Raw genomic sequence first — 71,082 nt, 5'->3', positions numbered from 1 at the left:
CCAGCTGAGGAGGGGAGGGATAGAGTGGCTTTGGTGGGCACCTGGTATCTAGCAAGGGTCACCCACCACACCTTGTCATAACCTGACTGGAAATCTATCTTATTCCTTCCAGGTCTATCACACACCTCTAAGCTTCCCTCATTCAATTTGCTCAGCAGTTCAGAGCTCACAGTACACCAAAGCTTCCTCAACAGCAACATGCCCCACTATTTATAGATTGCTGAGCCTCGATGAAATTCCAGAGAGTGTGCAAGTCATCTCAGAACAAATTTCGCAGTCCAACCAGAAGAGGCTGGCTTCCTACCATGTTTTAAGCCATACCATGAACACAGTACTCAGCCTTTGCAATAAAACAAAGCAGTGCCTGTATACCGGAAGCATTTTTAAACTGAAAGAGAGTAGGTTTAGACTGAACACAAAGAAGAAATTTTTTACAACAAAACCAGAACAGGTTGTATCCAAGTTGTATCCAAGTGTCCAGGACACTGGAACAGGTTGTATCCAAGTTGTGTATGCCCCATCTTTGGAAGTGTTCAAGGTCAGGTTGGATGGGGCTTTGAGCAACCTGATCTAGTGCAAGATGTCCCTGGCTATGGCAGGGGGGGTGGACTAGATGATCTTTAAAAGTCCCTTCCAACCCAAACCGTTCTGTGATTCTATAATTTGCTGTTTAAATCAGAGACTTTCCAAAAGCTTCCTTGAGTGCCATTTCCTTACCTGCGTTAAAAGTGCAAAAAGTAGAAATGTGGTATAACATCATGTTTTAGTAAGTGTAGACATCAGCTTGCAGGCACAGCCACAACTTGCCGTTTCATGTGTGATGTGTAGTGCAGTAGGTTAACTTTTCTTTCCTCAGCTTTGCAGTTAGCCATTGTCGTTAAGCTTCTCCAGCTTGAATTCTGAAGCAAGTTTAATTAGACGTAACATGGCTTTGTGTTACTCTGCAAAGGTCTTGATTGAGCTTTCCACTTATTCATGTGAATGAAATAACGGAAAACCCTTAAAATAAATGATGGCTTACAAATCAAAGATGTGAGGGACAGTGCCCTAAAATAATGGACTTGGTACCCATTCTGCTCAAAGCTCTTCTGTGTACAGGCATTAAATAGAGGAGTGCTGGCCTTCCTTAAAAAAAAAAAAAAAGGGAGAATGACAGCAGCAGCATATCTTTTTCCTCCATCCTCTCCTCATGCACACATAGGTGGACTTCTGCGTTACAATATACATACCTACCATAACTCCTGGCAAGGTGATAAGAGACACATCTCTGAGGTGGCTGACCATATCCCTATCTCGTCTCCTTTACCGTGCCTCTAGGAAGAACTCTAGCCAGCACCTCGGCAGGTATAAGGGAAAGGACAAAGGGGAAAAAGGGAAGAGGGAAGAGGATGGCTGTTCTCAGCCCTTCTTGTTGAGAGGTCACTGTGCAGCCAAGGAGCGCAGAAATCATGGAGTGAGAGGGACAGCAATTATAGGGGATGGAGCTGGGGTTTCAGACCCCGTTCCCTGAGATGTGCATGCATTTGACAGGAGACCATTACTGGGTTAAAAATAAACACAGAAATGAGAACCTTGGGTCACTTTCCTCCCCGGAAAACACCCTAACTGTTAAGCTATATTCAGTTTGCCTCACTTCATCCTCCCCCCATGCCTGCATTTTGCAGTGCTACCCCAGGCACCAGCACAGACCAGAACACTGCTGTCTCTGTGTCCGGAGCCTGCATTTGCCTGAGGGACCCGGTGAGGCTCCCTGGCACAGGGCAGGCTTCCAGGCAGGCTTTGGTCTCCCCCTCCTCTCCGATGCAGCGGCACCGGTCCACAGCAGAGGAAACAGGCGGAGGGGCTGGCACATTCTCTTCCACCTGTTGCTCTTTTGCAGACATCCAGCACACCCAGCAATTGTCTGGTAAGAAACCTGTAAGAAGCACCTTTGGGTTTCTAGTGAACATTTTGTTCCAGTTTTGAGGAAACCAGTGGACATGACCTGACAAATGTCATACAATTTGTAAGTTATGTACACAGTAAAAAGAGAAGCTCTGAAATCTAAGGAGAATGAAGTTCTGTGGAAAAATATCAGAGTAGCCAACAGAGGCAGCGAGATTCCAGGAAAGGCCTTGTGCCATAAGTGTCATTTACTTTACATGTAAAAAAAACCACCCCTATTTTGAGCTGGAAGCACTTACTCCGTCCTACATGTGACAGCCACTGTCGTGGCCAGACTCAGGCTTGTGTCAGGCTCCTGGAGAGGGCAAGGAGACAAACCTTTGTGCTCATGAGTGGTCATGAACACATGCTGTCAAGTACAGGGCATGTGCTGGCCCATAAGTTACCTCTCTGCAAAAGGCAGGGAACTGGAGAATGGACCCTGGTTGTATATAAAATTAATGAGAGTCCTGGGAAGAGCAGAATTTTAGTCATTCTGCTGTAAAACCGAAAAGAGCAGGAGAAATACAGCCAAGACACGCTGGGGAAGCCAGTCAGGATTTACTGAGTGTTTTTCCAAGTTAAATAATCTTTTTTAAATTTTAAAAGAGAACACTTGTAAGCTAGTTTGTTTTTCAGAAGTTATTGAAGCTTTAATAAGAGATTGACAACAAAAAAGATGTTTTCTGCTTTTATCTTTGAAAGTCAACAGCTATTAATAAATATACTGTACTGCCCTGATTAGAAAGATTAGAAGAAACAAAGTTTTCAGCTTTCAGTTTATTCTGCAAAAAGGCCCTTGTTGATAGAGCTTTGCTGTGAGCACTGGTGGAAGACAGGAACAAAGTGAGGTTGCCTAAAAATTTGAAAGTATTGCCTGATGATTGATTGATCGTGCTTGATTGATAATATCTCAAGGTGATTCTGCAAGCCAGAAAATCCTGTGCTGGTCCCACACTGACCGATTACTGAGGTGTATGAGGTAGACAAATTGCTTGCCCCTGTTTACAGACTAATAGTAGAAACCCACCCTTCAAATAAAAATGTCAAGGAGTGGAAAAACAAACATATGCCCTTGGTAAAGTATATTGCTAAGGTGTGTATTCCAGCAATTTAAATTTATGGTTTTGTGTAAGACTAAATATTAAATTGAGCACAAAATTTTTAAAATACATTTATAAACTTCAATATGTTTTAGGAAAACGTTATTACCAGTTTATTTTCTGTTGTTATTGGTGGAGGTGGTGTTACTGCTGTTTTGTTTTTACTGTTATTGCTATACTGGAACTTCTTTCCTCCATGGGTCAAAAGAACTTTATATTTGAGTCATTGGCTCAGTTATTAGATTCTATGAAATTCATTCATTTGCTCAAGTGAAATATGGTATATACTTATTTAATAAAATATAAAGGGATATAGTCACTTTTCTGAGGAGACACCTTAGAAAAGGGCTTTTTCTTTCTGGTTATCTTATGGCACAAAGTCTCTAGGAAAACTTTTTTACAAAATACCAGATTTTCGATGAGCTTCGCATTCAAAAGCGATGATATGGATTCTTATGACTCTTCTGAACTGTAACCACTGTTGGGAGTGGCCTTGGACAGACGCTTATTTTGGGTATACCGGAAGCTCGGGAAAGGATTTAAACGGGTTGAATTCGGCAACTGTGGTAATATATAATAATAACATGACACTGCGACCAACTGAATGGGAAAGAATAGATTCGGTCTGTACCTGGATGTTTGAGAAAGGAAAGGAGGTCCAGATAGGTTGTAGACTCCTTAATGTAAGTAACCCACCTCCTCTCCAGACCCAAATTACTGCCAAGAACGGTGCTGTCTGGGACTCTGCCAATAGAACAGGCAGCACGATATGTGAAAGCAAGGAGGTTTGTTGGTATCCCTTCAATATAACTCAAACGGTGACCATAGTATGTCTGGGGCAACTCAAGAGGGGGCCCAAGCTCTAACTTTTAGATTTTGGTTGCAGACACCAGAGGAAACCACCACTCCCCCTGCCTACACCACCCCGACTCAGGCTACTAAATCAAGTCCCACAGAGCCTGAGCAAATGGGACCATATGTGTATCCGACAGGACCATACGTAATTCAATATGTTGGTCAGCAACAGATAATGTCTAATCCAATATGGTCTCTTAAACGAGTGGAATTATTGATACAGAACGATATTTGCACTGTTCAACCAGCTTGTTCGTCATTCATAAGACCCTTACATACGGGGTGGACATCATGGTTACATAAAAGGACCCTCCGTCCCGAATGAGGAAAAGGAGACATGCGATTGGTGCAGTAGGAACAGGACTGGGAGTTTTAAATAGTATAGATACTGCGATAATAAGGAACAAACTCGCCACGGTGACCAGTGATCTAAACAAAATACAGAACCCTTTAAGATCTTCCCTCCTAACTTTAGGAACCGGCCAATGGCTTACAGCAAATGTGTTACCACAGTGGGATAAGCTTAATGAAAAGGACAATGACCTAATTATAAATGCATTAGACATGGCTCAGACTAATGTTTCTACAGCACTTAGTTGTATCCAAGCTCGATTATGGTTACAGACAATAGCAGCTGCAATCATTAGGGAAGGTGGAGACGGAATCCTACCAAAAGAAATCCGAAAGGTGATTTGGAATAACGCAACGGAATTAGAAAGGAGATTCCAATCGTGGTGGCATTTGGTTAATTTTACCTTTGACCCTACTAACAACACAGCTACAGCTTTTGCACTGACAATATATAAAGATTTAGTGTATAACATATACATCCGATTGTTGCACTAGGATTAAATTACCATGGAACTGTACTTCATCCCCCAAAACATAGGGTATGGGCTATGAAAACCAGGAATAAGTGGCAAACTATTGATGTCGAGGCCTGTGTCGTACGAGACCAGCAAGGATTTATTTGTGAAGGACACCCCATCAAAGGGCAAGAGATTTGTCTTGACACTGAACAAAATGTTTGTCACTTTGAGGTGCATCCCAACGAGACCCTAAGAACCATCATAATTTACAGGGGTATGGGATGTGTTTGTCGGAGAAGTCAATGGGATTTTGTACAAGTAGATGATCAAATGGTGGACACGAGCAACCATTCAAATATTTGCATTTGCAACTTTGTTAGTCTTACAGGATGTGATTTTACCTACACGGCTCCTGTTACTACTTATCAATTGCTACAGTTTAATTATACATTGATTCAGGATATACAGCCCACCCCTATTGGAATGAATCTCACTCTAATAAGAAAACTATTGCATCATGAAAATTTAAAAAGGTTGTTAAAACAAGTTGAAGAAAGTGGAAGAAAGACTTTAATTACTGTCCATCATGATGCAGATGGGATGTGTTTAGGGGTTATTCCCCGTCAGCTACCAAAATCTTAAACATAATGACCCACCCAATATTGGTGTTACTAAGAGCCACCTCAACATTAACAACGGTGAATCTTATCCTTTGGTGTAAACTAAAGGAAATTATTGGGCAAGTGTGGACACTAAAAGTAATGATGAAACATAACGAACCACTGTTAAGAGAAAAAGAATTTGCTTAAGGGAAAGAAAAGGGGGGAATGTTACAGGGCATTTTGAGAAACAAGGGTTAAAAGTAAGAAAGAAAAGTGTAGAGAAGATACTTTGTAACAACTGCACCCGGTACTTAGACATATTAGAGATAAAGACTGTCTGCACTGACTCTCTGCTGATAAAGACTGTCTTCACTGACTCTCTGCTAACTAGCAATAATGATTAGCACAAGGACGAATAGTAGAAAAATAGAAAAGACTGCCAAAATAGTGCCCTAGAGTTAACCTGTCTCATTATAATCTCATTCCAATGCTAAGGAACACACCTCCCAGCTAGAGAAGCCCCAACCCAATTAAGCCCCCTACTCTCTGAGCATGTGTGGTGAATTAAAAGAGAACTGTAAGTTTAAGATGAAGTAAGAAAAGTATTAACCAAGAGTTAATTAAGGGGTAGAACCAGTAGGAATAACTAACGTTGTTAACTGTTTTAAATACCTGTCATGATTTTAACCTGGTGTGCATGTCAGGAGGAGAAATCCCCTTGCACCCGGCGCCGCAATAAACATGTGAGCTTTATAACTCTGTGTGAGTTGTGAAGTTTGTTTCCGCGTGTCACTGCACCATTTGGAGTATTTCTTGGGGAGCCCTACACGGTTTGGAGTAATTTTTTGGGGAGTCCTGCACGGTTTGGAGTAATTTTTTGGGGAGTCCTGCATGGTTTGGAGTAATTTTTTGGGGAGTCCTGCATGGTTTGGAGTAATTTTTGGAGGGAGTCCTGCAACTTTTGGAGTATTTTTTGGAAGGAGTCCTGCACCCTGGGGTTTTTTTGAGCTCTGTACCCTTGGTCTTGTTTTGCAAGGGTCACCGTTTTGTTTTTTGGGTGCCCTTTCTGGTTTTGCTGTTTTTTGGAATATTACAAAACCTGTGATTTCTGGAGTGCATCACTGTACCGGTCCCCCCACCCGGTGGAGAGCATCGCTGCCCTGCCCCGCCAGAGGAGAGCATCGCCGCAACACCCCATCCTGGAGGAGAGCATCACCATTCCGCCTGCACCCCTCAGAGGACAGCATCACCATTTGCGTTTTTTGGGAGTCCTGCACCATTTTTAGTATTTTGGGGGGAGTCCTGCACCATTTGGTGTAATTTTTGGTTAGCCCTGCACCGTTTGGAGTAATTGTGGGGGAGCACTGCACCGTTTGGAGTAATTGTGGGGAGCCCTGCATGGTTTGGAGTAATTTTTGGAGTGAGCCCTGCACCATTTGGAGTAAGTTTTGGAAGGAGTCCTGCACCCTGGGGCTTTTTTTAAGCTCTGTACCCTTGGTCTCGTTTTGCAAGGGTCACCGTTTTGTTTTTTGAGTGCCCTTTCTGGTTTTGCTATTTTTTGGAATATTACAAAACCCGTGATTTCTGGAGTGTATCGCCACGCCGACCTCCCAGAGGAATGCATCACCTTTTGTTTTTTTGGGAGCCGTTCTCCTTTAATTTTTTTGGATGGTCCTGCACCGTTTGGTTTTTGTGGGAGCTCTCCAAACCGGTTCTTTTCTGTACCTCTGTACCCTTGGGCTTCTTTGGAGCGTGTCACCATTTAGTTTTTTGGGAGCCCTTTACGCCTTTGGTCCTTTTTGGAGTATTACCAAACCCGTTTTTTCCAGAGGCCTTAATAGCACTGCCCTGGAGGAGGCTTTTTTGATATTCCCGAACACAGGTTTTCCGGAGGCCTTCACAGCGCTGCCCTGGAGGAGCGCATCACCGTTTTGGCTGTTGGGGCGGACTGGCACAGGTCCCCGGGGGTCTCCTGCCCTGTGCCGGACGTGTCCCGCTCGGAAAGGCTGCGGGAGCGCTGCTCCGCCGGGACGGAGCCTCCGCTCGCTGCGCGGCCGTGCGCGCCATAAAAGCGGAGCGTCGGTCTCCTCTGCCGCAGTTGCCGTCTGTGTCTCCTCTGTCCCGGTCGCGCTGCGAGAGCTCCTCCCCCTCGGGCCCCGCCGCTGCCTCCGCAGCCCCCCGCTCCCCCGAGCGAGTCCCGCACGTTCCCCGCCCCCCGGCAGCTCCCCGCTCCGCCGTGACCCCCCCGCCGCCCCGCGGGAGCCCGGTTCTCGCCGCGGGACGTGGCCGACACGAGCCCTGCGCTCCGCTCGCCCTCCGCCCGCCGGGTCCCGCACCCCGGCCGCCCCCTTCCTCCTCCCCGCCGTCCCGCCTCTGCTCCCGGGCAGCGCTCAGGCCCCGGGAGCGGACCACCCCCTCCGCCCCTTCCCCGGCAGAGAACCCGCCGGACGGGCCCGCCCCGGCTCCGCCCCTTCGCCCCGGCTCCGCCCCTCCGCTCCGGCTCCGCCCCTTCGCTCCGACTCCGCCCCTTCGCTCCGGCTCCGCCCCTCCGCTCCGGCTCCGCCGCTCGCCTCGGCTCCGCCCCCCGCCCCGGCTCCGTCCCCCCACCCCGACTCCGTCCCCCCACCCCGGCTCCGCCCCTTCGCTCCGGCCCCGCCCCTTCGCTCCGGCTCCGCCCCTCCGCTCCGGCTCCGCCCCACCGCTCCGGCTCCACCCCACCGCTCCGGCTCCGCCCCCCGCCCCGGCTCCGTCCCCCCGCCCCGGCTCCGCCCCTTCGCTCCGGCCCCGCCCCTTCGCTCCGGCCCTGCCCCTTCGCTCCGGCTCCGCCCCTCCACTCCGGCCCCGCCCCTTCGCTCCGGCCCCGCCCCTTCGCTCCGGCCCCGCCCCTTCGCTGCGGCCCTGCCCCTTCGCTCCGGCTCCGCCCCTCCACTCCGGCTCCGCCCCTTCGCTCCGGCTCCGCCCCCCGCCCCTCCTCCGTCCCCCCGCCCCGGCTCCGCCCCTTCACTCCGGCCCCGCCCCTTCGCTCCGGCTCCGCCCCTTCGCTCCGCCCCCGCCCCTTCGCTCCGGCTCCGCCCCCCGCCCCTCCTCCGTCCCCCCGCCCCGGCTCCGCCCCTTCACTCCGGCCCCGCCCCTTCGCTCCGGCCCCGCCCCTTCGCTCCGGCCCTGCCCCTTCGCTCCGGCTCCGCCCCTCCACTCCGGCTCCGCCCCTTCGCTCCGGCCCCGCCCCTCCGCTCCGGCTCCGCCCCTCCGCCCCGGCTCCGCCCCTTCGCTCCGGCCCCGCCCCTTCGCTCCGGCTCCGCCCCTCCGCCCCGGCTCCGCCCCTTCGCCCCGGCTCCGCCCCTTCGCTCCGGCTCCACCCCACCGCTCCGGCTCCGCCCCCCGCCCCGGCTCCGTCCCCCCGCCCCGGCTCCGCCCCTTCGCTCCGGCCCCGCCCCTTCGCTGCGGCCCTGCCCCTTCGCTCCGGCTCCGCCCCGCCACTCCGGCTCCGCCCCTTCGCTCCGGCCCCGCCCCTTCGCTCCGGCTCCGCCCCTCCGCCCCGGCTCCGCCCCTTCGCTCCGGCCCCGACCCTTCGCTCCGGCTCCGCCCCTCCATTCCGGCTCCGCCCCACCATTCCGGCTCCGCCCCACCGCTCCGGCTCCACCCCACCGCTCCGGCTCCGCCCCCCGCCCCGGCTCCGTCCCCCCGCCCCGCCTCCGTCTCCCCGCCCCGGCTCCGCCCCTTCGCTCCGGCTCCGCCCCTTCGCTCCGCCCCCGCCCCTTCGCTCCGGCTCCGCCCCCCGCCCCTCCTCCGTCCCCCCGCCCCGGCTCCGCCCCTTCACTCCGGCCGCGCCCCTTCGCTCCGGCCACGCCCCTTCGCTCCGGCCACGCCCCTCCGCTCCGGCTCCGCCCCTCCGCGCCGGCTCCGCCCCTTCGCGCCAGCTCCTCCCCTTCGCTCCGGCTCCGCCCCTTCACTCCGGCTCCGCCCCTCCGCTCCGGCTCCGCCCCACCACAGCTCCGCCCCCCGCCCCGGCTCTGCCCCTTCGCTCCGGCCCCGCCCCTCCGCTCCGGCCCCGCCCCTTTGCTCCGGCTCCGCCCTTTCGCTCCGGCTCCGCCCCACCGCTCCGGCTCCGCCCCTTCGCTCCGGCCCCGCCCCTTCGCTCCGGCTCCGCCCCTCCACCCCGCCTCCATCCCTCCGCCCCGGCTCCGCCCCTTCGCCCCGGCCCCGCCCCTTTGCTCCGGCCCCGCCCCTTCGTTCCGGCTCCGCCCCCCACCCCAGCTCTGCCCCCCCGCCCCGGCTCCGTCCCCCCGCCCCGGCTCCGCCCCTCCGCTCCGGCTCCGCCCCTCCGCTCCGGCTCCGCCCCTTCGCTCCGGCCCCGCCCCTTTGCTCCGGCCCCGCCATTTCGCTCCGGCTCCGCCCCCCACCCCAGCTCCGCCCCCCCCGCCCCGGCTCCGCCCCTTCGCTCCTGCTCCACCCCTTTGCTCCGGCTCCGCCCCTTCGCCCCGTCCCCGTCCCCGCCCGCGGCCCCGTTATTACAAAGTGCAGCGAAACGGCCGCGGGGAAAAGCAAATGCACACGCGGGTGCGCGCGCGCGCTGCCCACCCGGGACGTGGGGGGTCGCCGGCGGCACGCTCCCCACCCCGCTCCCCGCAGCGGGGCTCGGCGGCGGCGGCGGCACCGTCTCCCGTGGGAGCTGCTCCGCGTCCCGGGGCTGGAGCCCGCCGGGCGTCCCCGGCCAGGGCCCCCTCGGCCCGGGAGCTCCTGCGGGGGGGCGCGTGTGGGGTCGGCAGCCGGGGGCCTCTTCCACCCGCTTCGGTGCCGCCGCACGGGTGGGCGTGGGGCAGCAGCCCCGGGACAGCCGCTGCGGACCCCTCTGTCCCGGGAGGGGCGGGACCGCCGCGCCTCTGCCCTGCGCCCGCCGGGGTCTCTCGGTCCCGCCGGCTGCCGCCCAGCGAGGGGGGTTCGGCGGAGCTCGGCAGGGGTGTCCCGGGACCCGCCCGAGGAGAGCTCCTGCGTGGGCAGCGCCCGGGCCGGTTCGCCTGGGCGGGGGCTGCGGCACCGGCACCGGGCCCGGCCCAGACCCGCCCCGCCGAGTCCCGCGAGTCCCGCCGAGTCCCGCCGATCCGAGCCGAGCGGAGTCCAGCGGAGCCGAGCCCAGCCGAGCCCAGCCGAGCCCAGCCGAGACGAGCGGATCGGAGCGGAGCCGAAAAGACCCGAGCTTAGCCGAGCCGGAACGAGTCCAGCCGAGCACAGCCGGGCCGAGCCGAGCCCCCCCGGCCGGTCGGGGCGCAGCGGCAGGGACGGGTGGGGGGGCAGCGGTGCCCGCGGGCGCGGTGCGGCTCCTCCCGCCGCAGGCGATGGCGGGCAGGAACCGGCGCCTCGGCACCGCGCACCGGGCGCTGCAGCTCCGCGTCCTGCCCCGCTCCGGCGGCGGTGGGGGGGCGGGCGGGGCGGGACGCTGCCGGGGGCCGGGGAGCGCCCCGGGGGTCCCCGTGTCCCGGGCGGCGACAAGGACGCCGAGGCCGAGGGGCCGAGCCGGCTGCCGCCGTCCCGGCGCTCCCCGGAGGCGCACGGTGCCGGCCGGGACGAAGCCCGCGCCGGCCCTCGGCCGCACCCGCGGCAGACTGCGCCCGGTGCTCGGCGCTGCCGGCCGGCCCGGCCCCGCCGCCGGGCTCGGTAGCCAGCCGGGCTCGGTAGCCAGCCGCGCCCGGGCTTGCCCCGCTCCCGGGGGCGCGCCCCGCTCGGGAAGCCCGGCCCGGGCCGGCCCCGGGAGGGGACCGGCTCGGGAGCGTTTTCCTGCTGCCGCCGCTCCCGCCCGTCCCCCGCGCAGGTCTCCGCCGGGCTCTGTGTGCCGGGACGGGACCCCTCGGGCTCCGTGTGCGCAGCCCTGCCCCGCACGCTGGGGACGGGCAGCAGCGCCATCCCGCTGCAGCTGCCGCGGGGACAGACCCGCGGGGGAGAAGGGGCGGGCGGGGGCGCGGGTGGGGGCCGCGGGAGGCGGCGGGGCCGGGCGGGCTGCGGGTGCGGTCCCTGTCCCTACACCGGGGCTCTTCGCCCGCTGTGCACAACGCCCGTCAGCACCGGGGGCCGAGACCTCGGTCCGTATCGCCGCTCTGCAGAGCGGGGTGCCGGGCAGTGCCCATCAGCCAGCGCACCCCTGGGACACACGGGGGGTCCTTCGTAGGGAACAGCGACAGAGACAGAATCACATCGCAGTCACGGACTGGTCGCTCACACCAAAGTCCGTCTGCGCCTGTCTTCATTTTAATGTCACTCGTTACACTGAGGTGGACCTGTACTTCATCTAAAACCTCCTCCGAGGGGTGCATTTTTTACTCTTAAAATCACTAACTGAGGTTAGTTTGGGATCCCAGTCTCGATGAAATCCCAGACTCCTTCTCCACAATAACTCCCACGTCCCCACACGCCATCGCACACACTCAGTAGGTTGTTGCTGTTACAGGACATGTTGAAAAACAAGGGTTAAAAGTAAGAGAGAAGAATGTAAAGAAGATGCTTCGTAACAACTGCGCCTGGCACTTAGACGTATTAGAGATAAAGACTGTCTTCACTAACTCTCTGCTAACTAGCAATAACGATTAACACAAGGACGAATCTTAGAAAAATACAATGGACTGCCAAAATAGTGCCCTAGAGTTAACTCGTCTCATTATAATCTCATTCTAATGCTAAGGAACACACCTCCTGGCTAGAAAAGCCCCAATCCAATTAAGCCCCTACTCTCTGAGCATGCGTGGCGAATTAAAAGAGAACTGTAACTTTAAGATGAAGTAAGAAAAGTATTAACCAAGAGTTAATTAAGGGGTAGAACCAGGAGGTGTAACTAACTTTGTTAACTGTTTTAAATACCTGTCATGATTTTAACCCAGTGTGCATGTTAGGAGGAGAAATCCCCTTGCACCCGGCGCCGCCATAAACATGCCTGCTTTATAACTCTGTGTGAGTTGTCAAGTTCGTTTCCGCGTGTCACTGCCCACTCGAAGGCCCTCGCACAGCACCGCTGTCTTCGCCAGGACGCGTATCCCAGCGACCAGGGTGAGTCTCCGTCCCCGTCCTCAGGGATACCTGATACAGACAATAGCAGCTGCAATCATTAGGGAAGGTGGAGACGGAATCCCACCAAAAGAAATCCGAAAGGTGATTTGGAATAACGCAACGGAATTTGAAAGGAGATTCCAATTGTGGTGGCATTTGGTTAATTTTACCTTTGACCCTACTAACAACACAGCTACAGCTTTTGTATTAACAATATATAAAGCTTTAGTGTATAACATATACATCCGATTGTTGCGCTAGGATTAAATTACCATGGAACTGTACTTCATCCCCCAAAACATAGGGTATGGGCTATGAAAACCAGGAATAAGTGGCAAACTATTGATGTCGAGGCCTGTGTCGTACGAGACCAGCAAGGATTTATTTGTGAAGGAAACCCCATCAAAGGGCAAGAGATTTGTCTTGACACTGAACAAAATGTTTGTCACTTTGAGGTGCATCCCAACGAGACCCTAAGAACCATCATAATTTACAGGGGTATGGGATGTGTTTGTCGGAGAAGTCAATGGGATTTTGTACAAGTAGATGATCAAATGGTGGACACGAGCAACCATTCAAATATTTGCATTTGCAACTTTGTTAGTCTTACAGGATGTGATTTTACCTACACGGCTCCTGTTACTACTTATCAATTGCTACAGTTTAATTATACATTGATTCAGGATATACAGCCCACCCCTATTGGAATGAATCTCACTCTAATAAGAAAACTATTGCATCATGAAAATTTAAAAAGGTTGTTAAAACAAGTTGAAGAAAGTGGAAGAAAGACTTTAATTACTGTCCATCATGATGCAGATGGGATGTGTTTAGGGGTTATTCCCCGTCAGCTACCAAAATCTTAAACATAATGACCCACCCAATATTGGTGTTACTAAGAGCCACCTCAACATTAACAACGGTGAATCTTATCCTTTGGTGTAAACTAAAGGAAATTATTGGGCAAGTGTGGACACTAAAAGTAATGATGAAACATAACGAACCACTGTTAAGAGAAAAAGAATTTGCTTAAGGGAAAGAAAAGGGGGGAATGTTACAGGGCATTTTGAGAAACAAGGGTTAAAAGTAAGAAAGAAAAGTGTAGAGAAGATACTTTGTAACAACTGCACCCGGTACTTAGACATATTAGAGATAAAGACTGTCTGCACTGACTCTCTGCTGATAAAGATTGTCTTCACTGACTCTCTGCTAACTAGCAATAATGATTAGCACAAGGACGAATAGTAGAAAAATAGAAAAGACTGCCAAAATAGTGCCCTAGAGTTAACCTGTCTCATTATATTCTCATTCTAATGCTAAGGAACACACCTCCCGGCTAGAGAAGCCCCAACCCAATTAAGCCCCCTACTCTCTGAGCATGTGTGGTGAATTGAAAGAGAACTGTAAGTTTAAGATGAAATAAGAAAAGTATTAACCAATAGTTAATTAAGGGGTAGAACCAGTAGGAATAACTAACGTTGTTAACTGTTTTAAATACCTGTCATGATTTTAACCTGGTGTGCATGTCAGGAGGAGAAATCCCCTTGCACCCGGCGCCGCAATAAACATGCCTGCTTTATAACTCTGTGTGAGTTGTGAAGTTTGTTTCCGCGTGTCACTGCACCATTTGGAGTATTTCTTGGGGAGCCCTACACGATTTGGAGTAATTTTTTTGGGAGTCCTGCACGGTTTGGAGTAATTTTTTGGGGAGTCCTGCATGGTTTGGAGTAATTTTCTGGGGAGTCCTGCATGGTTTGGAGTAATTTTTGGAGGGAGTCCTGCAACTTTTGGAGTATTTTTTGGAAGGAGTCCTGCACCCTGGGGTTTTTTTGAGCTCTGTACCCTTGGTCTTGTTTTGCAAGGGTCACCGTTTTGTTTTTTGGGTGCCCTTTCTGGTTTTGCTGTTTTTTGGAATATTACAAAACCTGTGATTTCTGGAGTGCATCACTGTACCGGTCCCCCCACCCGGTGGAGAGCATCGCCGCCCTGCCCCGCCAGAGGAGAGCATCGCCGCAACACCCCATCCTGGAGAAGAGCATCACCATTCCGCCTGCACCCCTCAGAGGACAGCATCACCATTTGCGTTTTTTGGGAGTCCTGCACCATTTTTAGTATTTTGGGGGAGTCCTGCACCATTTGGTGTAATTTTTGGTTAGCCCTGCACCGTTTGGAGTAATTTTGGGGGAGTCTTGCACCGTTTGGAGTAATTGTGGGGGAGCACTGCACCGTTTGGAGTAATTTTGGGGAGCCCTGCATGGTTTGGAGTAATTTTTGGAGCGAGCCCTGCACCATTTGGAGTAAGTTTTGGAAGGAGTCCTGCACCCTGGGGCTTTTTTTAAGCTCTGTACCCTTGGTCTCGTTTTGCAAGGGTCACCGTTTTGTTTTTTGAGTGCCCTTTCTGGTTTTGCTATTTTTTGGAATATTACAAAACCCGTGATTTCTGGAGTGTATCGCCACGCCGACCTCCCAGAGGAATGCATCACCTTTTGTTTTTTTGGGAGCCGTTCTCCTTTAATTTTTTTGGATGGTCCTGCACCGTTTGGTTTTTGTGGGAGCTCTCCAAACCGGTTCTTTTCTGTACCTCTGTACCCTTGGGCTTCTTTGGAGTGTGTCACCATTTAGTTTTTTGGGAGCCCTTTACGCCTTTGGTCCTTTTTGGAGTATTACCAAACCCGTTTTTTCCAGAGGCCTTAATAGCACTGCCCTGGAGGAGGCTTTTTTGATATTCCCGAACACAGGTTTTCCGGAGGCCTTCACAGCGCTGCCCTGGAGGAGTGCATCACCGTTTTGGCTGTTGGGGCGGACTGGCACAGGTCCCCGGGGGTCTCCTGCCCTGTGCCGGACGTGTCCCGCTCGGAAAGGCTGCGGGCGCGCTGCTCCGCCGGGACGGAGCCTCCGCTCGCTGCGCGGCCGTGCGCGCCATAAAAGCGGAGCGTCGGTCTCCTCTGCCGCAGTTGCCGTCTGTGTCTCCTCTGTCCCGGTCGCGCTGCGAGAGCTCCTCCCCCTCGGGCCCCGCCGCTGCCTCCGCAGCCCCCCGCTCCCCCGAGCGAGTCCCGCACGCTCCCCGCCCCCCGGCAGCTCCCCGCTCCGCCGTGACCCCCCCGCCGCCCCGCGGGAGCCCGGTTCTCGCCGCGGGACGTGGCCGACACGAGCCCTGCGCTCCGCTCGCCCTCCGCCCGCCGGGTCCCGCACCCCGGCCGCCCCCTTCCTCCTCCCCGCCGTCCCGCCTCTGCTCCCGGGCAGCGCTCAGGCCCCGGGAGCGGACCACCCCCTCCGCCCCTTCCCCGGCAGAGAACCCGCCGGACGGGCCCGCTCCGGCTCCGCCCCTTCGCCCCGGCTCCGCCCCTCCGCTCCGGCTCCGCCCCTTCGCTCCGACTCCGCCCCTTCGCTCCGGCTCCGCCCCTCCGCTCCGGCTCCGCCGCTCGCCTCGGCTCCGCCCCCCGCCCCGGCTCCGTCCCCCCACCCCGGCTCCGTCCCCCCACCCCGGCTCCGCCCCTTCGCTCCGGCCCCGCCCCTTCGCTCCGGCTCCGCCCCTCCGCTCCGGCTCCGCCCCACCGCTCCGGCTCCACCCCACCGCTCCGGCTCCGCCCCCCGCCCCGGCTCCGTCCCCCCGCCCCGGCTCCGCCCCTTCGCTCCGGCCCCGCCCCTTCGCTCCGGCCCTGCCCCTTCGCTCCGGCTCCGCCCCTCCACTCCGGCCCCGCCCCTTCGCTCCGGCTCCGCCCCTCCGCCCCGGCTCCGCCCCTTCGCTCCGGCCCCGCCCCTTCGCTCCGGCTCCGCCCCTCCGCCCCGGCTCCGCCCCTTCGCCCCGGCTCCGCCCCTTCGCTCCGGCTCCACCCCACCGCTCCGGCTCCGCCCCGGCTCCGCCCCTTCGCCCCGGCTCCGCCCCTTCGCTCCGGCCCCGCCCCTTCGCTCCGGCTCCGCCCCTTCGCTCCGGCCCCGCCCCTTCGCTCCGGCCCCGCCCCTTCGCTCCGGCCACGCCCCTCCGCTCCGGCTCTGCCCCTCCGCGCCGGCTCCGCCCCCCGCCCCGGCTCCGCCCCTCCGCTCCGGCTCCGCCCCTTCGCGCCAGCTCCTCCCCTTCGCTCCGGCTCCGCCCCTTCACTCCGGCTCCGCCCCTCCGCTCCGGCTCCGCCCCACCACAGCTCCGCCCCCCGCCCCGGCTCTGCCCCTTCGCTCCGGCTCCACCCCTTCGCCCCGCCTCCATCCCCCCGCCCCAGCTCCACCCCTCCACTCCGCCTCCGCCCCTTCGCTCCGGCCCCGCCCCTCCGCCCCGGCTCCGCCCCTTCGCCCCGGCTCCGCCCCTCCGCTCCGGCTCCGCCCCTCCGCTCCGGCTCCGCCCCTTCGCTCCGGCCCCGCCCCTTCGCTCCGGCTCCGCCCCTCCGCCCCGCCTCCATCCCTCCGCCCCGGCCCCGCCCCTTCGCCCCGGCCCCGCCCCTTTGCTCCGGCCCCGCCCCTTCGCTCCGGCTCCGCCCCCCACCCCAGCTCCGCCCCCCCGCCCCGGCTCCGTCCCCCCGCCCCGGCTCCGCCCCTCCGCTCCGGCTCCGCCCTTCCGCTCCGGCTCCGCCCCTTCGCTCCGGCCCCGCCCCTTTGCTCCGGCCCCGCCATTTCGCTCCGGCCCCGCCCCCCACCCCAGCTCCGCCCCCCCGCCCCGGCTCCGCCCCTTCGCTCCGGCCCCGCCCCTTTGCTCCGGCTCCGCCCCTTCGCCCCGTCCCCGTCCCCGCCCGCGGCCCCGTTATTACAAACTGCAGCGAAACGGCCGCGGGGAAAAGCAAATGCACACGCGGGTGCGCGCGCGCGCTGCCCACCCGGGACGTGGGGGGTCGCCGGCGGCACGCTCCCCACCCCGCTCCCCGCAGCGGGGCTCGGCGGCGGCGGCGGCACCGTCTCCCGGGGGAGCTGCTCCGCGTCCCGGGGCTGGAGCCCGCCGGGCGTCCCCGGCCAGGGCCCCCTCGGCCCGGGAGCTCCTGCGGGGGGGCGCGTGTGGGGTCGGCAGCCGGGGGCCTCTTCCACCCGCTTCGGTGCCGCCGCACGGGTGGGCGTGGGGCAGCAGCCCCGGGACAGCCGCTGCGGACCCCTCTGTCCCGGGAGGGGCGGGACCGCCGCGCCTCTGCCCTGCGCCCGCCGGGGTCTCTCGGTCCCGCCGGCTGCCGCCCAGCGAGGGGGGTTCGGCGGAGCTCGGCAGTGGTGTCCCGGGACCCGCCCGAGGAGAGCTCCTGCGTGGGCAGCGCCCGGGCCGGTTCGCCTGCGCGGGGGCTGCGGCACCGGCACCGGGCCCGGCCCAGACCCGCCCCGCCGAGTCCCGCGAGTCCCGCCGAGTCCCGCCGATCCGAGCCGAGCGGAGTCCAGCGGAGCCGAGCCCAGCCGAGCCCAGCCGAGACGAGCGGATCGGAGCGGAGCCGAAAAGACCCGAGCTTAGCCGAGTCCCGCCGAGTGGTGTCGAGCCGGGCGAGCCGAGCCCCGTCGAGCCGAGCCCAGAGCAGCCGAGCCGAGCCGAAACGACCCGAGCCCAGCCCAGCTAGCGGATCGGAGCGGATCGGAGCGGAGCCGAAACGACCCGAGCTTTGCCGAGCCGGAACGAGTCCAGCCGAGCACAGCCGGGCCGAGCCGAGCCCCCCCGGCCGGTCGGGGCGCAGCGGCAGGGACGGGTGGGGGGGCAGCGGTGCCCGCGGGCGCGGTGCGGCTCCTCCCGCCGCAGGCGATGGCGGGCAGGAACCGGCCCCTCGGCACCGCGCACCGGGCGCTGCAGCTCCGCGTCCTGCCCCGCTCCGGCGGCGGTGGGGGGGCGGGCGGGGCGGGACGCTGCCGGGGGCCGGGGAGCGCCCCGGGGGTCCCCGTGTCCTGGGCGGCGACAAGGACGCCGAGGCCGAGGGGCCGAGCCGGCTGCCGCCGTCCCGGCGCTCCCCGGAGGCGCACGGTGCCGGCCGGGACGAAGCCCGCGCCGGCCCTCGGCCGCACCCGCGGCAGACTGCGCCCGGTGCTCGGCGCTGCCGGCCGGCCCGGCCCCGCCGCCGGGCTCGGTAGCCAGCCGGGCTCGGTAGCCAGCCGCGCCCGGGCTCGCCCCGCTCCCGGGGGCGCGCCCCGCTCGGGAAGCCCGGCCCGGGCCGGCCCCGGGAGGGGACCGGCTCGGGAGCGTTTTCCTGCTGCCGCCGCTCCCGCCCGTCCCCCGCGCAGGTCTCCGCCGGGCTCTGTGTGCCGGGACGGGACCCCTCGGGCTCCGTGTGCGCAGCCCTGCCCCGCACGCTGGGGACGGGCAGCAGCGCCATCCCGCTGCAGCTGCCGCGGGGACAGACCCGCGGGGGAGAAGGGGCGGGCGGGGGCGCGGGTGGGGGCCGCGGGAGGCGGCGGGGCCGGGCGGGCTGCGGGTGCGGTCCCTGTCCCTACACCGGGGCTCTTCGCCCGCTCTGCACAACGCCCGTCAGCACCGGGGGCCGAGACCTCGGTCCGTATCGCCGCTCTGCAGAGCGGGGTGCCGGGCAGTGCCCATCAGCCAGCGCACCCCTGGGACACACGGGGGGTCCTTCGTAGGGAACAGCGACAGAGACAGAATCACATCGCAGTCACGGACTGGTCGCTCACACCAAAGTCCGTCTGCGCCTGTCTTCATTTTAATGTCACTCGTTACACTGAGGTGGACCTGTACTTCATCTAAAATCTCCTCCGAGGGGTGCATTTTTTACTCTTAAAATCACTAACTGAGGTTAGTTTGGGATCCCAGTCTCGATGAAATCCCAGACTCCTTCTCCACAATAACTCCCACGTCCCCACACGCCATCGCACACACTCAGTAGGTTGTTGCTGTTACAGGACATGTTGAAAAACAAGGGTTAAAAGTAAGAGAGAAGAATGTAAAGAAGATGCTTCGTAACAACTGCGCCTGGCACTTAGACGTATTAGAGATAAAGACTGTCTTCACTAACTCTCTGCTAACTAGCAATAACGATTAACACAAGGACGAATCTTAGAAAAATAGAATGGACTGCCAAAATAGTGCCCTAGAGTTAACTCGTCTCATTATAATCTCATTCTAATGCTAAGGAACACACCTCCTGGCTAGAAAAGCCCCAACCCAATTAAGCCCCCTACTCTCTGAGCATGTGTGGTGAATTGAAAGAGAACTGTAACTTTAAGATGAAATAAGAAAAGTATTAACCAATAGTTAATTAAGGGGTAGAACCAGTAGGAATAACTAACGTTGTTAACTGTTTTAAATACCTGTCATGATTTTAACCTGGTGTGCATGTCAGGAGGAGAAATCCCCTTGCACCCGGCGCCGCAATAAACATGCCTGCTTTATAACTCTGTGTGAGTTGTCAAGTTCGTTTCCGCGTGTCACTGCCCACTCGAAGGCCCTCGCACAGCACCGCTGTCTTCGCCAGGACGCGTATCCCAGCGACCAGGGTGAGTCTCCGTCCCCGTCCTCAGGGATACCTGATACAGACAATAGCAGCTGCAATCATTAGGGAAGGTGGAGACGGAATCCCACCAAAAGAAATCCGAAAGGTGATTTGGAATAACGCAACGGAATTTGAAAGGAGATTCCAATTGTGGTGGCATTTGGTTAATTTTACCTTTGACCCTACTAACAACACAGCTACAGCTTTTGTATTAACAATATATAAAGCTTTAGTGTATAACATATACATCCGATTGTTGCGCTAGGATTAAATTACCATGGAACTGTACTTCATCCCCCAAAACATAGGGTATGGGCTATGAAAACCAGGAATAAGTGGCAAACTATTGATGTCGAGGCCTGTGTCGTACGAGACCAGCAAGGATTTATTTGTGAAGGAAACCCCATCAAAGGGCAAGAGATTTATCTTGACACTGAACAAAATGTTTGTCACTTTGAGGTGCATCCCAACGAGACCCTAAGAACCATCATAATTTACAGGGGTATGGGATGTGTTTGTCGGAGAAGTCAATGGGATTTTGTACAAGTAGATGATCAAATGGTGGACACGAGCAACCATTCAAATATTTGCATTTGCAACTTTGTTAGTCTTACAGGATGTGATTTTACCTACACGGCTCCTGTTACTACTTATCAATTGCTACAGTTTAATTATACATTGATTCAGGATATACAGCCCACCCCTATTGGAATGAATCTCACTCTAATAAGAAAACTATTGCATCATGAAAATTTAAAAAGGTTGTTAAAACAAGTTGAAGAAAGTGGAAGAAAGACTTTAATTACTGTCCATCATGATGCAGATGGGATGTGTTTAGGGGTTATTCCCCGTCAGCTACCAAAATCTTAAACATAATGACCCACCCAATATTGGTGTTACTAAGAGCCACCTCAACATTAACAACGGTGAATCTTATCCTTTGGTGTAAACTAAAGGAAATTATTGGGCAAGTGTGGACACTAAAAGTAATGATGAAACATAACGAACCACTGTTAAGAGAAAAAGAATTTGCTTAAGGGAAAGAAAAGGGGGGAATGTTACAGGGCATTTTGAGAAACAAGGGTTAAAAGTAAGAAAGAAAAGTGTAGAGAAGATACTTTGTAACAACTGCACCCGGTACTTAGACATATTAGAGATAAAGACTGTCTGCACTGACTCTCTGCTGATAAAGACTGTCTTCACTGACTCTCTGCTAACTAGCAATAATGATTAGCACAAGGACGAATAGTAGAAAAATAGAAAAGACTGCCAAAATAGTGCCCTAGAGTTAACCTGTCTCATTATATTCTCATTCTAATGCTAAGGAACACACCTCCCGGCTAGAGAAGCCCCAACCCAATTAAGCCCCCTACTCTCTGAGCATGTGTGGTGAATTGAAAGAGAACTGTAAGTTTAAGATGAAATAAGAAAAGTATTAACCAATAGTTAATTAAGGGGTAGAACCAGTAGGAATAACTAACGTTGTTAACTGTTTTAAATACCTGTCATGATTTTAACCTGGTGTGCATGTCAGGAGGAGAAATCCCCTTGCACCCGGCGCCGCAATAAACATGCCTGCTTTATAACTCTGTGTGAGTTGTGAAGTTTGTTTCCGCGTGTCACTGCACCATTTGGAGTATTTCTTGGGGAGCCCTACACGATTTGGAGTAATTTTTTTGGGAGTCCTGCACGGTTTGGAGTAATTTTTTGGGGAGTCCTGCATGGTTTGGAGTAATTTTCTGGGGAGTCCTGCATGGTTTGGAGTAATTTTTGGAGGGAGTCCTGCAACTTTTGGAGTATTTTTTGGAAGGAGTCCTGCACCCTGGGGTTTTTTTGAGCTCTGTACCCTTGGTCTTGTTTTGCAAGGGTCACCGTTTTGTTTTTTGGGTGCCCTTTCTGGTTTTGCTGTTTTTTGGAATATTACAAAACCTGTGATTTCTGGAGTGCATCACTGTACCGGTCCCCCCACCCGGTGGAGAGCATCGCCGCCCTGCCCCGCCAGAGGAGAGCATCGCCGCAACACCCCATCCTGGAGAAGAGCATCACCATTCCGCCTGCACCCCTCAGAGGACAGCATCACCATTTGCGTTTTTTGGGAGTCCTGCACCATTTTTAGTATTTTGGGGGGAGTCCTGCACCATTTGGTGTAATTTTTGGTTAGCCCTGCACCGTTTGGAGTAATTTTGGGGGAGTCTTGCACCGTTTGGAGTAATTGTGGGGGAGCACTGCACCGTTTGGAGTAATTTTGGGGAGCCCTGCATGGTTTGGAGTAATTTTTGGAGCGAGCCCTGCACCATTTGGAGTAAGTTTTGGAAGGAGTCCTGCACCCTGGGGCTTTTTTTAAGCTCTGTACCCTTGGTCTCGTTTTGCAAGGGTCACCGTTTTGTTTTTTGAGTGCCCTTTCTGGTTTTGCTATTTTTTGGAATATTACAAAACCCGTGATTTCTGGAGTGTATCGCCACGCCGACCTCCCAGAGGAATGCATCACCTTTTGTTTTTTTGGGAGCCGTTCTCCTTTAATTTTTTTGGATGGTCCTGCACCGTTTGGTTTTTGTGGGAGCTCTCCAAACCGGTTCTTTTCTGTACCTCTGTACCCTTGGGCTTCTTTGGAGTGTGTCACCATTTAGTTTTTTGGGAGCCCTTTACGCCTTTGGTCCTTTTTGGAGTATTACCAAACCCGTTTTTTCCAGAGGCCTTAATAGCACTGCCCTGGAGGAGGCTTTTTTGATATTCCCGAACACAGGTTTTCCGGAGGCCTTCACAGCGCTGCCCTGGAGGAGTGCATCACCGTTTTGGCTGTTGGGGCGGACTGGCACAGGTCCCCGGGGGTCTCCTGCCCTGTGCCGGACGTGTCCCGCTCGGAAAGGCTGCGGGCGCGCTGCTCCGCCGGGACGGAGCCTCCGCTCGCTGCGCGGCCGTGCGCGCCATAAAAGCGGAGCGTCGGTCTCCTCTGCCGCAGTTGCCGTCTGTGTCTCCTCTGTCCCGGTCGCGCTGCGAGAGCTCCTCCCCCTCGGGCCCCGCCGCTGCCTCCGCAGCCCCCCGCTCCCCCGAGCGAGTCCCGCACGCTCCCCGCCCCCCGGCAGCTCCCCGCTCCGCCGTGACCCCCCCGCCGCCCCGCGGGAGCCCGGTTCTCGCCGCGGGACGTGGCCGACACGAGCCCTGCGCTCCGCTCGCCCTCCGCCCGCCGGGTCCCGCACCCCGGCCGCCCCCTTCCTCCTCCCCGCCGTCCCGCCTCTGCTCCCGGGCAGCGCTCAGGCCCCGGGAGCGGACCACCCCCTCCGCCCCTTCCCCGGCAGAGAACCCGCCGGACGGGCCCGCCCCGGCTCCGCCCCTTCGCCCCGGCTCCGCCCCTCCGCTCCGGCTCCGCCCCTTCGCTCCGACTCCGCCCCTTCGCTCCGGCTCCGCCCCTCCGCTCCGGCTCCGCCGCTCGCCTCGGCTCCGCCCCCCGCCCCGGCTCCGTCCCCCCACCCCGGCTCCGTCCCCCCACCCCGGCTCCGCCCCTTCGCTCCGGCCCCGCCCCTTCGCTCCGGCTCCGCCCCTCCACCCCGGCTCCGCCCCTCCGCTCCGGCTCCGCCCCACCGCTCCGGCTCCACCCCACCGCTCCGGCTCGGCCCCCCGCCCCGGCTCCGTCCCCCCGCCCCGGCTCCGCCCCTTCGCTCCGGCTCCACCCCTTCGCTCCGGCCCTGCCCCTTCGCTCCGGCTCCGCCCCTCCGCTCCGGCTCCGCCCCACCGCTCCGGCTCCACCCCACCGCTCCGGCTCCGCCCCCCGCCCCGGCTCCGTCCCCCCTCCCGGGCTCCGCCCCTTCGCTCCGGCCCCGCCCCTTCGCTCCGGCCCTGCCCCTTCGCTCCGGCTCCGCCCCTCCACTCCGGCCCCGCCCCTTCGCTCCGGCCCCGCCCCTTCGCTCCGGCTCCGCCCCTTCGCTCCGGCCCCGCCCCTTCGCTCCGGCTCCGCCCCTCCACCCCGGCTCCGCCCCTCCGCTCCGGCTCCGCCCCACCGCTCCGGCTCCACCCCACCGCTCCGGCTCGGCCCCCCGCCCCGGCTCCGTCCCCCCGCCCCGGCTCCGCCCCTTCGCTCCGGCTCCACCCCTTCGCTCCGGCCCTGCCCCTTCGCTCCGGCTCCGCCCCTCCGCTCCGGCTCCGCCCCACCGCTCCGGCTCCACCCCACCGCTCCGGCTCCGCCCCCCGCCCCGGCTCCGTCCCCCCTCCCCGGCTCCGCCCCTTCGCTCCGGCCCCGCCCCTTCGCTCCGGCCCTGCCCCTTCGCTCCGGCTCCGCCCCTCCACTCCGGCCCCGCCCCTTCGCTCCGGCCCCGCCCCTTCGATCCGGCTCCGCCCCTCCGCCCCGGCTCCGCCCCTTCGCTCCGGCCCCGCCCCTTCGCTCCGGCTCCGCCCCTCCGCCCCGGCCCCGCCCCTTCGCCCCGGCTCCGCCCCTTCGCTCCGGCTCCACCCCACCGCTCCGGCTCCGCCCCGGCTCCGCCCCTTCGCCCCGGCTCCGCCCCTCCGCTCCGGCCCCGCCCCTTCGCTCCGGCTCCGCCCCTTCGCTCCGGCCCCGCCCCTTCGCTCCGGCCCCGCCCCTTCGCTCCGGCCACGCCCCTCCGCTCCGGCTCTGCCCCTCCGCGCCGGCTCCGCCCCCCGCCCCGGCTCCGCCCCTCCGCTCCGGCTCCGCCCCTTCGCGCCAGCTCCTCCCCTTCGCTCCGGCTCCGCCCCTTCACTCCGGCTCCGCCCCTCCGCTCCGGCTCCGCCCCACCACAGCTCCGCCCCCCGCCCCGGCTCTGCCCCTTCGCTCCGGCTCCACCCCTTCGCCCCGCCTCCATCCCCCCGCCCCAGCTCCACCCCTCCACTCCGCCTCCGCCCCTTCGCTCCGGCCCCGCCCCTCCGCCCCGGCTCCGCCCCTTCGCCCCGGCTCCGCCCCTCCGCTCCGGCTCCGCCCCTCCGCTCCGGCTCCGCCCCTTTGCTCCGGCTCCGCCCCTCTGCCCCGGCTCCGCCCCTTCGCTCCGGCCCCGCCCCTTCGCTCCGGCTCCGCCCCTCCGCCCCGCCTCCATCCCTCCGCCCCGGCCCCGCCCCTTCGCCCCGGCCCCGCCCCTTTGCTCCGGCCCCGCCCCTTCGCTCCGGCTCCGCCCCCCACCCCAGCTCCGCCCCCCCGCCCCGGCTCCGTCCCCCCGCCCCGGCTCCGCCCCTCCGCTCCGGCTCCGCCCTTCCGCTCCGGCTCCACCCCTTCGCTCCGGCCCCGCCCCTTTGCTCCGGCCCCGCCATTTCGCTCCGGCCCCGCCCCCCACCCCAGCTCCGCCCCCCCGCCCCGGCTCCGCCCCTTCGCTCCGGCCCCGCCCCTTTGCTCCGGCTCCGCCCCTTCGCCCCGTCCCCGTCCCCGCCCGCGGCCCCGTTATTACAAACTGCAGCGAAACGGCCGCGGGGAAAAGCAAATGCACACGCGGGTGCGCGCGCGCGCTGCCCACCCGGGACGTGGGGGGTCGCCGGCGGCACGCTCCCCACCCCGCTCCCCGCAGCGGGGCTCGGCGGCGGCGGCGGCACCGTCTCCCGGGGGAGCTGCTCCGCGTCCCGGGGCTGGAGCCCGCCGGGCGTCCCCGGCCAGGGCCCCCTCGGCCCGGGAGCTCCTGCGGGGGGGCGCGTGTGGGGTCGGCAGCCGGGGGCCTCTTCCACCCGCTTCGGTGCCGCCGCACGGGTGGGCGTGGGGCAGCAGCCCCGGGACAGCCGCTGCGGACCCCTCTGTCCCGGGAGGGGCGGGGAGGGGCGGGGAGGGGCGGGACCGCCGCGCCTCTGCCCTGCGCCCGCCGGGGTCTCTCGGTCCCGCCGGCTGCCGCCCAGCGAGGGGGGTTCGGCGGAGCTCGGCAGGGGTGTCCCGGGACCCGCCCGAGGAGAGCTCCTGCGTGGGCAGCGCCCGGGCCGGTTCGCCTGCGCGGGGGCTGCGGCACCGGCACCGGGCCCGGCCCAGACCCACCCCGCCGAGTCCCGCGAGTCCCGCCGAGTCCCGCCGATCCGAGCCGAGCGGAGTCCAGCGGAGCCGAGCCCAGCCGAGCCCAGCCGAGACGAGCGGATCGGAGCGGAGCCGAAAAGACCCGAGCTTAGCCGAGTCCCGCCGAGTGGTGTCGAGCCGGGCGAGCCGAGCCCCGTCGAGCCGAGCCCAGAGCAGCCGAGCCGAGCCGAAACGACCCGAGCCCAGCCCAGCTAGCGGATCGGAGCGGATCGGAGCGGAGCCGAAACGACCCGAGCTTTGCCGAGCCGGAACGAGTCCAGCCGAGCGCAGCCGGGCCGAGCCGAGCCCCCCCGGCCGGTCGGGGCGCAGCGGCAGGGACGGGTGGGGGGGCAGCGGTGCCCGCGGGCGCGGTGCGGCTCCTCCCGCCGCAGGCGATGGCGGGCAGGAACCGGCCCCTCGGCACCGCGCACCGGGCGCTGCAGCTCCGCGTCCTGCCCCGCTCCGGCGGCGGTGGGGGGGCGGGCGGGGCGGGACGCTGCCGGGGGCCGGGGAGCGCCCCGGGGGTCCCCGTGTCCCGGGCGGCGACAAGGACGCCGAGGCCGAGGGGCCGAGCCGGCTGCCGCCGTCCCGGCGCTCCCCGGAGGCGCACGGTGCCGGCCGGGACGAAGCCCGCGCCGGCCCTCGGCCGCACCCGCGGCAGACTGCGCCCGGTGCTCGGCGCTGCCGGCCGGCCCGGCCCCGCCGCCGGGCTCGGTAGCCAGCCGGGCTCGGTAGCCAGCCGCGCCCGGGCTTGCCCCGCTCCCGGGGGCGCGCCCCGCTCGGGAAGCCCGGCCCGGGCCGGCCCCGGGAGGGGACCGGCTCGGGAGCGTTTTCCTGCTGCCGCCGCTCCCGCCCGTCCCCCGCGCAGGTCTCCGCCGGGCTCTGTGTGCCGGGACGGGACCCCTCGGGCTCCGTGTGCGCAGCCCTGCCCCGCACGCTGGGGACGGGCAGCAGCGCCATCCCGCTGCAGCTGCCGCGGGGACAGACCCGCGGGGGAGAAGGGGCGGGCGGGGGCGCGGGTGGGGGCCGCGGGAGGCGGCGGGGCCGGGCGGGCTGCGGGTGCGGTCCCTGTCCCTACACCGGGGCTCTTCGCCCGCTGTGCACAACGCCCGTCAGCACCGGGGGCCGAGACCTCGGTCCGTATCGCCGCTCTGCAGAGCGGGGTGCCGGGCAGTGCCCATCAGCCAGCGCACCCCTGGGACACACGGGGGGTCCTTCGTAGGGAACAGCGACAGAGACAGAATCACATCGCAGTCACGGACTGGTCGCTCACACCAAAGTCCGTCTGCGCCTGTCTTCATTTTAATGTCACTCGTTACACTGAGGTGGACCTGTACTTCATCTAAAACCTCCTCCGAGGGGTGCATTTTTTACTCTTAAAATCACTAACTGAGGTTAGTTTGGGATCCCAGTCTCGATGAAATCCCAGACTCCTTCTCCACAATAACTCCCACGTCCCCACACGCCATCGCACACACTCAGTAGGTTGTTGCTGTTACAGGACATGTTGAAAAACAAGGGTTAAAAGTAAGAGAGAAGAATGTAAAGAAGATGCTTCGTAACAACTGCGCCTGGCACTTAGACGTATTAGAGATAAAGACTGTCTTCACTAACTCTCTGCTAACTAGCAATAACGATTAACACAAGGACGAATCTTAGAAAAATACAATGGACTGCCAAAATAGTGCCCTAGAGTTAACTCGTCTCATTATAATCTCATTCTAATGCTAAGGAACACACCTCCTGGCTAGAAAAGCCCCAATCCAATTAAGCCCCCTACTCTCTGAGCATGCGTGGCGAATTAAAAGAGAACTGTAACTTTAAGATGAAGTAAGAAAAGTATTAACCAAGAGTTAATTAAGGGGTAGAACCAGGAGGTGTAACTAACTTTGTTAACTGTTTTAAATACCTGTCATGATTTTAACCCAGTGTGCATGTTAGGAGGAGAAATCCCCTTGCACCCGGCGCCGCCATAAACATGCCTGCTTTATAACTCTGTGTGAGTTGTCAAGTTCGTTTCCGCGTGTCACTGCCCACTCGAAGGCCCTCGCACAGCACCGCTGTCTTCGCCAGGACGCGTATCCCAGCGACCAGGGTGAGTCTCCGTCCCCGTCCTCAGGGATACCTGATACAGACAATAGCAGCTGCAATCATTAGGGAAGGTGGAGACGGAATCCCACCAAAAGAAATCCGAAAGGTGATTTGGAATAACGCAACGGAATTTGAAAGGAGATTCCAATTGTGGTGGCATTTGGTTAATTTTACCTTTGACCCTACTAACAACACAGCTACAGCTTTTGTATTAACAATATATAAAGCTTTAGTGTATAACATATACATCCGATTGTTGCGCTAGGATTAAATTACCATGGAACTGTACTTCATCCCCCAAAACATAGGGTATGGGCTATGAAAACCAGGAATAAGTGGCAAACTATTGATGTCGAGGCCTGTGTCGTACGAGACCAGCAAGGATTTATTTGTGAAGGAAACCCCATCAAAGGGCAAGAGATTTGTCTTGACACTGAACAAAATGTTTGTCACTTTGAGGTGCATCCCAACGAGACCCTAAGAACCATCATAATTTACAGGGGTATGGGATGTGTTTGTCGGAGAAGTCAATGGGATTTTGTACAAGTAGATGATCAAATGGTGGACACGAGCAACCATTCAAATATTTGCATTTGCAACTTTGTTAGTCTTACAGGATGTGATTTTACCTACACGGCTCCTGTTACTACTTATCAATTGCTACAGTTTAATTATACATTGATTCAGGATATACAGCCCACCCCTATTGGAATGAATCTCACTCTAATAAGAAAACTATTGCATCATGAAAATTTAAAAAGGTTGTTAAAACAAGTTGAAGAAAGTGGAAGAAAGACTTTAATTACTGTCCATCATGATGCAGATGGGATGTGTTTAGGGGTTATTCCCCGTCAGCTACCAAAATCTTAAACATAATGACCCACCCAATATTGGTGTTACTAAGAGCCACCTCAACATTAACAACGGTGAATCTTATCCTTTGGTGTAAACTAAAGGAAATTATTGGGCAAGTGTGGACACTAAAAGTAATGATGAAACATAACGAACCACTGTTAAGAGAAAAAGAATTTGCTTAAGGGAAAGAAAAGGGGGGAATGTTACAGGGCATTTTGAGAAACAAGGGTTAAAAGTAAGAAAGAAAAGTGTAGAGAAGATACTTTGTAACAACTGCACCCGGTACTTAGACATATTAGAGATAAAGACTGTCTGCACTGACTCTCTGCTGATAAAGACTGTCTTCACTGACTCTCTGCTAACTAGCAATAATGATTAGCACAAGGACGAATAGTAGAAAAATAGAAAAGACTGCCAAAATAGTGCCCTAGAGTTAACCTGTCTCATTATATTCTCATTCTAATGCTAAGGAACACACCTCCTGGCTAGAGAAGCCCCAACCCAATTAAGCCCCCTACTCTCTGAGCATGCGTGGTGAATTGAAAGAGAACTGTAAGTTTAAGATGAAGTAAGAAAAAGTATTAACCAAGAGTTAATTAAGGGGTAGAACCAGTAGGAATAACTAACGTTGTTAACTGTTTTAAATACCTGTCATGATTTTAACCTGGTGTGCATGTCAGGAGGAGAAATCCCCTTGCACCCGGCGCCGCAATAAACATGCCTGCTTTATAACTCTGTGTGAGTTGTGAAGTTTGTTTCCGCGTGTCACTGCACCATTTGGAGTATTTCTTGGGGAGCCCTACACGATTTGGAGTAATTTTTTTGGGAGTCCTGCACGGTTTGGAGTAATTTTTTGGGGAGTCCTGCATGGTTTGGAGTAATTTTTGGAGGGAGTCCTGCAACTTTTGGAGTATTTTTTGGAAGGAGTCCTGCACCCTGGGGTTTTTTTTGAGCTCTGTACCCTTGGTCTTGTTTTGCAAGGGTCACCGTTTTGTTTTTTGGGTGCCCTTTCTGGTTTTGCTGTTTTTTGGAATATTACAAAACCTGTGATTTCTGGAGTGCATCACTGTACCGGTCCCCCCACCCGGTGGAGAGCATCGCCGCCCTGCCCCGCCAGAGGAGAGCATCGCCGCAACACCCCATCCTGGAGAAGAGCATCACCATTCCGCCTGCACCCCTCAGAGGACAGCATCACCATTTGCGTTTTTTGGGAGTCCTGCACCATTTTTAGTATTTTGGGGGGAGTCCTGCACCATTTGGTGTAATTTTTGGTTAGCCCTGCACCGTTTGGAGTAATTTTGGGGGAGTCTTGCACCGTTTGGAGTAATTGTGGGGGAGCACTGCACCGTTTGGAGTAATTTTGGGGAGCCCTGCATGGTTTGGAGTAATTTTTGGAGCGAGCCCTGCACCATTTGGAGTAAGTTTTGGAAGGAGTCCTGCACCCTGGGGCTTTTTTTAAGCTCTGTACCCTTGGTCTCGTTTTGCAAGGGTCACCGTTTTGTTTTTTGAGTGCCCTTTCTGGTTTTGCTATTTTTTGGAATATTACAAAACCCGTGATTTCTGGAGTGTATCGCCACGCCGACCTCCCAGAGGAATGCATCACCTTTTGTTTTTTTGGGAGCCGTTCTCCTTTAATTTTTTTGGATGGTCCTGCACCGTTTGGTTTTTGTGGGAGCTCTCCAAACCGGTTCTTTTCTGTACCTCTGTACCCTTGGGCTTCTTTGGAGTGTGTCACCATTTAGTTTTTTGGGAGCCCTTTACGCCTTTGGTCCTTTTTGGAGTATTACCAAACCCGTTTTTTCCAGAGGCCTTAATAGCACTGCCCTGGAGGAGGCTTTTTTGATATTCCCGAACACAGGTTTTCCGGAGGCCTTCACAGCGCTGCCCTGGAGGAGCGCATCACCGTTTTGGCTGTTGGGGCGGACCGGCACAGGTCCCCGGGGGTCTCCTGCCCTGTGCCGGACGGGGCCCGCTCGGAAAGGCTGCGGGCGCGCTGCTCCGCCGGGACGGAGCCTCCGCTCGCTGCGCGGCCGTGCGCGCCATAAAAGCGGAGCGTCGGTCTCCTCTGCCGCAGTTGCCGTCTGTGTCTCCTCTGTCCCGGTCGCGCTGCGAGAGCTCCTCCCCCTCGGGCCCCGCCGCTGCCTCCGCAGCCCCCCGCTCCCCCGAGCGAGTCCCGCACGCTCCCCGCCCCCCGGCAGCTCCCCGCTCCGCCGTGACCCCCCCGCCGCCCCGCGGGAGCCCGGTTCTCGCCGCGGGACGTGGCCGACACGAGCCCTGCGCTCCGCTCGCCCTCCGCCCGCCGGGTCCCGCACCCCGGCCGCCCCCTTCCTCCTCCCCGCCGTCCCGCCTCTGCTCCCGGGCAGCGCTCAGGCCCCGGGAGCGGACCACCCCCTCCGCCCCTTCCCCGGCAGAGAACCCGCCGGACGGGCCCGCCCCGGCTCCGCCCCTTCGCCCCGGCTCCGCCCCTCCGCTCCGGCTCCGCCCCTTCGCTCCGACTCCGCCCCTTCGCTCCGGCTCCGCCCCTCCGCTCCGGCTCCGCCGCTCGCCTCGGCTCCGCCCCCCGCCCCGGCTCCGTCCCCCCACCCCGGCTCCGTCCCCCCACCCCGGCTCCGCCCCTTCGCTCCGGCCCCGCCCCTTCGCTCCGGCTCCGCCCCTCCACCCCGGCTCCGCCCCTCCGCTCCGGCTCCGCCCCACCGCTCCGGCTCCACCCCACCGCTCCGGCTCGGCCCCCCGCCCCGGCTCCGTCCCCCCGCCCCGGCTCCGCCCCTTCGCTCCGGCTCCACCCCTTCGCTCCGGCCCTGCCCCTTCGCTCCGGCTCCGCCCCTCCGCTCCGGCTCCGCCCCACCGCTCCGGCTCCACCCCACCGCTCCGGCTCCGCCCCCCGCCCCGGCTCCGTCCCCCCGCCCCGGCTCCGCCCCTTCGCTCCGGCCCCGCCCCTTCGCTCCGGCTCCGCCCCTCCACTCCGGCCCCGCCCCTTCGCTCCGGCTCCGCCCCTCCGCCCCGGCTCCGCCCCTTCGCCCCGGCTCCGCCCCTTCGCTCCGGCTCCACCCCACCGCTCCGGCTCCGCCCCGGCTCCGCCCCTTCGCCCCGGCCCCGCCCCTTCGCTCCGGCCCCGCCCCTTCGCTCCGGCTCCGCCCCTTCGCTCCGGCCCCGCCCCTTCGCTCCGGCTCCACCCCACCGCTCCGGCTCCGCCCCCCGCCCCGGCTCCGTCCCCCCGCCCCGGCTCCGCCCCTTCGCTCCGGCCCCGCCCCTTCGCTCCGGCCCTGCCCCTTCGCTCCGGCTCCGCCCCTCCACTCCGGCTCCGCCCCTTCGCTCTGGCCCCGCCCCTTCGCTCCGGCTCCGCCCCGGCTCCGCCCCTTCGCCCCGGCTCCGCCCCTTCGCTCCGGCTCCGCCCCTCCACTCCGGCTCCGCCCCTTCGCTCCGGCCCCGCCCCTTCGCTCCGGCTCCGCCCCTCCATTCCGGCTCCGCCCCACCATTCCGGCTCCGCCCCGCCGCTCCGGCTCCACCCCACCGCACCGGCTCCGCCCCCCGCCCCGGCTCCGTCCCCCCGCCCCGGCCCCGCCCCTTCGCTCCGGCCCCGCCCCTTCGCTCCGGCTCCGCCCCCCGCCCCGCCTCCGTCCCTCCGCCCCGGCTCCGCCCCTTCGCTCCGGCCGCGCCCCTTCGCTCCGGCCCCGCCCCTTCGCTCCGGCCACGCCCCTCCGCTCCGGCTCTGCCCCTCCGCGCCGGCTCCGCCCCCCGCCCCGGCTCCGCCCCTCCGCTCCGGCTCCGCCCCTTCGCGCCAGCTCCTCCCCTTCGCTCCGGCTCCGCCCCTTCACTCCGGCTCCGCCCCTCCGCTCCGGCTCCGCCCCACCACAGCTCCGCCCCCCGCCCCGGCTCTGCCCCTTCGCTCCGGCTCCACCCCTTCGCCCCGCCTCCATCCCCCCGCCCCAGCTCCGCCCCTCCACTCCGCCTCCGCCCCTTCGCTCCGGCCCCGCCCCTCCGCCCCGGCTCCGCCCCTTCGCCCCGGCTCCGCCCCTCCGCCCCGGCTCCGCCCCTCCGCCCCGGCTCCGCCCCTTTGCTCCGGCTCCGCCCCTCCGCCCCGGCTCCGCCCCTTCGCCCCGGCCCCGCCCCTTTGCTCCGGCCCCGCCCCTTCGCTCCGGCTCCGCCCCCCACCCCAGCTCCGCCCCCCCGCCCCGGCTCCGTCCCCCCGCCCCGGCTCCGCCCCTCCGCTCCGGCTCCGCCCCTCCGCTCCGGCTCCGCCCCTTCGCTCCGGCCCCGCCCCTTTGCTCCGGCCCCGCCATTTCGCTCCGGCTCCGCCCCCCACCCCAGCTCCGCCCCCCCGCCCCGGCTCCGCCCCTTCGGTCCTGCTCCACCCCTTTGCTCCGGCTCCGCCCCTTCGCCCCGTCCCCGTCCCCGCCCGCGGCCCCGTTATTACAAACTGCAGCGAAACGGCCGCGGGGAAAAGCAAATGCACACGCGGGTGCGCGCGCGCGCTGCCCACCCGGGACGTGGGGGGTCGCCGGCGGCACGCTCCCCACCCCCGCTCCCCGCAGCGGGGCTCGGCGGCGGCGGCGGCACCGTCTCCCGGGGGAGCTGCTCCGCGTCCCGGGGCTGGAGCCCGCCGGGCGTCCCCGGCCAGGGCCCCCTCGGCCCGGGAGCTCCTGCGGGGGGGCGCGTGTGGGGTCGGCAGCCGGGGGCCTCTTCCACCCGCTTCGGTGCCGCCGCACGGGTGGGCGTGGGGCAGCAGCCCCGGGACAGCCGCTGCGGACCCCTCTGTCCCGGGAGGGGCGGGGAGGGGCGGGGAGGGGCGGGACCGCCGCGCCTCTGCCCTGCGCCCGCCGGGGTCTCTCGGTCCCGCCGGCTGCCGCCCAGCGAGGGGGGTTCGGCGGAGCTCGGCAGGGGTGTCCCGGGACCCGCCCGAGGAGAGCTCCTGCGTGGGCAGCGCCCGGGCCGGTTCGCCTGGGCGGGGGCTGCGGCACCGGCACCGGGCCCGGCCCAGACCCGCCCCGCCGAGTCCCGCGAGTCCCGCCGAGTCCCGCCGATCCGAGCCGAGCGGAGTCCAGCGGAGCCGAGCCCAGCCGAGCCCAGCCGAGCCCAGCCGAGACGAGCGGATCGGAGCGGAGCCGAAAAGACCCGAGCTTAGCCGAGCCGGAACGAGTCCAGCCGAGCACAGCCGGGCCGAGCCGAGCCCCCCCGGCCGGTCGGGGCGCAGCGGCAGGGACGGGTGGGGGGGCAGCGGTGCCCGCGGGCGCGGTGCGGCTCCTCCCGCCGCAGGCGATGGCGGGCAGGAACCGGCGCCTCGGCACCGCGCACCGGGCGCTGCAGCTCCGCGTCCTGCCCCGCTCCGGCGGCGGTGGGGGGGCGGGCGGGGCGGGACGCTGCCGGGGGCCGGGGAGCGCCCCGGGGGTCCCCGTGTCCCGGGCGGCGACAAGGACGCCGAGGCCGAGGGGCCGAGCCGGCTGCCGCCGTCCCGGCGCTCCCCGGAGGCGCACGGTGCCGGCCGGGACGAAGCCCGCGCCGGCCCTCGGCCGCACCCGCGGCAGACTGCGCCCGGTGCTCGGCGCTGCCGGCCGGCCCGGCCCCGCCGCCGGGCTCGGTAGCCAGCCGGGCTCGGTAGCCAGCCGCGCCCGGGCTTGCCCCGCTCCCGGGGGCGCGCCCCGCTCGGGAAGCCCGGCCCGGGCCGGCCCCGGGAGGGGACCGGCTCGGGAGCGTTTTCCCGCTGCCGCCGCTCCCGCCCGTCCCCCGCGCAGGTCTCCGCCGGGCTCTGTGTGCCGGGACGGGACCCCTCGGGCTCCGTGTGCGCAGCCCTGCCCCGCACGCTGGGGACGGGCAGCAGCGCCATCCCGCTGCAGCTGCCGCGGGGACAGACCCGCGGGGGAGAAGGGGCGGGCGGGGGCGCGGGTGGGGGCCGCGGGAGGCGGCGGGGCCGGGCGGGCTGCGGGTGCGGTCCCTGTCCCTACACCGGGGCTCTTCGCCCGCTGTGCACAACGCCCGTCAGCACCGGGGGCCGAGACCTCGGTCCGTATCGCCGCTCTGCAGAGCGGGGTGCCGGGCAGTGCCCATCAGCCAGCGCACCCCTGGGACACACGGGGGGTCCTTCGTAGGGAACAGCGACAGAGACAGAATCACATCGCAGTCACGGACTGGTCGCTCACACCAAAGTCCGTCTGCGCCTGTCTTCATTTTAATGTCACTCGTTACACTGAGGTGGACCTGTACTTCATCTAAAACCTCCTCCGAGGGGTGCATTTTTTACTCTTAAAATCACTAACTGAGGTTAGTTTGGGATCCCAGTCTCGATGAAATCCCAGACTCCTTCTCCACAATAACTCCCACGTCCCCACACGCCATCGCACACACTCAGTAGGTTGTTGCTGTTACAGGACATGTTGAAAAACAAGGGTTAAAAGTAAGAGAGAAGAATGTAAAGAAGATGCTTCGTAACAACTGCGCCTGGCACTTAGACGTATTAGAGATAAAGACTGTCTTCACTAACTCTCTGCTAACTAGCAATAACGATTAACACAAGGACGAATCTTAGAAAAATACAATGGACTGCCAAAATAGTGCCCTAGAGTTAACTCGTCTCATTATAATCTCATTCTAATGCTAAGGAACACACCTCCTGGCTAGAAAAGCCCCAACCCAATTTAGCCCCCTACTCTCTGAGCATGCGTGGCGAATTAAAAGAGAACTGTAACTTTAAGATGAAGTAAGAAAAGTATTAACCAAGAGTTAATTAAGGGGTAGAACCAGGAGGTGTAACTAACTTTGTTAACTGTTTTAAATACCTGTCATGATTTTAACCCAGTGTGCATGTTAGGAGGAGAAATCCCCTTGCACCCGGCGCCGCCATAAACATGCCTGCTTTATAACTCTGTGTGAGTTGTCAAGTTCGTTTCCGCGTGTCACTGCCCACTCGAAGGCCCTCGCACAGCACCGCTGTCTTCGCCAGGACGCGTATCCCAGCGACCAGGGTGAGTCTCCGTCCCCGTCCTCAGGGATACCTGATACAGACAATAGCAGCTGCAATCATTAGGGAAGGTGGAGACGGAATCCCACCAAAAGAAATCCGAAAGGTGATTTGGAATAACGCAACGGAATTTGAAAGGAGATTCCAATTGTGGTGGCATTTGGTTAATTTTACCTTTGACCCTACTAACAACACAGCTACAGCTTTTGTATTAACAATATATAAAGCTTTAGTGTATAACATATACATCCGATTGTTGCGCTAGGATTAAATTACCATGGAACTGTACTTCATCCCCCAAAACATAGGGTATGGGCTATGAAAACCAGGAATAAGTGGCAAACTATTGATGTCGAGGCCTGTGTCGTACGAGACCAGCAACGATTTATTTGTGAAGGAAACCCCATCAAAGGGCAAGAGATTTGTCTTGACACTGAACAAAATGTTTGTCACTTTGAGGTGCATCCCAACGAGACCCTAAGAACCATCATAATTTACAGGGGTATGGGATGTGTTTGTCGGAGAAGTCAATGGGATTTTGTACAAGTAGATGATCAAATGGTGGACACGAGCAACCATTCAAATATTTGCATTTGCAACTTTGTTAGTCTTACAGGATGTGATTTTACCTACACGGCTCCTGTTACTACTTATCAATTGCTACAGTTTAATTATACATTGATTCAGGATATACAGCCCACCCCTATTGGAATGAATCTCACTCTAATAAGAAAACTATTGCATCATGAAAATTTAAAAAGGTTGTTAAAACAAGTTGAAGAAAGTGGAAGAAAGACTTTAATTACTGTCCATCATGATGCAGATGGGATGTGTTTAGGGGTTATTCCCCGTCAGCTACCAAAATCTTAAACATAATGACCCACCCGATATTGGTGTTACTAAGAGCGACCTCAACATTAACAACGGTGAATCTTATCCTTTGGTGTAAACTAAAGGAAATTATTGGGCAAGTGTGGACACTAAAAGTAATGATGAAACATAACGAACCACTGTTAAGAGAAAAAGAATTTGCTTAAGGGAAAGAAAAGGGGGGAATGTTACAGGGCATTTTGAGAAACAAGGGTTAAAAGTAAGAAAGAAAAGTGTAGAGAAGATACTTTGTAACAACTGCACCCGGTACTTAGACATATTAGAGATAAAGACTGTCTGCACTGACTCTCTGCTGATAAAGATTGTCTTCACTGACTCTCTGCTAACTAGCAATAATGATTAGCACAAGGACGAATAGTAGAAAAATAGAAAAGACTGCCAAAATAGTGCCCTAGAGTTAACCTGTCTCATTATATTCTCATTCTAATGCTAAGGAACACACCTCCTGGCTAGAGAAGCCCCAACCCAATTAAGCCCCCTACTCTCTGAGCATGTGTGGTGAATTGAAAGAGAACTGTAAGTTTAAGATGAAATAAGAAAAGTATTAACCAATAGTTAATTAAGGGGTAGAACCAGTAGGAATAACTAACGTTGTTAACTGTTTTAAATACCTGTCATGATTTTAACCTGGTGTGCATGTCAGGAGGAGAAATCCCCTTGCACCCGGCGCCGCAATAAACATGCCTGCTTTATAACTCTGTGTGAGTTGTGAAGTTTGTTTCCGCGTGTCACTGCACCATTTGGAGTATTTCTTGGGGAGCCCTACACGATTTGGAGTAATTTTTTTGGGAGTCCTGCACGGTTTGGAGTAATTTTTTGGGGAGTCCTGCATGGTTTGGAGTAATTTTCTGGGGAGTCCTGCATGGTTTGGAGTAATTTTTGGAGGGAGTCCTGCAACTTTTGGAGTATTTTTTGGAAGGAGTCCTGCACCCTGGGGTTTTTTTGAGCTCTGTACCCTTGGTCTTGTTTTGCAAGGGTCACCGTTTTGTTTTTTGGGTGCCCTTTCTGGTTTTGCTGTTTTTTGGAATATTACAAAACCTGTGATTTCTGGAGTGCATCACTGTACCGGTCCCCCCACCCGGTGGAGAGCATCGCCGCCCTGCCCCGCCAGAGGAGAGCATCGCCGCAACACCCCATCCTGGAGAAGAGCATCACCATTCCGCCTGCACCCCTCAGAGGACAGCATCACCATTTGCGTTTTTTGGGAGTCCTGCACCATTTTTAGTATTTTGGGGGGAGTCCTGCACCATTTGGTGTAATTTTTGGTTAGCCCTGCACCGTTTGGAGTAATTTTGGGGGAGTCTTGCACCGTTTGGAGTAATTGTGGGGGAGCACTGCACCGTTTGGAGTAATTTTGGGGAGCCCTGCATGGTTTGGAGTAATTTTTGGAGCGAGCCCTGCACCATTTGGAGTAAGTTTTGGAAGGAGTCCTGCACCCTGGGGCTTTTTTTAAGCTCTGTACCCTTGGTCTCGTTTTGCAAGGGTCACCGTTTTGTTTTTTGAGTGCCCTTTCTGGTTTTGCTATTTTTTGGAATATTACAAAACCCGTGATTTCTGGAGTGTATCGCCACGCCGACCTCCCAGAGGAATGCATCACCTTTTGTTTTTTTGGGAGCCGTTCTCCTTTAATTTTTTTGGATGGTCCTGCACCGTTTGGTTTTTGTGGGAGCTCTCCAAACCGGTTCTTTTCTGTACCTCTGTACCCTTGGGCTTCTTTGGAGTGTGTCACCATTTAGTTTTTTGGGAGCCCTTTACGCCTTTGGTCCTTTTTGGAGTATTACCAAACCCGTTTTTTCCAGAGGCCTTAATAGCACTGCCCTGGAGGAGGCTTTTTTGATATTCCCGAACACAGGTTTTCCGGAGGCCTTCACAGCGCTGCCCTGGAGGAGCGCATCACCGTTTTGGCTGTTGGGGCGGACCGGCACAGGTCCCCGGGGGTCTCCTGCCCTGTGCCGGACGGGGCCCGCTCGGAAAGGCTGCGGGCGCGCTGCTCCGCCGGGACGGAGCCTCCGCTCGCTGCGCGGCCGTGCGCGCCATAAAAGCGGAGCGTCGGTCTCCTCTGCCGCAGTTGCCGTCTGTGTCTCCTCTGTCCCGGTCGCGCTGCGAGAGCTCCTCCCCCTCGGGCCCCGCCGCTGCCTCCGCAGCCCCCCGCTCCCCCGAGCGAGTCCCGCACGCTCCCCGCCCCCCGGCAGCTCCCCGCTCCGCCGTGACCCCCCCGCCGCCCCGCGGGAGCCCGGTTCTCGCCGCGGGACGTGGCCGACACGAGCCCTGCGCTCCGCTCGCCCTCCGCCCGCCGGGTCCCGCACCCCGGCCGCCCCCTTCCTCCTCCCCGCCGTCCCGCCTCTGCTCCCGGGCAGCGCTCAGGCCCCGGGAGCGGACCACCCCCTCCGCCCCTTCCCCGGCAGAGAACCCGCCGGACGGGCCCGCCCCGGCTCCGCCCCTTCGCCCCGGCTCCGCCCCTCCGCTCCGGCCCCGCCCCTCCGCTCCGGCTCCGCCCCTTCGCTCCGGCTCCGCCCCTCCACCCCGGCTCCGCCCCTCCGCTCCGGCTCCGCCCCTTCGCTCCGGCTCCGCCCCTCCGCTCCGGCTCCGCCCCTCCGCTCCGGCTCCGCCCCTTCGCTCCGGCTCCGCCCCTCCACCCCGGCTCCGCCCCTCCGCTCCGGCTCCGCCCCTTCGCTCCGACTCCGCCCCTTCGCTCCGGCTCCGCCCCTCCGCTCCGGCTCCGCCGCTCGCCTCGGCTCCGCCCCCCGCCCCGGCTCCGTCCCCTCACCCCGGCTCCGCCCCTTCGCTCCGGCCCCGCCCCTTCGCTCCGGCTCCACCCCTCCACTCCGGCTCCGCCCCACCGCTCCGGCTCCACCCCACCGCTCCGGCTCCGCCCCCCGCCCCGGCTCCGTCCCCCCGCCCCGGCTCCGCCCCTTCGCTCCGGCCCCGCCCCTTCGCTCCGGCCCTGCCCCTTCGCTCCGGCTCCGCCCCTTCGCTCCGGCTCCGCCCCTCCACCCCGGCTCCGCCCCTCCGCTCCGGCTCCGCCCCTTTGCTCCGGCTCCGCCCCTTTGCTCCGGCTCCGCCCCTCCGCTCCGGCTCCGCCCCTTCGCTCCGGCCCCGCCCCTTCGCTCCGGCCCCGCCCCTTCGCTCCGGCCCCGCCCCTTCGCTCCGGCTCCGCCCCTCCACTCCGGCTCCGCCCCTTCGCTCCGGCCCCGCCCCTTCGCTCCGGCCCCGCCCCTCCGCCCCGGCTCCGCCCATTCGCTCCGGCCCCGCCCCTTCGCTCCGGCCCCGCCCCTCCGCCCCGGCTCCGCCCCTTCGCCCCGGCTCCACCCCACCGCTCCGGCTCCGCCCCCCGCCCCGGCTCCGTCCCCCCGCCCCGGCCCCGCCCCTTCGCTCCGGCCCCGCCCCTTCGCTCCGGCCCTGCCCCTTCGCTCCGGCTCCGCCCCTTCGCTCTGGCCCCGCCCCTTCGCTCCGGCTCCGCCCCGGCTCCGCCCCTTCGCCCCGGCTCCGCCCCTTCGCTCCGGCTCCGCCCCTCCACTCCGGCTCCGCCCCTTCGCTCCGGCCCTGCCCCTTCGCTCCGGCTCCGCCCCTTCGCTCTGGCCCCGCCCCTTCGCTCCGGCTCCGCCCCGGCTCCGCCCCTTCGCCCCGGCTCCGACCCTTCGCTCCGGCTCCGCCCCTCCATTCCGGCTCCACCCCTCCGCTCCGGCTCCGCCCCCCACCCCGGCTCCGTCCCCCCGCCCCGGCCCCGCCCCTTCGCTCCGGCCCCGCCCCTTCGCTCCGGCTCCGCCCCCCGCCCCGCCTCCGTCCCTCCGCCCCGGCTCCGCCCCTTCACTCCGGCCGCGCCCCTTCGCTCCGGCCCCGCCCCTTCGCTCCGGCCACGCCCCTCCGCTCCGGCTCTGCCCCTCCGCGCCGGCTCCGCCCCCCGCCCCGGCTCCGCCCCTCCGCTCCGGCTCCGCCCCTTCGCGCCAGCTCCTCCCCTTCGCTCCGGCTCCGCCCCTTCACTCCGGCTCCGCCCCTCCGCTCCGGCTCCGCCCCACCACAGCTCCGCCCCCCGCCCCGGCTCTGCCCCTTCGCTCCGGCTCCACCCCTTCGCCCCGCCTCCATCCCCCCGCCCCAGCTCCGCCCCTCCACTCCGCCTCCGCCCCTTCGCTCCGGCCCCGCCCCTCCGCCCCGGCTCCGCCCCTTCGCCCCGGCTCCGCCCCTCCGCTCCGGCTCCGCCCCTCCGCTCCGGCTCCGCCCCTTCGCTCCGACTCCGCCCCTTTGCTCCGGCTCCGCCCCTCTGCCCCGGCTCCGCCCCTTCGCTCCGGCCCCGCCCCTTCGCTCCGGCTCCGCCCCTCCGCCCCGCCTCCATCCCTCCGCCCCGGCTCCGCCCCTTCGCTCCGGCCCCGCCCCTTTGCTCCGGCCCCGCCCCTTCGCTCCGGCTCCGCCCCCCACCCCAGCTCCGCCCCCCCGCCCCGGCTCCGTCCCCCCGCCCCGGCTCCGCCCCTCCGCTCCGGCTCCGCCCCTCCGCTCCGGCTCCGCCCCTTCGCTCCGGCCCCGCCCCTTTGCTCCGGCCCCGCCATTTCGCTCCGGCTCCGCCCCCCACCCCAGCTCCGCCCCCCCCGCCCCGGCTCCGCCCCTTCGGTCCTGCTCCACCCCTTTGCTCCGGCTCCGCCCCTTCGCCCCGTCCCCGTCCCCGCCCGCGGCCCCGTTATTACAAAGTGCAGCGAAACGGCCGCGGGGAAAAGCAAATGCACACGCGGGTGCGCGCGCGCGCTGCCCACCCGGGACGTGGGGGGTCGCCGGCGGCACGCTCCCCACCCCGCTCCCCGCAGCGGGGCTCGGCGGCGGCGGCGGAACCGTCTCCCGGGGGAGCTGCTCCGCGTCCCGGGGCTGGAGCCCGCCGGGCGTCCCCGGCCAGGGCCCCCTCGGCCCGGGAGCTCCTGCGGGGGGGCGCGTGTGGGGTCGGCAGCCGGGGGCCTCTTCCACCCGCTTCGGTGCCGCCGCACGGGTGGGCGTGGGGCAGCAGCCCCGGGACAGCCGCTGCGGACCCCTCTGTCCCGGGAGGGGCGGGGAGGGGCGGGGAGGGGCGGGACCGCCGCGCCTCTGCCCTGCGCCCGCCGGGGTCTCTCGGTCCCGCCGGCTGCCGCCCAGCGAGGGGGGTTCGGCGGAGCTCGGCAGGGGTGTCCCGGGACCCGCCCGAGGAGAGCTCCTGCGTGGGCAGCGCCCGGGCCGGTTCGCCTGCGCGGGGGCTGCGGCACCGGCACCGGGCCCGGCCCAGACCCGCCCCGCCGAGTCCCGCGAGTCCCGCCGAGTCCCGCCGAGTCCCGCCGAGTCCCGCCGATCCGAGCCGAGCGGAGTCCAGCGGAGCCGAGCCCAGCCGAGCCCAGCCGAGACGAGCGGATCGGAGCGGAGCCGAAAAGACCCGAGCTTAGCCGAGTCCCGCCGAGTGGTGTCGAGCCGGGCGAGCCGAGCCCCGTCGAGCCGAGCCCAGAGCAGCCGAGCCGAGCCGAAACGACCCGAGCCCAGCCCAGCTAGCGGATCGGAGCGGATCGGAGCGGAGCCGAAACGACCCGAGCTTTGCCGAGCGCAGCCGAGCCGGAACGAGTCCAGCCGAGCGCAGCCGGGCCGAGCCGAGCCCCCCCGGCCGGTCGGGGCGCAGCGGCAGGGGCGGGCGGGGCGGGCGGCGCTGCCCACGAGCTCCTCCCGCCGCAGGCGATGGCGGGCAGGAACCGGCCCCTCGGCACCGCGCACCGGGCGCTGCAGCTCCGCGTCCTGCCCCGCTCCGGCGGCGGTGGGGGGGCGGGCGGGGCGGGACGCTGCCGGGGGCCGGGGAGCGCCCCGGGGGTCCCCGTGTCCCGGGCGGCGACAAGGACGCCGAGGCCGAGGGGCCGAGCCGGCTGCCGCCGTCCCGGCGCTCCCCGGAGGCGCACGGTGCCGGCCGGGACGAAGCCCGCGCCGGCCCTCGGCCGCACCCGCGGCAGACTGCGCCCGGTGCTCGGCGCTGCCGGCCGGCCCGGCCCCGCCGCCGGGCTCGGTAGCCAGCCGGGCTCGGTAGCCAGCCGCGCCCGGGCTCGCCCCGCTCCCGGGGGCGCGCCCCGCTCGGGAAGCCCGGCCCGGGCCGGCCCCGGGAGGGGACCGGCTCGGGAGCGTTTTCCTGCTGCCGCCGCTCCCGCCCGTCCCCCGCGCAGGTCTCCGCCGGGCTCTGTGTGCCGGGACGGGACCCCTCGGGCTCCGTGTGCGCAGCCCTGCCCCGCACGCTGGGGACGGGCAGCAGCGCCATCCCGCTGCAGCTGCCGCGGGGACAGACCCGCGGGGGAGAAGGGGCGGGCGGGGGCGCGGGTGGGGGCCGCGGGAGGCGGCGGGGCCGGGCGGGCTGCGGGTGCGGTCCCTGTCCCTACACCGGGGCTCTTCGCCCGCTCTGCACAACGCCCGTCAGCACCGGGGGCCGAGACCTCGGTCCGTATCGCCGCTCTGCAGAGCGGGGTGCCGGGCACTGCCCATCAGCCAGCGCACCCCTGGGACACACGGGGGGTCCTTCGTAGGGAACAGCGACAGAGACAGAATCACATCGCAGTCACGGACTGGTCGCTCACACCAAAGTCCGTCTGCGCCTGTCTTCATTTTAATGTCACTCGTTACACTGAGGTGGACCTGTACTTCATCTAAAACCTCCTCCGAGGGGTGCATTTTTTACTCTTAAAATCACTAACTGAGGTTAGTTTGGGATCCCAGTCTCGATGAAATCCCAGACTCCTTCTCCACAATAACTCCCACGTCCCCACACGCCATCGCACACACTCAGTAGGTTGTTGCTGTTACAGGACATGTTGAAAAACAAGGGTTAAAAGTAAGAGAGAAGAATGTAAAGAAGATGCTTCGTAACAACTGCGCCTGGCACTTAGACGTATTAGAGATAAAGACTGTCTTCACTAACTCTCTGCTAACTAGCAATAACGATTAACACAAGGACGAATCTTAGAAAAATAGAATGGACTGCCAAAATAGTGCCCTAGAGTTAACTCGTCTCATTATAATCTCATTCTAATGCTAAGGAACACACCTCCTGGCTAGAAAAGCCCCAACCCAATTAAGCCCCCTACTCTCTGAGCATGCGTGGCGAATTAAAAGAGAACTGTAACTTTAAGATGAAGTAAGAAAAGTATTAACCAAGAGTTAATTAAGGGGTAGAACCAGGAGGCGTAACTAACTTTGTTAACTGTTTTAAATACCTGTCATGATTTTAACCCAGTGTGCATGTTAGGAGCAGAAATCCCCTTGCACCCGGCGCCGCCAGAAACATGCCTGCTTTATAACTCTGTGTGAGTTGTCAAGTTCGTTTCCGCGTGTCACTGCCCACTCGAAGGCCCTCGCACAGCACCGCTGTCTTTGCCAGGACGCGTATCCCAGCGACCAGGGTGAGTCTCCGTCCTCAGGGATACCTGAATTCCGTTGCTATAATCTGGTTCCAGTCACAGCGATTTCCCCCCTTTTGAGACTTATGGATATGTCCTCTAGCAGAGGACAAGGTTTTCAGTGCGATTTCTGTATTTGATACCCAAGGGAAATTTTTCCCTCTGCGAGGGTTTCTGTGCAGGCACGTGCATGAAACACGGGTGTTTCTCTGTGCCCTAACTGGGACTGGTGACAGCCGGGTGGGTGGGAACGTGTGCAGTCAGGGAAGGAACTTCACTCTGTTCACAAAATTGTAAACACAGATTCAAGTTCTACGGTCAAAACAGAGCAATAGTTAACCTCTACTGTAGCCTGAAAGTCTGCACTGTATCCTCTGAGTGTCCTTGAAAGAGGCATTTCCAACCTAGTGTAATTTGTACTTGTTCAAAACAAAGTCCAAACCTATTGCAGCTTAAGAGTACCTATGTGGTTAGTGAGAAGAAACTAAAATAACCAAACCCGCTTGAGATCAACTTATTGTTCCGGAGTATCTCAGAGAGGGACCCTTGTCAAAGGGTCTTGTGAAACTTGTGAAAGTCCTTAAAAGTCGAAGGGGTAAGGAAGCTGTCAATTTGCTGCTAAAAAAGCATTTAAAAAAATATTTCCGTTTATTTGAGAAGGAAGCATCACTACAGGAAACTGTTTTTCAGTGTAGTTTGTAAATTAATCAGTTAATATCTCATCATTTATAAATGCACAGGGCTGTACTTTATGAACACAGTATAGTTGCCTGTCAAAATAAAGCACGGGTGTATCAGCCCTGAAACATGAACTCTGCCCCTCCTGTCAGTAAGTTTAAAAATGCCAAACTCACTGTACCCTACAAAACCCAAATAAAAACACCAATCCAAAACATCAGCCATTAAAGTAACCCACCACTTTGCCTAGAAAAAAATAAACTGCTGAAGGTATTGAAATGAAGGTGTTTACCACAACAGAGTAGCCCATAAAGACTGAGAAAATGGGTTTCTTGTATTTTATTAGACCACAGGCCATACTATCCCAGTTTGTTTGGGAATTGTGAAAACTTAGTATTATTCTCCTTGCTATCAGACCAAAACCCATTTCTAATGATGATGTAAACATGGATTCAGAGCACAATCCTGTAATAGTTTTCTCCACTGCAACCACACTCCTCCCTCCCAGCTACCTACTGGAACAGCTTGCAGGAATGAAGTCCTCAGGCCACTGGTTAGTAATGGACTGCAGTGTTTAGTGAGAACTAATGCTGAAGGGCAGTTTTTCCACAAGTAAAAAGGGTAACTCTTGTCTTGCTCTTTTTCCAGTATATTGAATTACATTACGCCACAAGCAGCAGCAGTTAAGCTTACACTAGTAAAACATTATCAGAAAGACACATCGCTGCTCATTATGTCTGAAGTTGTTCAAAAACATAGAAGAACATTTCACCGTGTAAACTGAACAGCTCTCCTCAAGAGGCCACTAAATCGATCAGCAGAGAGATTAAAACCCCTCCTGGGAAAAAGCTCCTGTCCTTTATTCCCTCATGTGGTGGAAGAATTCAAGAATTCAAGGGAGCAGTTTTAGCAGTCTCGGGGGGGAAAAAATACCTACATGCAGAAGAGGATTCCTCACTCCAGTTAATCCTTCCTTCTCCATATATTTAGGAAAGCACATACAACATTTCTGTATTACCAGCTCAACAGTTCTTGAAGATGTGCCTTTGGAGAGGAGCACCCAGATCTGGAAACAGACACCTTCTTTCCATTGCAAGTCTTACCATAAGACCCACCCTTCCGTCTTTTCAGAACATTTTGCACCCAGTTCTGTTAAAAAGGAAGCCTGATCAAGTACTTTGAAGCTTCATGCACCGTATGCCACTCTTTTTTACATGTGGGAAAGACAGGCCTATGTTTTTACCACTATCATTTTGTGTTTTTTCAGAAGCCAACAAGAAATTAGGAAAACTCTCAATTGGAGTCTTGCGTTAAACAGTCCAGTATTGGTAAGATGCTACTTAGAAATGTAATGCAGATGTGCCAGGGAACACACGAGTCTAAAAGAATGAGAACTCTATTTATGAACATGTGAGTTGTGTTTATGCACATGCTAGTAAACAAAGAGAAAAAACAGCCATGCAATTGTCCATGTTCCAGAAACGCTTCTATTTTGGCTCTTGCAACCCCCCCTGAAATGTCCATAACTTACAGCTAATTAAAATCCTCTGCGAACATTGTCTTAGTTAAATTAACGCAAAATTAACAAAACATATGAAAAACAGTAAACATCCTTTTAAGAGGAAGACGTTTTAACAGTGCCTGTCTTTGGCGACTGCCCCTTCACTTTTTTCACAGGTGGTTCCATTCGAGGAGATTTTTCACAATCTCTCTCTGCCTTCCCTTGGGAAGCTTCAGCTCGTTTTCTGATATTGCCTTTCTTAGGAGATGAAGCCCTATAGGGAGACTTGGACCTTAAAAAAAACACAAGAAACATAAATGAAGTTAATTCAAAACAGTCACTCTTCCCATTTTTTTCCTTCCCAAATTTGGTTTGGTTTTCTTCTCCCTCTCCATATGCTTATGTCAAAGCTTCTTTCAGCTGTTGCCATAATGCTCCTGCAAACTGAAGATCTTGATCACATGTAAAAGGTTCTGCTTACAAGACAGAAGAGCTGCTGCTTTGGTAGTGTGAAAACAAACAGGAAGGGTAAGGCTATTTCCACTCCCTTCTAGCACATGAAACTCCCACAGCTATTGATTGGTTTCAGGTGGTGTATCCTGGCCTCTACTGGTACGTGAACACGCACATTTTTCACTACTCCGCAACGACATGGGGTGCAACTCATTTTTGCTGCAGTAAGATGCAAAAAGAGCAAGTCTTAGTGGCTACAGTGCCCTATCAAACATCAAGAAAACGCCATTTAGCCTGAAGAGAGTAAAACTCCATTTTAAAATGCCAGCTTAGTCTATTTACCTTCACTACTTATTTGGCAAATTGTACAGGGTGCAAAATACTTGTACTGCAATCCTACGTACAGGACTATTTAATCAACACTTCTAGCCAGACATCCTAGCAATATCTTGCACGTACCTCTGGCTCTAACCAAGGATAGTGACCGCATTTCAAGAAAAGTCCTATCTAAAAGCTTCTGAGCTCAGCCTCTTGCACTATGACTCAATGCCATTCCTCTAGGAATATGAGCCTCCTATCACTCCTCTAGGAATATGAAACTCCTATCACTGCTAATCCCTTGACTCATCCAGTCCACCTAACGATAGAGGGGTGGAGTGGAACTCCTCCCGATTTTTCTCGACAGTCTGCTTCCCCATTACAGACGTGCAAAGCAGTTACCTGGAAAACGAGCGCCTGCGCTCCTCTTGAATCTTTTTATATTCCATCAGCTCCTTAGCAAAATCATCTGTAAACTCCTCAGGCTTGGACTTTTTCTCTTCCCTGTTAAAACAAGTTTGACCTTTATTACAATTAGAGTTTGACCTTTCTTACAGGCAGACACCAAGAAACAAAACATGGCCCATATGAGAAAATGTATGCTGCATGCAAATGCAGAAGGTGAACATCCAATTTAAGCAAAAACAGTTTAGAATTCCTACAAGTTTTAGGGAAAGTGTTAGAATGACGTTTGTCTTGGTTTAGTTTTAGATGTTTACCATCTGCAACGCAAAAGCACGGTGGAGAAAACACTGTGTCATTTTTGCTTATGTCACATGCACTTCAGTGTAACTGCAGTCCGACACACCGTTGAAATACAAAAATGAAAGCCAATGCAACTTGATTGAGCCAAACACTTACTCCTCTTTAAGTCTCCGTCGTTCTCTGTAAAACTCCTCCCTAGATAAGGGAGGCCAAGAGCCCCCTGGCTTGTATCAGAAACAGAGTGGCCAGCAGGACTAGGGAAGCGATCGTCCCCCTGCACTCGGCACTGCTGAGGCCGCACCTCAAATACTGTGTTCAGGATTGGGCCCCTCACTACAAGAAAGACATTGAGGTGCTGGAGCGCATCCAAAGAAGAGCAACGAAGCTGATGAAGGGTCTGGAGAGCAAGTTCTACGAGGAGCGGCTGAGGGAACGGGATTTGTTTAGTCTGGAGCAAAGGAGGCTCAGGAGAGACCTCATCGCTCTCAACAACTACCTGAAAGGAAGTTGTAGCCAGGTGGGTGTTGGTCTCTTTTCCCACGTAACAAGTGATAGGACGAGAGGAAACGGCCTCAAGTTGCACCAGGGGAGGTTTACATTGAATACTAGGAAAAATTGTCTTCACCGAAAGAGTTATCAAGCACTGGAACAGGCTGCCCAGGGAAGTGGTTGAGTCACCATCCCTGGAGGTAGTGAAAAGAGGCGTAGATGTGGCACTTGGGGACAGGGTTTAGTGGTGGACTTGGCAGTGTTAGGTTTGCGGTCGGACTCGATGCTCTTAAAGGTCTTTTCCAACCTAAATGATCCTGTGATTGTATAAAGGAGGTGCTTGTGTCGTTGGGATGGTATTTGCATGAGCCGTTGGTACTGCTGTTGGTAGCCAAGCTGATGACATGCTTGCAGGAGCTGGGGGATTTCCTGGAGGGGGGACAGTGTACCCAGCAGATGGAGGCTGACCAGGTGGAAACTGAGCAGGAAACTGTGGTGGTGGTACCCGCAGCGGAAGAGGAGTGCATGGGGTGGTGGAGGAAACAAGGGATGGGTCCTGGGTTTTGTTTTGATTTATCTTTAAGAGTTTATAAACGCAATGCACCCTGACAATCGATGTATAACAGACATATACCAAAAGGAAGGACTAACTTGACACGGCAATAATAGCTACAATAGACTCCTCTCTCGCCAGCTGAGAGAAAGCAGCTTGGCCATGCGAGATGACTAAATTGAAGAAATTCAGATTTGCCCTAAAATGACAGCGTTGACTTTTCCAATAGTTTGGTCAATCAGTATCAACTGAGTTGTTAAAAAAAGAATGTTGGCGGCTGATTCCTATTGGGAAATCAAGTTCTTCTCCAGCCCTATTCAGCCAGTAACCAAAGGGTGGCTTTCCACCTGATCCTTTAACTGTATTTCATTTTTATATGCAATTACGGTTTCCCCAAAAAGCCTTCATTTTTCAGAGTCCTCTTTTAAGTCATGTACTGGAGGTGTTTTTTCAATAATCTCACTGCAAGCGCCGATCCCCTTTGTTAATGCCAATTCAAATGAAGCCATTTAAAAATTCATTACCCTTTGTGTTCTCCACAGCAGTCTGTGCACACTTATTTCATTATAAATCAGCTGTTGTGTAAGTTATGTGTTACCGCCTCATTTAACAGGTTACAAGTAGTAAGATACTGAATGTCTGCGGAATACTTACAGTTCCCAGCCTGGTCTGCCACCTGCTGAGCGAGTTGTACTGGCTCTCGTTGGACGACCTTTTGGAGTGGGGAGAGGAAAAAGCAAAAAATCCCATTCAGTTTCTCTGAAGACAGCTTCTTCAAAGAAATTCTGCGGTTACAGGTACTTACCAGTTGTGGGTATGGATTGTCCTCGGGGGCCCAGAAGACTTGGTAACGCAGGTTGTTCGGGAACCCGACAGCCCTTGTGAATCAATGCAAAGAGTTGGGAAATAAGCTCTACTAAAATACAAGAATGACTGCGTGTGTTGAGATACAACTTCCCTTCTCTTCCAACAAACTGCTGACTGTCAGAGGGGAAGATTTAGAACGTTCAGCAGCACTCACCAGAGCAGCAGGAGATATAACAGTCATGAGCGGTGGTGGAGGTGGCGGCAGTGGCGGCTGCTGTGGCTGTTGAATCTGCTGACGGAGCCTTTTTGTGTAGCCAGTTCCATTTTTGAAGTTGTTCACAGCCTAGAGGCAGAAAAACATTGACAGAAAGGTAGTATGAAACTTCAGTAGACAGACGGAGAAAAGCCTGCACAGAGTAAAATTCCTTGCGTCCTTGCTTGGTAAATGCTACCAATCCTAAAATAAATCAGCATACAGATACATGAACACATCACATTAAACCCTGATATTAATGATTGGTAACTCAGAGTATCTGTATTTAAAGTACTTCTGTGTAAACCCCAAACTTGAAAGTGAGGCAATCACGTCAAACAAAAGGGTGACCTGAATTTGCCAGATTGTCTCTAGAGTTGTAAGCTTCTGTGACAACAGATAATGTATTTGAGCAGTAAATTGAGCCTCATTCAATTCAGCCTTGCTTAAGGAGATGGAAATTCTTATTTTCTTCCCTTTCCGCTTTTTACAGAGACTTTTCCTACGAACAGTTTACGTAACAGTCATCAGGTTACCTTGCGTAGGAACTGGTTGGCAATTAAAGAATCAGGAGAAACATCTGTCTGATGACACGTTGGGCATGTATGTTCCTCAGAGTCCAGTAACACTGTTCTAATACCTGTGAATCATTAGAATCGTCAAAATAGTTTTCAGCCAAACTAAGGAAATTTTGGGGGGTTCTAATCCATTATAAAAACACGCATATGATTAATGGGTGAATATGGTCTTGAATTGAAGGAACATGAAGCTCTAAATGTTCAAGCGTGCAAAAGATTTCTAGTATGCAGCAAATGACTCTACAGTTTTGATATTTCACTATTGTAACATTTGAAGATGTCTTGATGTTTCGACTAGCCTTTTTCGCACTACCTAGTACAGTGAGAAGTCACCAACCACAACGTTCATGAATAAAACACATCTCAAAAAGCCATTAGTAGGTTTGAGTTGGGAAGGTTTTGAGCAACTCTCCTGTGGAGAAGAATGTGGATTAAATGCCTAAGCATCCATTTGTGGCAGACCACAGCAAGTCACCGGAGCTGGCTATATAATTTTGTGTGAGAGAACAGGCTGTGGACAAACAAAATGCGCTCGATATCTAACACTGTGATCACCTGCACAATTCTGCACTCTTCTCACGCTCGTTCTTCTGCACGTAAAGAGGATTTAACTAGAGACGCAGAAAGGGAAAAAAGCTCTCTGCCTTTTTTTTTTCCTTTCCATGAGAAGAGTCCTTTCCTATCCAGGGTATTGTGGCGAACGAGTGGTTTAGGCCACTTAAAGAATCACCGTCAAGGGTATTGGCAAAAGGGATTTTAATAGAAGTTTATGAAAAGGTGACTGATGAGAATTCATTGGCAAGGTTCACTCTATTACTTACTAAAACATAGAAAGGAAAATGGAATTAGAAACAAATCAGAATGATTTCTACAGAGAGACGAGAGAAACAAAAGGGTAAAGAGGACCCTCCCGTTGAGTCACGAGGTTCAGAATGCACCCCCTTGCTTTCTAAACTCCTGCTCAGAGAGGAGTTTAAGTGCGACTGAATCCAGACTTAGTCTCAGACTTGGTCAATGGTTCATGTCTAAAGGATTCTATGTATTTAGCAGCAATCTAAGGTTCGTTCACAGTTTAAGGCGGATCACAAGATTTTAGCAGCACTTCATCACTGATGAGTCTAACGTTTGCAAAGTGAGTTAATAGAATTTACTACAATCACAACAGTGACTTGATTACAGATTTGAAATGGTAATATTTATACTGTGCTTGTTATCGGGTATTCAAATTGATTCACACACTCACGCACACAGTCACAAATAGAGAGTGAGAGATATACAAAGGTACCTGTTAAAAATTCCCCTCGAGTTCTATGAAATATTCACTTGTCAGCATTTCTCAACGGGCGAGGGTTGAGCCTCCAGGAGGAGAGGGTTTCAGCCCATGTCCCATCGCCAGCTTTCAGCGGCAGTCCTCTGAATTTCGCAAACTGGAGAGTCTGCGAACTCCGAGAGGCGTCCCACTTGGAGGGAGATGCTGCTTGCTGCCCGCTGTGGTCCAGGAGAGCTCAAAGGGCCTCACTTGGGACCGCTGTTTAAAGGTTTGCAAGATGATTGGCTTTAGTCACTAGCAAAATGATGGAATTTGGGTAACCGTGGTGTCATTCCACTTGGGCTACGATCCTGATAAGGAATGTCCAGGGCTGTCGGGGAGTGACTGATTATTCCATTGTTCCCGCTCCCGCTACCAGCCTCGGTCAGGTAACAGCAGTGCTTGGTACGGTCAGAGCGGCCCATGACGGGGTTGGGGGGAGCCATGCACTACCACAGGTATACCTAAGTATTAAATGGAACTGGGAACAAAGTCATTTCATTATCGCCTCTTTCTGCTTTGAGAAGATCAGACGTGATGTTTTGAATTAACAAACATGGGAGTAACACTTACATTCGTCACAAAAACTGTTTCCGCAGCAGGGAATAACAGCGGCATCAGTCATGATATCTTTACAAATGACACATGACAGCTCCTCTGGAAGAGGATCATCTGAGAGGGCGGAGGAGGAGAAAGAGGAGGAGGAGGAGGGCTCCTCTGGTAGAAAGGGAGGCTTTTCCTTCTTTCCTCTAGCATAAGCTTCCCTGGAGGGGGGGTGAGGAAGGAAAAAGAAAACAGTTAGAGGTGGGTAAAGGAAAACTTTTCCGAGCTTTGGATTTAATCCAAGGAAGATAACAAATGGAATTCTCCTCACTCTACATTTGCCTTCTAAAACGTAGGCATTTAGTTTAAACTACTTTCCTCGAGCCACCACACTAGAAGAGGGAGGGGGGGACAATTTTCCTTCTGCAGAACTCTGCCATTCAATGGATCAACTAAGACATTAGCTCAGACTAGACAAGTCCTTTTTGACAGCTAGAAAGCAGGTGAAATGAATCTCACCTCTCTTTGCCAGAGGGTAAATGTAAATTGCAGGCTCAGGAGAAAGTTAGTCTCCGAGTAATTACGTTTTATAAAGGGAAGAAGTCTGTGTTACAGCTTCTACAAAAGGAGATCCATGACAGAAAACCAGAAATGCTACCAAGTGCGTTTTCAAACAGCCCCTCTTGTCAGCACACAGTAATATGCTGGCCAACTTGGTTGCGCTGCCACTCAAACATTTACGCATGGTTTCTCTCGCTCACTTTTTGGTCAGTCCAATTAATGCCATACTTACGCATTAATCGTTGGGATTGCATATTTTCCCCTGCTTGTCAGCATAGCACCCTTTATACTGGGATCTTCCACCTCCATCATGAAACTCCTTGGAATTCCGGTGCTCATTTTAATTCTGGGAACAGACTCAAATTTTTTGTCCTGTTCAGAAAAGAAATGCAGACATATCTCATCTTAAGACCCACACGTAAAATGGCATTTCAATGATTATTTGAAGCATCAAAAGCCTGTAATCCTCTCCTGTTGCCTAGCGTAAGGGTTGCTTGACTAAAAGACTGATTTTCCTAAATGAATATAGCCAAGACGTTCCAAAGGCTTGAGCAGCATTTTGAACTCAATCGACATTCTTTGGCTCATCTTCAGGTTCCTTAAGGGTGAAATATCCCTCAGCTCACCATCCATTCAGAGAAGAGACACAAACCCGCTGCTCCTACACAGCGCAATTCAGAGTGAGAGCTTAATTTGGTGCTCTGAATCAGTCACTGGAGAAACTTACATTCACCACCTAGACAGGAAGGTTGAATTCATAGCTCAAGCACATACATTCCGTGACTAACCTTAAATGGCATGAATACTCACCCAGAGACTTGTGTAATTAACACATGCAAATATTCAATAGATGGGGTCAACAGAAACTGCCTATTCTTATATGAAATACTACAAACTGTGAACTGCCATTAAAGAGAGTCAAAAGCATAAAAATTTCCCCTAATATTGCAATATATAAAAATATGCATGAAAGTTCACAGAGAAAGCTCTATGCACACCTTTAATGTCTATGACCTCGAAAAAAGAAAATTTCACATTTGTGATTCCTGGTTTCCCTTGAATTTTGAAGGGCTTTGCAAAATTGCCACATAACCTCTATATTTCACCCCAAGAGAAACAATTCTTCCTAGGAGCGTTCATGGACTTGTTACCTAACTGCCAAGATAAAAAAATGAAAAACTAAGTCACACCACAAGTCCCCCACAATCTTACCCCAGTTGTTGGGCAGTTCTTCCTATAGTGGCCCGGTTTTCCGCAACGAAAGCAAGTATATGATGGTGGAGGTGGAGCCAAGGGTTTCTTCATGTAACTAAAAGGTTTTGGGGAAAAAAAGAACAAGGTATGCGTGTGTCTCTCGTGTTGAAACAAACATCTCTACAATTTTTCCATCAGCTTCAAAGGACAGATTTGACATTATCAACACTTACTTGATTGGATCATACGCACAGCAAGACTGCATCATCATAGCTTTTATTTTCTCTTCTTCAGAAGCATTGGCTTCAGCCAGATCGGCGGTCTGTCCAAGAGGTAATTATTGGACACACACGTTAGAAACACATTTAAGCCCACCCAGCCAAAGACACCACCACTCACCCAGTCCTGTAAAGAGCAGCACAACGCTAGCTGAGGTTGCATGAAAACAGCTGCTTATATAAAATATAGTTGCCCTGAAGACATTCTGGGGAGTCCTGATGCCATTCCGTGCTGTTTATGTGCCTCTTAACCTACTTGAAAAGAGCACTCTTGGGCACTCAAAAGCTTAGGCTCTGTTTGGACCTTATGTAAAGACCTCTGTAAGCAATCCCATTTTCTGCCAAGTGGACTGAGGCGATGTGTAGAAAAAATGAGACTATCCCCGATGTTTAAACTGATTTTTAAGCTCCAGACTATTTGCAGGGGAAGATGTCCACTGGACATTTAATTGAGAAAGATGTATGCAAGTATCATTATTTACATTTTGCAGCAGTAAAGGACACACAAGAGTCGGGGGAGTTGTTTCTGCTTGCTGAAAGTCAGCTTCAGACACAGACGCCTTAAAAGGAATCCAGCTTTTTATAATCCCTCAGCAGGACAAAAGATGCTTTCCAGTAGAAATTTGACCATCATGTGCAGCAGGCAGTCACAACTGCATGCCCCCCCCGCCTCCTAACTTCTTCATGGAAAGTGAGTTAACTACAGTAAGCAAAACCTGCACTTTTTTCCAGATGACTGTGGCCTTTTAACATACAAATTGTAATCTAAACCTTATGCAGAACTAGAACTTCAACTTAATGAAGCCAGCTGATGGTTCTTCAGTAGTATTTGTTCAAACCTTTTTATTACACACTGGTCCAGGCACAAGCAGGGTCTAAGGGAGTGACTGTAAATGATGTGGACCTTCAAGCACCTAGCATTCAGATCAACCTCTCATGTTTTCGTTTTTCTAGGCATGCAACCAGCTAGTTTCCACGTTTTATTAAATGGGAGTTTCACAGACACAGTTTTTTCTCAATAGTAACATAATCCAGGTCGACATCTATGAAATCATCTCCATTAACATATAGAGAAAACTTTACAGATACTTGACTAATTTCTCTGAACCCAAATGGCTTACAAAACACATCCAAACCCCACAAAACATTCCTAGGAATAGACCAAATCTCCAATATGGCATTTAATACACAGTAAGAATAAAACAGAAAACTTCTTACAACGCATTGCCTCCACGCTAAGCCAGACTGCACTAAAGAGGTTAGAGGAAGTCATAGTTTTGAGCTGCTTTAGGTTATGTTCCTGCATTTTTCTGAAATACTTGAATTTTCTCAAAAGCTGAAATGTGTACTCCACTTCGACAGGTTTTCACATTTCAGAGTAAAACTTCACATGAGTTTACAGAACCAAGGACACGTTTAGGGACAGCACTAATGGAGACCGCTTTCTTTTGGAGGTTACCTTCCAAACTAATTTTTTTGGATTTTTTTTGCCAAATGTACACAATTTAATTTCTGCACTGAGAGTGGGAAGAAGTTACCAGAGGGAAGAGATTTCTCTTTCTTGGAAATGAACCCCTGCCTCACTTTTCAGATGAAAGAACTAGCTCCTCTGCATTAGGCCCTGCCTTCTCTCATCTTTGTAACTCTAAAGACTAGGCATTTCATTGGCTAGTACTGTGCCTTTTCACAAAGCACGATCGCTAGTGCTTTCCCAAAGTTACCCATTGTTGAGCAAAAAATACAAGCAGTTCCGTAGCAAAACATGGCATTACAGCAGTTTCAGAAGCTCACATCTGCTAATATGCCACACATACACCTGGGTATGTTCCTCTAAACAATTAGGTACATTTATGCAATTTACACAGTCTGCGATCAAGCAAATTAGATTGTGTTGTCCACACTCTATATACTACAATTTAAGAAATTGTGCAGCATTCAAAGAATGGATCTACAGTCTGTAAGGACTAGAAATCCAAAAACAGCCATGCAATTGTCCACGTTCCGGAAACGCTTCTATTTTGGCTCTTGCAAACTCCCCTGAAATGTCCATACCTTACAGCCAATTAAATTCTTCTGTGAAAATCCTGTTAGTTTCCAACACAAAATTAGTGAAACATATGAAAAACAGTAAACAGCTTCTGAAGTGCTGCTTCTTTGTGTCTTGAAGATGAGTAATACTGCAACGTTACATTGAGCCTGGAAAGGTACTCCCCTTCTATCTTCCCAAACTGGCAACTACTCTTTACGGGATAGTAGCAGAACATACAGACATTTTACAGTTAAAATAAATACTTTAAATTATTGAAAATTAAATTCAAACTTTGCTCACATTACAAAGGTTATCCAGCCCTAGATCACAGTATAAGGTCTAAAAGTACGAAGCAAATGTTGTTTGAAGAGAATATGTATGTACCTTAATAAGCTGGGCCAGCGAAAGAGGTGCAGAAGGGTCATCAATCTGTTCACAAAAAAATAAACACATATTCAAGTTCTACAGTCAAAACAGAGCAATAGTTAACCTCTACTGTAGCCTGAAAGTCTGCACTATATCCTCTGAGTGTCCCTGAAAGAGGCATTTCCAACCTAGTGTGATTTGCACTTGTTCAAAACAAAGTCCAAACCCATGACAGCTTAAGAGTGCCTATGTGGTTAGTGAGAAGAAACTGAAACAACCAAACCCGCCTGAGATCAATTTATTGCTCCGCGGTATCTCAGAGAGGGACCCTTGTCAAATGCTCACAAGTCCTTAAAAGTCGAAGGGGTAAGGAAACTGTCAATTTTCTGCTTAAAAGGATTAAAAAACATATTTAAGTTTATTTGAGAAGGAAAATGTGCCTTTGGAGAGGAGCACTCCGATCTGGGAAAAGAGACCATTGCAAGTCTTACCAGAAGATCCACCTTTCCTTCTTTTCAGAACATTTTGCACCCAGTTCTGTTAAAAAGGAAGCCTGATCAAGTACTTTGAAGCTTCATGCACCGTATGCCACTCTTTTTTACGTGTGGGAAAGACAGGCCTATGTTTTCTCCTGGCAGGCACAGCCACTATCATTCTGTGGTTTTTCAGAACCCAATGAGTAATTAGGAAACCTCTCGATTGGAGTCTTGCATTAAACAGTCCAGTATTGACCAGTAACTGAAACATAACAGTTAATAAACTAATAGTGAGTTCTTGTATTTTTTCAGGAAGCAGTTATGCTCTGGCCTGCAGGCAACAGTCTCGTTTCTTCGAGGAGGTGATAGCACTCCTTTCTACTGAACAGTTACCAAAAGCAGCAAATAGATAATTAATGTGCTATTTAGAACGTTTGCGCAACAACCATCTTCCAGTGATCCAACTTTCGTGGGTCTTTTGTTTTTTCCTTTAAATTTCCATGGAATTATATCCTGCCAGTCCCTCCAGTCAGTCACGTTGAAACAACATCTCCATGAAACTTGTATACAACCCCAAGATAATACTGCAGAAGAATTGGGAAAAAAAACCCCAACCAACAAACAAACGTAAAACCCCAGACTCGACAGTCAATGTATTAACTCCCATTTCAAACAGAAGACTAAACAGCAATGAACACAAAGCAAGTGGGAAAGGGGAGGCAAAATGGGAGGAAAAGGCTAATCTCACTGCTGGAGTGCCACATTTAAATTACAGTGGTTTTCTAAAACCTGATAGCTTGGCTAAACTAAAAATTCAGCCAGGAAGGATCCCAGCTGTGCTTGACAGTGCTAAATCAATGGGCACAACTCTCTGCATTTCTGCAGCCTCTAAGGACAAACACCAACTAGAGCTCCTTGCAGTTACTGAACTCGTAATCCTAAACCAAAAGGGATCCCCTTTCTTGCTTTGGCTGTAGTTAACAGTAGGACAGCAGCACAAATGTGGAAGTCTAGGTTGCCAGCTAACATAAGAGCAAGACAATTAAGAGTCAACGTATAAGCTATTGTGCATCCTTTTTAAAAAAATGTTAACTCATTTTCACTTTGCTGCTTTACTGTTCAACAACAATTGCCAAGCTTTCCAGTGATTTATTCCCACCACACTAAGATCCAGGTTCTGCTTTGAAATACATACAGAAATACGTGTATTAACAAACCCAACCAAACAATAGAAACCCCCCACCCTTTAGACCAAGACCTGAGCTAGCTTTAAGAATAGAGCTCAGTGTGTCTCCAGCGCTAGAAGCACCTGAGGCTGCTGTGCTTTGACAGGGAGAGAGAGAGAGGGCTTGTAAGGAGAGATGCAAGGCTTCCACCCACCCTGTGGCTACCCACAACCCAAACCAGGAACAGTCAGAGTAAAGAAGAAGGGAATGATTTTGCCTCGAATTTCATTTGCTTTAATTAGTTCTAACTAGTCTTCCCTCCCACCTCAGGGTTTTTACTTTTCTTTTTTTGTTTTTTGAGACATCTATGTTAGCTTATGGTAAGATGCTACTTAGAAATGTAATGCAGACATGCCAGGGAACACACGAGGCTAAAAGAATGTTTTTTTTCTGAACACGTGAGTTGTGTTTATACACATGCAAGGATACAAAGAGAAAAATAACTGTTTTCAGGAAAGAAAAACCCGTCAGAATTAGATCAACTACTATAAACGTGGTTTATATAAATGCATTACATTGACTACTAGGGTCACTGGGCCAGTTAAACTAACTCAAACTCACAAGGAGAGGCATTAAAAACACCACATGGAAATTTTTACAGTATATGGAATATTTTGAAATGCAGAGTTACACATCGTATTCGAGCCAAGTGGCAAATCAAGATCTAGACCACTACCAGTCAAGTATTTCCTTCTATTACTTATTTATATTTAGCAGCAGAATGACAGTGTTTTCAAACCTGAAGAAAAATGCTGCCCCTTTTCCAAATGTACATTCAGAATGGTGCTATACTAAAGAAGGGCTTAACCTTTGGGAAATTAAAGCAGCATCCAACCCTGAAGTCACCCAGATCCAAAAATGGACTGCAGGCAGAAGTTAAGAGAAATGACAGGGATTACACCCACTAATGCACCAGGCTCTAACCTTGTGCCAAAATTTGTACACTGGGTTTTAGATGCTTTCGTTTGCAGGCAAACTATTAAGCTAAACTGATTAGTCAGATGAAGTGATCAAATGCAGAACTTGACAATATCACTTTGTGTAGCAATGCTATTTAAATTCACCGCCATCTATTAAAGGCATTTACGTACTCAGAGGGGCCCAAACAATATCATTTCAATTATACAGTTTTTGGAACAAATACCCAAGTATTTACAGACCTGAAAAGGAATCATTTAGCTGCACAGAACTGTCCTCACAATGTACGGGATATGTTGGTTTTGGTATTTGTTTGAAGCCCCAAGTCAAAATTAAGAAAGAGTACCAAGTTTAACAAGAATGGTTTCTCAGCTGTTTTTGATAACACTTTCAAGAACCATTAGGCAAAAAAGGTATTTAAAAACAACAGCTAAGTGATAGACTGTGAAAATGGCAAAAAATACACTCCAAACAATTTGTATTGCGAGAAAGACAAAGCACCCAACACCCGATACAAACATCCAGAGTACTAGCAGTAGACAGACAGCTGCAGAACATGGCGCCATGTTCTAACACGTTCTAAAAACCATCATACATTATCTGTACAACACACAGTCACACAGGAAATATTCTGGCATAGTCAGTATGAAATACAATGCATTACTAGGCACAAATACCAAGATTCCCATGAGAACTGTGCAAATGATGGCATGACTCAGTTTTTGCTATGTTGAATCAAGGACATGCTATTTACAACATATTTACTGGAAAATATATTAAGCTAATGTTTGGAAAATTAATACAAGGCTACATTGTTTAGAGTGAAGTGCAGTGTGTAGGAAAAAGCCTGAGATTGTGTTTTTACATACTGCTTTTGGTGTTCCGCTCGCTGGCGCAGTTCGACTTCTAGAAGAAGAAATAAAGGTGATCAGAACTTCAAATAAAGCACTTGTACCCAACATCGAGCAGTGAAAGCACGTTGTAAAACCACAACATCAGAAACATTATCTTCTCATAGTCTAGTGAATATGGAAATTTATTCATATACATAAACTCTTCTCTCTTTTGATAACACTCAGTGCCACTAATAAAACCACCCAAAATCCCATTTCTACTTTGTCACAAATTCCTCTAAGACTTACAGATCTAGAACACAACAGTGCAAGAGGAAGTCCTCGGATATTTTGTCTCTGCTGCATTAAGTATCTAACATATGAAGTCTGTAGTACAGCTTTGTGTTCTTAAATAATCGAGCATCAACATCTGAAGGTAACTTTAGCCAAGCTGTATGCCCCTAGTCTTACAAATAGGCACCAGAGAGAGCACTTCAGTTTCTAAGAAAGAACAGGGATAGTCGAGACCCTTTGAAGTGCAAGTTTACTTAAGGGTAAAAAATCAGTCCTCTGACAAAGAAATAACAACAATGTCAGCAGCATAGTCTTTAGAACAGTGTTTCTTTGTGGAAGCCCAAGCACTGTGTTCAGACATTGACCATACTTAGCCATGAAAGTGCCAAAATACTACATGTGTTACATATGCTATGTTAACTAAGAATAGTAGTAGAAATGTCACCTGAAAGCAGCTCCTAGGATTTTGTGCGATTTAGGAGCCCTGTGGGAAAAAAAAACAAACAGGTCTTAATTGCCAGAATTTGCTTTAAGATAATCTTGAACATGCTACAATATCTTAGGAAATATTTATTGCGTTTGAAAACCTGCTGAGATTCCACATACTCATTGATCTGTATCTGCAGGCTGCTCATCATGAATCAGACATTCAACCACTGATGTAGTTAACAAACAATTCAGACATCATCCAAAGTGTCCCATGAGCAGAGGCAATTCCGAGGCTGCTGTGGAACTGAGGCACAAATAGAAAGGCTCATGCTTCCTGCCACTACTACAACAGCACCAGGCTCGCAGCTACAGCCACATACCTCCTGAAGACGAGGAAGCATGAGGAAATACTTTAGATGGCCACACATGGGTTTCTTCATCCACTGAACCTGAAGAACATACTACAAGGGGAGTAATGCACTTTGAAGGCCTCTCCACCATTTCAGCACACATTCATCATTCCCAAACACTAACCACTCTACCAGCTGTTTCTGCAGTGCTTCCAGCTGAAGGAATAGAAAGTTGATCTGCCTGGTTAATTTTCAATGTTAGAACAGCAGTACCATTCTTTCCTTATCCCCACATCCAGCTATTTATTTGACCTTTGATGCTAGCAGCACCTATCCTCTCATTTTAGGGCAGCATTACAATAGCAAGAGAGGGCGCCATCCAACCAGAAACAAAGGATGCACTGACGAGGCAGCACTAAGCATACGTATTTCAATTAATCCCCCAAACAAGGCCATGTTTATAAGCACCACGCTGTGGCGTCCAGAATTACTAGCGAGTGCCTGAAAGCAGTGCAACAACCATGGCACTAATATGCCCAGAGTTTACGTGCAGAGCCACATAACTTCAGGGGTTTTTGCTTGCAAATGCTTCATGGACACCAGGATGCTGCTGTACTGTTTCTTCCAGACACACTAAATCATCAGTCTACTTTATTTCTTGAGAACCCACGTTACAAAGACGTGGCAAAACCACAAGCTAGTAACAGCTACTCATCGTGGTGGAGACGCATATCTTTAAGGCGGCTGCAAAACATGACCATTCAAACAATGCTAATGTAGCTGATACAGAACTGGACTGTATGAATACAGAAATGACAGCCATAATCCTGCAGTCACGATTGCATTTGCATAGCTGTAATTGTAATCAATATACCCCATTCTCTGTCCTCCGTAAATCTTAGGAACACAGAATTAAACCCTGGAGCAGAGATATCTGCTTAGGGGAAAAGCAGGCTTAGACAGACAACTAGTAACATTTGGGAAGGTCCTAAACTGCTTACGCAGTTTCAGGTTTGGAAAGGATTCACTGTTCCTTCATCGTACTCGCACAAAAGGCAGTACACTTTAGGATATTGTTCTTTTTCTCTGCCTGAAACGGGCATTGTCTTTAGGAAACTAAGAGGAATCACTTATGAATGCCACTTGTTGTTTGCGTGGTTCACCAGCAGGCAACCTTGGTCTTTCCTCTCTAGTTAGCATGCAAAACCCCCAGATTTGGGGCAAAAGAAAACCTGCCATATCCTACCCCCTGCTCCTCCAAATGCCAGAAATAGTCAAACACTCAGAATCAGACTCTTCTGAGGTGGCAACAAATTCGAAGTTTACACTACAATGCGTATCTCCCTCTACTATAAAAGCAATAAAAGCAAACACACAGAATGAGGAATCTCTCCACCGAGAGGAAACGGGGTCTACAACTTGGCCCTCAGAACAACCAACCCCAAGAAGAAACACAAAAGAATCATTGCACAGATTACCAATGTGGGAGTTCGAACCCCATGTCCCAGCAGGCCCAAAAATGTAAGTCTACTTTGGGACAGATGCATTAAAATGTACCCCACGACAACAAAACTTGACAGCAGCTTTAACAAGAAAGAGCCCATCTGAATGTGCTTTATGGATACTTACAGAACACAGGTTTTGCTGGTAGCTTTAACTCCTCCCGCAGGGATTCTTCTAACGATTACTGAGGAGTTCTTAGGAATCAGGGCCCGATCATCGGTGTATTCTGAAAACAACATAAAACCAGAAAAAAACAGGAGTCAGTTCCTAAGAATGTGTATTAATCTGCAATTATATAGCACTTCAGAGAATCCCTTTAGGGATACAGAAGCAAAACTTTATACGTAACATCACGCTGTTACCGTCTCAACACACTAACGGTACATTTCAAGAAATCTTCAGGTTTGATAATCAAACACAAGCAGCAAAATCTTTTCCAGTTTTTTACAATAGTTTGAACGCCAACAGCAAAATAGTCTCAAAGGTCACGAAAGGAGAGCCTGCTAATGCACGAGGTTCTTTCCTGACCTAGCTTAAGTTGCTTTTGCTTCCATTAGGCTACAAAACCAATAGATCTTTGGAGAAAACCAAAGCACAGCAAAGTCTCACCTGCATAAACCAGACTCTAAAGTCTGACTAGCTTGCCCCGCAACAAAACAGGCACTTAGCTAAAGCATGAAAACTCTGCGCCAGCGCTTTTGTGGCTGTTGACTAAAACCGATAAACCTACACTGCTAGTGCTCCAGACTGACAGAACAGAGAAGAGAGCCTGCCATTGCTGCCTATTTCTTGGAGCTTAATCCATCAACAACCACGCTTCTCAGCTGCTCAGTGCTTTCCATTGAAATGGAAACGAAACTGACAGGGCTAGAGGATTCTTTCTGGTCCAGATCACAAACCACTGGATGAAGACCAGTTCAGAGCCCCATTTTTGGGTTTCTAGCATTTTTTTTGTATTTTCCCTGATAAGCAGAATAGCACATTCTCCAAGTGCTCGGAGTCAGAATGTTATAGGGCAGGAAAGAGTACTCAAGAGACCTGAGTTCTGGAGTCTGCAGCCCTTCCACTATATTGTGAGAACATCTAGTATAAAAAACAGGTCAAGAAATTCAGATCAAATTCAAAGGAGGCAAGTTTAAATGCCTCATTCCTGAGTACAGGCTTTTTGAAGGGAATTCTGCCTTTCTAGAATGTGTCTCTAGAGTAAGCGTGGAAGAGGACACACACACCCCCACCTTTTAAAATGGGTCCTAACCATCCATTTTGCTTTCCCAGCATCTTAAAAAGAGTCCATCAGAAATTTTTTTCCACTGATACTTAAAATCCTGTTTACTTTTAGCTTGTATTAGCATTGCTTCTATGACTAGATTTCCATTATGAAAAGTAACAGTTACTGAACTGTAAAAGCTTAGAGGAGTACTCAGAAAAATCTGAACAAGTAGGCCATCTTCACTCAAGGTCCACTTAGTTCTTTCCAAGATCACGTCAGCGTTTAGTCAGTCACAGACGATGTTATAAAAACCCAATACTTCATGACCACATGTAAGAATTCCAAACATCCCATTTAGGCAGAATATCCGGGCCTAGTTTGTTCCTTTATCTTCCGAAGGTGAGTTTAAGCATCTACATCTGATTAATAACAACTGAAATTCATGGTTACCCATCTAAACCAAAAATTTGACATAGACATAGATGACACTGAAATGTATTCTCCAGCTTTAGCTCTGAAAACCCCTGGGGGATTTTTGCGTTTTCACAAGGAAAACACCCTTACCCCTTCCTTCAGTAAGCACCTGTGTCTCTAATATAGCAAGCGTAAGATTTTATGCTCATTTTACAAAGGTCAAAGTGCAACACAACCTGCCTAGAGGAGGATCTTGTCGCTGTTAAACAAGAGTGATGGTCTTTAAAGCAGGAAAGATACTCCTGCTTGAACTTCGCCTTCAGGCAACGCCACATTTAGCAGAACCTAGTGAAGCAGATACTTTGTCTTCACTGTCTTCGGATTACATATGAAAACAAAGCAACACACTTTGTAAAATGGCTATTATGGATATTAGAGTAACGCTTTGTGGGGGAACATATTTACGAGCATAAATTTTTCTTCTGAAATGTTGCGTTCTGTTCCTCACCTGCTATAACAGAACCCATGTGCTTGGCCTATTTCAAAACATTTTTTCTTCTAGTGATAATAATTGGGCTCCTTCAAAGTTTATTACCATCCAGCATTCTGGTTTTAAGGCTCTGTTTGACACAGACCCAACTACTACAGGACTGACTGACGTCAGCCAGTCGGCCATTCAGCCTGCTAGCATTTGTGAAGCTGGAGGTACGTTAGCAACTGATGACAAAATTCAGAGACCCTTCTGCAGCAAAGCCCTTAAAGCAAATTAAACACTGTTCAAAAGGTCTTGACCATTTTCTTCAATACTACTAGAAAAATTCAAGCCTTGTGAAATGTCTCTCTGCCTACGCATGTCATGCAATGCAATGGCATCCCTAAGACCCCTAACATTGTGCCCTTAAGTCTCTTCACAGACATTCTCCTGAAATAGTTTCAATACCTGTAGATACACAGCGAGCTTTAAGTCCAATCACTTGAAAGGCCAGGGCTGAAGTTACAGTTACCGCAGCGTACATATTTTTCTGTTTAAGTTTTAAGACATCAAAGAGGAAGAGGAAAAAAAACACTAGTCCACGTTTCAAAGAAAGGCTGTTGTAAGAGTGTCAGAGAACCACAGGAAAAAAAAAAAGAACTTTAAGGACTGAAAACACTTTATAAGTCTTTTTATTTCTGAAAAGTCACAACCCAGAGTCTTTAATCACATTTAAACTTACCAAGATGGCAGATTACCAAACTGAAATGTCATACCAAAACCATTATCACCTCTGAGAAAGAAGCACCATTTATTAGATTTAAAAGAATTTATGACTGCTCTAAGAACATTTCTTACGTATATTCACCGTAAATGTTCTGCCATAAAACCTCAGTATTGCCCTGATGTGGTTAGCATGTAGTACCAGGAAAAAAAATCACAGTTAGAAATGGATGACACAATGATGTTCAATAGCATCACTTTCAGCTTACTCTGTTTTTATAAGATATCCTCCCACATTTCCTTATCATTTTACCTAGAGGAATTCCAGGAAACCAAAACTTTGGTAAGCACTACATGTCGCACGTCAACCACGTCTCCTTCTACGCCTAGCTCCGTGTCTAAAACACAGATCTGAAGGTAGCTGTCGGAAGAGCAACTACAAAAGAACAGCTCTGTGAGGCCCCCAACACAAGTCACAGCTACCGATCGTGGCCGAATCGCATTACCGCTTCCCATCCCGCTTCAGCCCCGGCGCCGCTTGCCCTCCTGGTCCCCCCGCACGCCGGCGGGATGGGCCCCAGGCTGACTCCCACCCCGGCTGCCCCCACGCACCTTCTTTGCTCTGGGCGTTGGTGATCTGCAGGTCGCAGTTGGCCGCCTTCAGCTTCTCGCGGCCCATGATCTGGCGCTTGAGGTCGCACAGGGAGATGTGGAGGCCATTGAAGGTGACCGTGGCATAGTTCAGCTGGGAGGAGAACTTATAGTGGATGCACGACATGGTCGGGGCCAGGCGGTGCCTGCTCTGCGATGGTGTCTACCACGGCAGACCGTGTCACGACCTCTGTGCTGGCGGCTTGAGGAAGGGCCCACTGAGGGGGTCGGGGAAAGCAGCACCCCCTGAGGTCGAGCTCCTCCTCGCAGCCCAGGCGGGCGTCAGGCAACGGGGAGAGGCCTCTGCAGCCCCGGCTTAGACCCACTCCCTCTCTCGCACACAGCACTTCCAGGCCCAACCGCTCACTGTGGCGACTCAGGCGCCCCTGCCTCAACATTCCGCAGAGGGGTTTCCCTTGCCTCAACATTCCGCAGAGGGGTTTCCCTTGCCTCAACATTCCGCAGAGGGGTTTCCCTTGCCTCAACATTCCGCAGAGGGGTTTCCCCTGCCTCAACATTCCGCAGAGGGGTTTCCCCTGCCTCAACATTCCGCAGAGGGGTTTCCCTTGCCTCAACATTCCGCAGAGGGGTTTCCCTTGCCTCAACATTCCGCAGAGGGGTTTCTGGGCCGACAACCGTTGCGCACGCACAACAGCCCCCCGCACCCAGTGCATTTTGACAACAGGCCCGTGTCACGTGAGCGCGGCGGCCCCGCCATCTTCTTCCGAAGTCTGAGCGCCCCATAGGGGAGGGCCGTTACCAGTCCATGTCACCGCCCGTCAGCCCCGGGCCTGTCACTGCCCCCGGCTGCTCGTGTCCCTGCTGCCCCCCGGCCCATCACCGCCCGGTGTCCTGTCACCCCCCAGGCCTCTCACCGCCCGCTGTCCCTCCTGTCACCCCAGGCTGGCACCACCCGCTGTCCCCTCCTCTCAGCAGCCAGGCAGGGCAAGGCAGCCTGGGGAGATGCAGCGGCCTTTTCCTGGGGCCCTCGGCTAACGAGGACGGGCTTCCACGACAGCTTAGTTTAGATCTTTCAATGCCTTTTGGGTTTCCTAAGTCAGGAAAGCCTTTTGATTTCAGTGCTGTCCTCTATATCCAAGGGAGAGTTGGTTTTGCTCTTTGTGTCTGTTTGTTTTTCCTGTTCGTAGTGGTTTGGAAGCCCAGGTTTTAATAGGGTAGCATTGCTTAAAAGCCAGTGGTGGAATATGGATTATACATATTCGTTCCATAATCCGGCCATAGCCACAGTCCAGCTACAGCAGCAGAGGCAAATAAGCCCGACTGTTGCATATGCCCTAAAAGCCCATCCTCTTCCAGAAATCAACTCCCCTGGGTATCTGTCCCATTGAATTCTCAGTGGTACAAGGACAGGCATCTACGTTAGGAATTTTCACTGAAGAAAGGAAGGATACCACCCTGCTGCCAAGAAGGGTTTGTCGCTAGTCTGAAAGGAGACCCCTGGGTCTATCTACTGCTATCTACAAGAAAAAGTGTTACAGCCCTCTGATAGCATGCGGCACTAAGTTCCACCTGTCTGTAACAGGTTTTATCCCACAGTTAGGGGTTGCAGAACTAGAAAGAGCTATTGCAAATGTGTCAAGGGAATTAGAAAAAGCCATTACTGAAAGCGCAGCTAGTATTACAGCCCTACGGGAAGAAATCAAATTATTATCACAAATGGTAATATAGAATCCATTAGCCCTAGACCACTTTTTAGAAGTACAGGACAGAGTATGTGTATCATTGAATAACAGCTGCTGGGGTCTTATGTAAATCACGCCCGGAAAAGTGAAACTGATAGAAGCAAGTGTCTCTAGTGATCTCCTTGCCCATCCACCTGTGGTCACATCTACCTGGCTGGCTGTGCCTCCTCATCCCATGCCCACCTCTAGCAAATGAAGGTGGGGTGTTGCATGGGAACATTTTACAGTCAATGTTCAAAGCATTCCTGAGTTAGGACTGAGAAAGAAATGAACCTGTGTGGCATCAGGTGCTTGTTAACGTCATCACACTTAGCAAAAGCCTTCCTAGTAGATGGTCTCTCCTGGAAGTCCCTCTGCAACCACGCTGAAATTGAGATGCAAGAATAAACTCATTACCGTTGCTGCACACTTACCATCTCCCAGGGGAAAGTCACTGAGCGTGGAAGGCCATAGCAGGAATCAAGTGTCCTGGAGGTTTAGTAGGGCCTGCTGAGGGCTTCTCATAAATGAGTGGTTTAGGCCGCTTAAAGAATCACCATCAAGGGTATTGGGAAAAGCGATTTTAATAGAAGTTTATAAAAATGCGACTCAACAGAATTCAATGGCAAGGTTCACTCTACTACTTACTAAAACATACAAAGGGAAATCAAATGAGAATCAACTCAGAATGATTTATACAGAGGGAGAGAGCGGAGAAACAAAGGGGTAAAGAATAAGGAAGACCCTCCCATTGAGTCACAAGGTTCAGAATGGACTCCCTTGCTTTCTAAACTTCTCAAAGAGGAGATTAGCTGCCGCTGAACCCAGACTCATTCCAAGGCTTGGTCAACGCTTTATCTCTAAAGGAAAAGAGAAGGTACAAGGGATGAAGAGTTCCTCCCGTTGAGTCACGAGGGTCGGAATTGACCCCCTTGCTTTCTAAGCTCCTTCTCAGAGAGCAGTCTAGGTGCGGTTAGGTGTAATCCTAGTCCCAGACTTGGTCAATGCGTTTCATCTAAGGATTATGTGTATTTAGCAGCAATTTGAGGTTCATTCACCATTTGAGGTAAATTATAAGATTTAGGCAGCACTTAATCAAGGATTAATTTTAGGATTTACAAAGCGAGCTAATCACAACAATAGCCTGAAGCGAGCTAATCACAACAATAGCCTGATTACAGATTGATCCACACACGCACGCACACAGACATAAAGCTATAGATACATATACAAAGGTATACCTGTTAAAAATTCCCCTCGAGTTCCGTGAAATATTCACTTCAAATGTCTCAGTATTTCTCAGGGGGCCAGGGTTGAGCCTCCAGGAGGGGAGGGTTTCAGCCCAGGTTTCGTCGCCAGCTTTCGGTGGCAGTCCTCCAAATTTCACAAACTGGAGAGTTTGCGAACTCTGAGAGGCGTCCCACTTGGAGGGAGATCCTGGTCGCAGCCCGCTGCGGTCCAGGAGAGCTCAAAGGGCCTCCCTTGGGACCGCTGTTTGTAGGTTTGCAAGATGATTGGCTTTAGTCATTAGTAAAATGATGGCATTTCGGTAACCGTGGTGTCGTTCCACTTGGGTTACAATCCTGATAAGGAGTGCTCCAGGGCTGTTAGGGAATGACAGATCATCCCATGCTAACACTAATGCCAAAGCTGAACCCCTCACCAGATGCCTGAAGCCTAAACCCTCACCCAACTCCCTAATCCTGTCCCTCACCCTCCGTCATCTTCAACCCCTCTCCTAAGCCTAACTGATGTTTCCCAGGATCTAGAAGCAGGGCAGGGATTGTGAGGTTCTGAATGGAAAGGCCAGGGAGATGAGATGAGAGGTTAGGCAAGAGGAAGGTGAAGGCATAGGTGACATTGCCGGAGAGTAGGTTGTGATGTCATTTCTGCCGGAGGAAGCTGGCTGGTGAGGAGCAGCATTGTGAGGATGCTTGTGAGCGACATCAAAGAGAGAGATGGGACAATGGGGTAGGCCAAAGGAGAGGCATGTGAGAGGGACAGCACTTGCTTGTTGTCTGTGAGGTCCCTACCCCTCAAATGCTAGCCTTAACGGCAGCCCTCACCTCTAGCCTTAATGGCAGCCCTCACATCTAGCCCTAACCCAACCCCTCAACCCACAAAGCTAGTCAGTGCTCAAATCAATTACAAGAAGCTCTAAGCAGAATCACAAACCCTCACGCTGAGCCTCACCCTGATCCCTAACCCTAAAAGGGGAGCTCTCAGCCCTAGCCCTGCCCTGAGCACAAAGCCCAAAGCAGAAACTCTCCCCAGATGCCCGAACCCAAGCTGCTGACATAAACCCCTAACCCCTAAGCCCTAGCACCCTCCCTCGAAGCCCCTAACCTTCCACCTGTCCTCCATGGCACTGCAGATGCCATTCCGCGTGCAAATACCAAGAGAGAGAGCACTGCAGGCGAACACACTATCGCAGACGGAGATACCCCTGGAGGTGCAGATGTCGATGCAGATACCTTTGCAGATGGATGATCCATTCCTAGTAACATTGCAGATGCAGGTGCCACTGCAGCACAGGAGTCTTTCCTGGGCCCTGTGCACTTTCTAAGGTGCACTTTTATAAGGCGACCTGGAGGACGCACCCATCATCAGGTCTGTTGATGTCATCAAATGGGGAGAAGCATTCCTGTGCCTTAAGGATGCCATTCAGAGAAGCCCTGCCAGGTGGGAGGGATGCCTTGCCACAAACCTCCTGAAATTCCACAAGAACTAGCACTGGGTCCTGCACCTGGGCCAGACCGGCCCCCTCCAGTGATATGGGCTGGGGATCATCTGACCCGGATGCAGTTCTGTGGAACATACCCTGATGCTCCTGGGCGACAGAAGACAAAACACCTTCCAGCAGTGTGCCCTGGTAGCAAAGAATTGTCCTGGGCTGTATGAACAGGGGCCTCACCCAAAGATGGAGGGAAGTGATTATCTCCCCTTACTCGTCACTCATTAGACCACATGCACAATACGGGGTCAATTTTTGGGCTCCCGGTACAAGAAAGATGTTAATAAGTGGGAGCAAGATCAGCAGAGGGCCATGAAGATGCTCGGGGCCTGGAGCACTTCCCTGCAAGGAGATGCTGCAGGACAGGGCATTTTCATTCTCTAGAATTGGAGGGCTTTGGGACCCTGCCAGCAGCCTGGCCAGTCCCTAGGCAGAGGTTTTCAGGAAAATGGATCCAAATTCATCCCTGTGGTGCTTGGCAGGAGGAAAACAGACAATAGTCTAGACGATGTTGAAATATGAAAGCTTCAGGCTAGAGGTAAGGAAAACCTTCTTCCCCTTTGGAGCAGCCCAGCATTGAAGCAGGTTGCCCAGAGGGGCTGTACCATCTTCATCCTGCCATATTGCCAATTCCTTTCTGGATAGCTAGCTTTTATAAGGCAACCTGGAGGACGCAACCATCATCCTGTCTGTTGGATTCTTTCGCC

Source organism: Gavia stellata, unplaced genomic scaffold (assembly GCF_030936135.1).
Source record: "Gavia stellata isolate bGavSte3 unplaced genomic scaffold, bGavSte3.hap2 HAP2_SCAFFOLD_34, whole genome shotgun sequence".
Taxonomy (NCBI): domain Eukaryota; kingdom Metazoa; phylum Chordata; class Aves; order Gaviiformes; family Gaviidae; genus Gavia; species Gavia stellata.
Note: the sequence above shows the minus strand (reverse complement) of the source record.